Source organism: Tursiops truncatus, chromosome 1 (assembly GCF_011762595.2).
Source record: "Tursiops truncatus isolate mTurTru1 chromosome 1, mTurTru1.mat.Y, whole genome shotgun sequence".
NCBI lineage: Eukaryota > Metazoa > Chordata > Mammalia > Artiodactyla > Delphinidae > Tursiops > Tursiops truncatus.
Window position 1 is genome coordinate 174,615,220 of NC_047034.1, and position 60,954 is coordinate 174,676,173.

Below are 60,954 nucleotides of genomic sequence, written 5' to 3' on the forward strand. Positions count from 1 at the left end.
TTTGCGATCTGACTCCCTCCACCCCACCCACACGAGCCAACCTGCTTCTCAGATCCCACCTGTGCCTTCCCGGCTCTAGCCCTTGACCTAAAGAGCGTCTCTGCCTATTGGATACCTCCTTCCCCTCCAAGGCCCAGCTTCAATGGCATCTGCTAGCAGGCTTCTCAGCCTCAGCACTACTGATATTTGGGGCTGGGTAGTTCTTTGTTGGGGGGCAGGGACGCCTTGCAGGATGTTTAGGAGCGTCCCCGGCCCCTACTCACTAGTGCCAGCAGCATTCCACGCCCCTTCCGAGGGTGTGACAACCCCAAATCCCTTCAGACATTGCCAAATGCCCTTGGGGGCAAAATCACCTCAGGTGAGAAGCATTATTACACACGCTGCTGGTCCCTCCTGTTCCCCACAGCAGTTCTTACAAGCATTGTGGCACTTATCACACCCGTCCACACCGGGTCCACAGTGAACTGCATTTGGTTTTTTGTCCTCACCACTGATTACAGGATGCCTGGGGCGGAGGGGGGCGGGGACAGGGACCAGATTTCTGCTGAAATCATATTCAAATCCCTGTCCTTAGCACTTGTGTGACTTTAGGCCACAAGCCTAAAGGCTTGGCTTCTCCAAGCCTACATCTCCTCATCTATAAAAAGATGATGCTAGCCCCTACCCCAGAGGACCGCGTGCGGAGCCGGCCTGACATGCACGATGCCCAGCCCAGAGCAGGGATGGATAGAGGTTACTGCTTATTATTAATAAACGCCCTGAAGTGTTATTGGTGCTACAAATCTGCCCAGGGTATGGTGGGGCAGAAGTTCATTGTTCCCTGACATTCATGTTTGCAAGAAGGGTGGTCAGCGAAGGCTTCGGAGGAGGGTGACACCAGATTCAGATCTTAAGAGATGACACAGTGTGCCCCAGGTAGCAGTGCCTGGCTTATACGGAGGATTTATGGAATATACAAAGGACATGGAGATCACACGTGACTAAGTGTGGGAAACACAAGTCACCCAATCTGCCTGACCCAATATGCCAAGTCACCCACAGCCGGCCTTCCTTGCCAATCGTGAGCTGTTAAAGTTTCTCCCTGCAGACACCCACCCACCCCAGCATCTCCCACTCAGTGGTTTGAATGACCTTTAGTAGAAACTCTCCTGTTTCTGTCTGTCCCTCTCTCTGGAGGCATTCAGGACAGGGTGACGCAGTGCAGTGTCTGGACATACCACTCCCTGCTCTGCGCCCCCAGAAAAGGTCAAGTAGAGGATGGAGCTGTGGCATCCGTGCATTTCCTGTCTCCCGGGAGGTTTTCTGAGTCACCGTCTCCAAGGGACAGAGTTTTGCTCTCATGATAGGAGCCAGGGAGGATGGGGCTTCAGCAGTCCCACGGTCAGGGTGGGGACTTGAGTCTGATCCAGGTCTCGGTGTCAACCCCGAAGCTTGAAGCAGAAGTCCTCGGGGCTGCGGCTCTGCCGGGGAGAAGCTCTGGGGCGTGGCTTCTCACCCCGAGAGTCTCTCTGGGCAGCTGGGTCAGCCCCTCTTCTGCTCAAGTGTTGCCCCTTGGAAGAAGCAGAGGAAGTGGGACTGGGTTTTTCAGGAAGAGGGATGGGAAAGGACGAGTTGCTACAAAGCAGTGAAAGTGAACAGTTTCTCCCGGGGCTGTGTCCAGAGCACCAGGAAGGTCCCAGCCAAGGAGGTGTGCTCTGCCTCTAGCCTGTGGCCCAGTCTCTCGGATGGCGGCTCCAAGAGCAATGAGACGTCAGGAGCCTGGAGGCTGGATCTGGTTCCCTGGGACCCCGAGGTCCCAGAGGCTGCTGGGCAGCGGTTGTTGACAAAGAGGAAAAGGTCTGTGGTGGCCGGGCCGGGCCAATTAGGGATCGACGAAGGAGACTGCGATGTAGCGGGTGCCTTTGGTGGTGGGGAGCCCCTCGTGGTAGTGCGTGAGTCGCCCGGGGTGCATGAGAGTCCAGCCCTTCCGTGGGGCTCGGACGGAGCAGTTGTAGCGCAGAAACCGACAGCCTCCGCCCTGGGAGACAGGAGGTGTCAGTCAGTTCCCCAACAGGAAGCACCAGTTCCCCAATGGGACGCTGGGCCCTTCCCCTACTACCCCCATTCTCCCATCTGAGCCATCACAGCCAAGGGGTTCTCAGCACAGCCTGCCTGGGGATGCCTTGCAGAGCGACGGCCACGAGCTGCCTAAGGAAGACACTCAGCAAAGAGCAAGGGACCCAGAGCGCTGGCCTTGCAGGGAGGCAACTCTGTGACCAACCTGAACCTCAGTTTCCCCTTCTGGAAAATGGGCATCAAACTGTACAGGGTGGTAAGAATTAAATGAGATGATACAAGTAAGAGCTTAGGGCTCAGTTTCTCAACCTCAGCACTACGGACATTTTGGGCCAGATAATTCTCCCCCCCGTTTTGTTTTTTTTTTTAATTGGGATAAACACACATAACATAAACTTTACCATCATAATCATTTTTAAGCGTACAGTTATTTAAGTACTTTCACACTGCTGCACAGCTATCACCACCATGGGCCAGATAATTCTTTCTTACGGGGGATGTCCTGGGCATTCCTGGCCTCTACCCACTAGATGCCAGTAGCACCCCCAGAGTTGTGACAACGTCAGGTATTACCAATGTCCCCCCCAGGGAGGGGGGCAACATCATCCCCTATGAGAACCTTGATACATTGTAAACTCTCAAAAAAATGATAGGTGTTTTTATGGGTGTCCTTCACAGTGCCTGCTCAGGACCGAGTCCCAAAAAGCTCTTAGAAAATAGTAGCTTAAGGAGTCAGTGAATGAATGAATGGCTGGCTCCCTAGTTGATCACACCTAGAGGCCTTCCCTGGGGCCCTGAGGCCCTCAACTGCTCCTTCGAAACCCTCACGTCTTCCTGGTTTCCTCAGCCCTCCCCTCTGGCCTCTGGCTTGTGCCCCGCACCTGCACTAACTCTGTCCTGTCATTCCCAAAGCTGCATCTTACTTTCAAGAATGAAGAAAACCCTAAGCTTTTGATTACTAATAGCTATCATTCCTTGAGTACTCATTATGGGTCCATGTAAGCAATTACCTGGATGAACTCATCTAATTCTCACCATTCTATGGGGGCCCCTCTAGGTTTTCCCATCTAAGACGTGAGGAAACTGAGATGCTAAGAAACGTGCCTGGTTATATGTTACAGAGAGCTGGTGAGGGGAGAGGCAGGACCCAGGTCCAGGCAGCCTGGTCCTGGTCCTCCTGTGCCGCTGCTCTATTATGTCTAAAGCCTTCTTCCTCCCACCAAATTGTGCTCTGAACCCACCCCTTCCAAGAAGCCGTCCCCATGGACCTGGAATCCTGTCTCTCGGGTTCCCTGGCACCGGCATACCCTGGGCCCCTCTGCCCGACCACGCTGTGAGTACTCCCCAGCCAGCCCTCCCCCCGGCCTGCCCTCACCTCGTAATCCACCCCAGCCCGGTTCAGGGCAATGTTAATGGTAAAGGTGGAAGCGTCATGGTGTGGCATCAGGGAGGGCTGCTCATCAGGCTTGTAGCGGACAACAAAGGCCAGGTCGAACTGGGCCTGCGTTGAGGAAGCGGGACAAGAGAAGTGGAGTTAGAGAGAGGCCCCCGAAGGCCGGGAAAGGCAGGGGTGCATAGAAGGGACCCCTCATCCAATCGCTGGAACGTTAGCCAGGAGAGCAGTCTGTTTATGCTGTGTTCTCCAGTGCGTGGCACAGAAAAGGTTCTTAGTTAAAATGTGGGGAGGAAGGGAAGGAAAAGAAGGAAAGGGAAGGAAGGGGAGGACATGGAGGAAAGGAGGGAAGAGAGGGAGAAAGAGAGGATGGAGAGGACAGGAGGGGAGAAAAAGAAGGAAGGAAATGAACTTAATCCTCACGACCCGTCCTGGCTGGTGATTCCTTGAGGGTAAGGCCCAGGCACACTCAAAGCAGGTATTTGGAGAAAACCATTTAAAGAGGAGGTGACTGAGAGAAGGAGTGCAAAAGCCAAAGAGACAGTCAAAAGACACACGACGGAGGAGCTGAAGGAATGGGCACGCTGGCCAGCTAACTGGGGGCTTGTTTGGTGGGCTAGCATAGGAGTCACTGAGGCAGGATTTAAGTACACAGGGAAAGATGCAAAGGAGTGAGTCAGAGGCTAGAGGCCCAGGGGCCTTCCATTACCCTAGATGCCTCCCAGGGCCCTGCCTCACACCTGATGGGAGGAGACTTCACTCCTGGAGACCAAATATTCCATCACTTCTCCCCCGAGCCAGGAACACCCTCCTCCCCACAAGCCCCAGCCACTCCACCCCAAGCCCTCATCCTGGCTGCACCCCAGGCACGCCCACCCTGGTGTAGTAGCCTGGGTAGAGTTTCTCCGTCATGGGGGCGATGTACTCCACCAGGAACTTGTGCCACTCCCGCTCAAAGTTGATCTGGTTCATGTGGATGTCTATGGTCGGCACGTTTTCGTAGCCACCCTGGATGCGGTTGTCCTGGAAGTGACCAAGGAGAGTGTGGTAAGCAGAACTCTAAGATGGGCCCCCTGCCACCCCGCTGGAATTCCAGCCCCCTGGTGTACAGGCTCTGCCTAATCCCCTCCCTTTGACCTGTGAACCCGATGGGATAAGGTTAGGTTACAGGACAAAAGTGAAGGGGATGAGCAGATGTAATTAATGTAAGCAGTCTATTGACTTTGGGTTAATCAAAAAGGAACTCATCCTGGGTGGGCCCTTCAAGGAGGATCTTGAAGAGGGAGACTCTGTGTCCTACTGGCCTGGAAGGAGCAAGCTGCCTGAAATTCTACAGCTGCAAAGAAATGAGTTCTGCCACATGAGCTTGGAAAAGGACCCCAGGCCTCAGATGAGACCCCAATCCCGGCTGATACCATGACTGCAGCCTTGTGAGGCCCTGAGCCGGACTCCCGACCCACAGAAACTGGGAGATAATAAATGGGTGTTGTTTTAAGCTGATAAACTTTGTGGTGATTTGTTACACAGCACAGGAAGCCGATGCAGAAGGCCACAGGTTAGCTGGGGCACTAGCATCCCAGGGCTGGCCCGGTCAGTGGAGCACAAGGGTTCACCAGACCTCACACACGGGCTACGTGAGTTACTGGGTTCTGCGGATGAGCTCTGCCACCAAGCATGTAGATTAGGCAGTAACCAGAACCACTGCTTAGGCAAGCTGCCAGCCCAAAGGTTAGCTGGTCTCTGAGGCACAGAGGCCCAGGGGCTCATGTGCCTTTAAAAATGGTTCCTGAACTTTCCAAGATGGGTGCAGGTTGCAGGTATGAATCCCTCCTTCAGGGAGTGCACAGCCTGTCACATCCACCATGCCCCTTGCTTCTGCTGTCTGGTGAACTTGGCACTGCTGTTGCTTCCTAATTCTTCTGCGTCCCACACTTGCTCATTCCTCCCCCATCTCCATCCACGCCTCATCTGGGGAAGGAAGCTACATCATTCTAATGAGAAACCAGGAACTGGAAAACCTGCCATTGAAGCTTAAGGTAGCTCAAAGTCACCCAGCGGCAGTGGCAGCTTGAGGACCAACACCCCATCCCATTTCTCAATCCCTCTACTCCTCAGTACCTGCAGGCCCCCCTGCCAGTGCCCCCATCTCCAAGAGTCCCAGAGAGCTTGGCTGGCTTGCCAGGAAAAGAGCCCAGAGGGCAGGCATGGTGGGAGGGGCGGCCCCCATCAGCCGCGGTCCAGGCGCCTGGGACCCCTACCTTGTTATCTCCCAGAGACCACTGGCCATAGTGCTCCATTTCTCCCACCAGCTCATCACAGGCCGTCTCCGTGAAGATGGGGAACCAGTAGACGTCTGGGCAAGGCTGGGGAGGGCGGGGACTCGGTCACAGGGTCCAGAGTGGCATCACCACATTCTCCCCCTGCCCCCATGGCCCTCTGCAGAACCCATCACAGGCAAGGCCCATCATGTGGTCTATGCCCAGTCCCACACGCTCCAGTCTGTGGGCCCTCCATGTCCCCACCAGCGGCCCCAGGGAGCAGGGGCTCAGTGAGCTGCTGAAGGGAGAAGGAAGCAGAGCTCAGAGCTGGCCCTTCTCAGCCAGGAGCAGCCTGGGCTAGGAAAGGGACGTGCGTATCCCCAGTGCCCCCAGGGAGCGGAGGCCCGCAGGCTCCGGGAGAAGCAGAGAAGCATTTGTTTCTCATCCTAGGCCCACGGTCCACAGTTGAGACCACATTTGGGGATATTTTCTTCTTTCTTGTTCAGGCCAGGGAGGAAGCGTCAGGCACCCCCAGGCCCCTGCAGACTCCAGTTGGAAAGTGCCCGCAAGAGGAGGGGGCCCATCCCACTGTCCATTCCCTCACCCCAAGCAGTGCCAGAGCATAGAAAGGTGCCTTCTCCCCGCCCGGGTCAGCCGGCTTTGCTCCTCTGCTGTCTGTCCCCCTCCCTGCAGCAGGTGCCGGATGTGAATCCAGGAGCTTTGTTCCCAAACGGCCTCCAGTCCTTACCATCTCCACCATCTTCCCTGCCAGGGCCTTGGTGTAGTTCTCGTGGATGTACTTCTCCTTCCAGTCCTGCGGGGAGTGGGAGAGGTGGGGTTCTTGGGCCTGCCTGGGCCAGCTCGGGCTCACCCCTTGTTCCACCGCATGCGCTGCTCCAAGATGGAGTTCTGCCCCGCAAGCCCCCTGGGGGGTGGGGTGGGGGGGGGTGGGGAGCCGGTATGTGCCTGTGCCACTGGGTCATGTGAGCTGATGGGCCCACAAGTGTGCCTGCAGGAGGGGGTGTCTGCATGTGCGTGTACATGTGTGTGTGTGTGTGTACAGGTCTGCCTGCAGGTATGTACATGTGCCCACATCAGCCACAAGCTTGCAACGTCTAGGGATGCTGTCATCACAACACCCTCAGAGGTGAGACAGGCTGGGACAGTACACCCATTTTAGAGCTAAGATAACCGAGGCCCCAAAGGTGGAGAGGCTCAACTAAGTCACAGCTGATGGACCACAAACCCCGGCCTCTGACTCCTGGTTCCTCCTCCACCAGACGGCGCTGCCTCTGGAGATATTCTCCTCTCCCCACTGAAATCCTGCCCAACAAGCCCCTGGGGCAGAGGGAGGTGGCGGGGGTGGGGGTGGCTTGGGGTCCCAGCCAAGGTCAGGCTGTGAGAGGGAGGCTCCTCAGGCCACAGGATCACTGGGGTCTCCTCCGCTCCCACCCCTGCCCACCCACGAAGGGCCTCACCTCGGGGTTGCTGAACACCTCCCAGAGGTCGTTATGGAGGTGGGTGGTTTGGTAGCTGTCCAGGGACAGCAGGTGGCCGAAGGCGTGCCGGTTGGTCAGGAACAGGAACACATCCTGGGGAGAACGGGCCGGATGGAAGAGACCCTCCCTCTCCCCTGCACGCCCCCAGGGGTGGGGTGGGGGGGCACGACTGCAGCCTCCTCTGCCCACTGAATTTGAGTTCACCTCATCTCCCCAGTGCCTGGATGAGGCCTGACACTGGGGATGCAATCAAGGAAGACTTCCTGGAGGACTGAACAGGAATGAAAGAATGAATGTGCAAAAGAAAAGGATGGTGTTCCGATCCTGGAGTTAGTTGTGGGCACAGGGGAAACATTACCCTGCCGTTATAGTCTTTAAAATAACCACAAAATAATATTGGGTGGGGCACGGGGATAGGGTAAGGGCATCTCAGGCACATTACTTGGAGTAAAGGTGGAAAGTTTTAGGTAGAAAGTTTTCTTTAGGCTCTGTCGAAAATGTAAATAAAAGAGGTGGTGTGAAAACAGGTGGTGTGAAAAAAATGATCCTGCAGATCCCGAGGACCAGCCCTCATGCCCGGGGCCCCAAGTGCCCCCACCAGGGCCTGGCAGCCTTGAAGCAGCCCCGCTGGGATCTCAGAAGCTGCAGGGCCTATGGTGACAAGGTGGCCCATCTTCCCTGTCAACAGGGCCTCTTCTGACTGCCCAGCCCGGGCTAACCTGCTGCCGGATATTGGCACAGAAGGCCATGTCCGGGTCCAGCTTGCTGTGGTGGAATAGGTCCATCTCCTGCAGCTCAGCCCGCAGGGCACTGCCCTTGATCAGGTAGATGTTTGAGATGTAGGGCACGTTCCAGACGCCGCTAAAGGAAAGAAAGGAAGATGGAGGGGGCCACAGGCGATGGCGAGGGGTCATAGTCTGGGGGTCAGGGGGAGGAGGAAAGGGGCAGTCACAGGCTGGGAGGGCACGATGGTGGTGATTTGATTCCCCTACCCTGGGCACATGGGCCCAGGATAACAATCAGAAAGTCCTTCTGTGTGTCTGACTGCAGTCTTCCTTTCTTCAGTTAAACAGGAATTTGAGAGCAACAGGACAGGAATACTGGGGAGGGAAACAGATGAGGGTGCCCCCGTCCTGCAGGTACTCACACACGCCGCCCCTGCACAATGTCCACGTAGTCCTCGGAGCGGGCGTAGTAGCCATCTGCACTCAGTGCCCCCCAGAAGTTCGACCACAGCCTCCCGTGGCGGGTCATCAACGGGGCGATGACATTCCTGGGGAAGGAAGCACCTCAGAGGGAGTCCCTCTGCCACGGGGAGGTTGGGGCAGACCCAGGTATGGGGAAGGGGCGGGAGAGTGCCTTCACCCTGCAAGCACCTCCCTAGGGTAGGGCCTGGAGCTGGGTCTGGCCCATCTGGTGCCAGCTCCCTCCCACAGGGCAGCCAGGAAAGGCTGGGGGGGGTTGGGGGGATGGGAGTGGGGGGGTGAGGCTGGGGCTTGTGGCCGGGAGGTGGGGAACGTCCTAGACCAAGGTAGCCAGGCTGGGAAAAGCCTGGGGTCATAGGTGAGGCCAAGGCGGGGGAGGAGGAGAAAGACAGGGGAGGGGCTCCCACCCCAGGCCCAGGCCCAGGCCCAGGGACATCGTGAGCCCTGGCTCCGAGGGCCTGCTGTTCCAGCAGGCACAGCCCACCCAAGCCTCACTTGTTCTGTTCGATTAGCAGCTGCAGGGTTTTGGGCTCGGTCAGGGCCACATCGGCATCTATGCTGAAGTAGTAGGTGCAGCCACGGTCCTGCCGGCACAAGTCCCTGCAGGGAGGGGGACACAGGGTCAGCGGGGACGGGGTTCTGGCGCCAGCCTCCCCACCCAGGATCCCAGAGCTACCCCCAGGCTGCAGTCCCCAACCATTGCCCATATCTACGATCACCAGGTACCAGCCAAGGGTCTTTAGGGAGTTCAGGCCGGCCCTGCTGCAGGTTGGGACCAGCCACCTCCAGGTCCCTCCCAACTCTGAGACCCAACCCCTGGGCTACGGAGCTGTCAAGACAAGGCCCAGAGCCTGGCAAGTGGTGTCTAGTGCCCTGAAAACCTTGCTACTGGCGAGAGCAGGCCCACAGACAGGTGCCTACACTGCCCGGGGCTGTGGGTAAACTGTTTCTGCCTTTCTGGAGGAGAGTCTGACAACTTGTACCCAAAGCCTTAAAAATCTCATACTAAGTAAAGTAAGTCAGACAGAGAAAGACAAATGTGATATCACTTATGCATGGATTCTAAAAAAGTAATACAAACCAACTTATTTACAAAACAGAAATAGACTCATAGACATAGAAAACAAACTTATGGTTACCAAAGGGGAAAGGGGAGGGGGAGAGATAGATTAGGAGTATGGGATTAACAGATACAAACCACTAGATATAAAATAAAAAATAAGGATTTACTCTCCAGCACAGAGAACGATATTCGATATCTTATAATAACCTATAATGGAAAGGAATCTGAAGCTGTACACCTGAAATTAACACAATATTGTAAGTCAACAATAGTTACATAAAAAAAAAAAAAATCTATGTTTTTTTTGTTTATCTGGTGCTGGGCTCAGCAAACTACGGGCCACAGTCCAAATCTAGCCCACTGCCTGGTTAGCTCGTGAGCTAAGAACGGTTTGTTGTGTTTTTTTAATTTATTTTATTGAAGTATAGTTGATTTACAATGTTGTGTTAATTTCTGCTGTACAGCAAAGTGATTCAGTTATACACACACCCACACACACACACACACACACATTCTTTTTCATATTCTTTTCCATTATGGTTTATTGCAGGATATTGAATATAGTTCCCTGTACTATACAGTAGGACCTTGTTGTTTTTGTTTGTTTGTTTTGCGGTAGGCGGGCCTCTCACTGTTGTGGCCTCTCCGGTTGCGGAGCACAGGCTCCGGATGCGCAGGCTCAGCGGGCGTGGCTCACAGGCCCAGCCGCTCCACAGCACGTGGGATCTTCCCGGACTGGGGCACGAACCCGTGTCCCCCGTGTCCGCGGGCGGACTCTCAACCACTGCGCCACCAGGGAAGCCGTAGGACCTTGTTGTTTATCCATCTTATAGATAATAGCTTGCATCTGCTAATCCCAAACTCCCAATCCATCCCTCCCCACCCCATCCCACAACTCTGTAAGAACAGTTTTACATTTTTAAATGGTTGGGGAACACAAAAATCAAAAGAAGTCATGTGAAAATCCTATGAAATTCAAATTTCAGTGTTGATAAATAAAATGTTATTGGAGCACTGCCACACTCATTCATGCTCCAATAGCCGGGCTGAGTGGTCGCGGCTGAGCCCACAAAGCCAATTTACACAGACTTACTAGCTAGTCCTTTATAAAACATTTGCCAGTCTCGGATCTGGACTTTCTAATTCTTTTATAGTCAACACAAATTACTTGTTTGTTTTAATGATAAAGGAAAAAAAATCAGAGATTGTTTCTCTATTGTCAGCATTTATCTACTCTGGGCCTCCAGTCCTTCCTCTTTCTCTCATTTGCTTCCTGAATCCAATTGACAGTGCTCAGCCCCTCCCAGGAGCACCGAGGTTGGCTCAACTATTTCCCCATTTGAGAGATGGGAACACTGAGGCCCAGAGAGGGGCAGGACTTGCTGGAGACCACACAGCCTTCTGAACCTGTCTCCCCGCCTGGTGCTCCTGATACTGCAGCCCCTCTGCTGCCACCCCCAACTCACACGCCCATGTTCCTGGCGTCCGCGTTCGCCACCCGCACCTCGGGGCCCAGCAGTTTCACAGACAGGTACTCGCTGCCATGCTCTGCCAGGAACTGCTCCACCTGAGTCTTATGTTGCTGCTCCTGGGGGTGAGGGGATGGAGGGTGAGGATGAGGCTTCACCCCAGGGACCACAGCACCTTCTGCTACTGCAAGCTGCTCTCCATCATTCCTGGAGCATCCCTGGCCATCTGCTTTCCTATCCCCAGAACTCTGCCCACACCAGACCTTCTGCCTGCAGTGCCCTTCCTGGCCATCCTTGGACCATCCTCCTCTGACCAGGCCAGGCCCACAGGCCTCTTAAGAGCCTCTGTCACCAGAACAGTGCCCCTCACCGCACAAGCCACACACCCATAGTCGCTGATTCTGCTGGGCCAGGGTGTGGCCCAGGGGGGAGTCTGCTTTGCTATAAAATGCTCCAAGCGATCTTCAAAGTGCACTCTGAAAAACAGTTTATACCTGGAGCCCCTGCACCGGGAAGCGGAAGGAGCAGGGTGTTTAGAAACAAACCCAGGGTTCAGAGAGAAACCCAGCTCTGCTCTGATTCGCTGCATGAACTTGGACAAGTCACTTCACCCGTCTCAGCTTCAGTTTCCTCCTCTGTAAAATGGGAGGGTGATCATGCCCCCCTCACGGGGTCACTGCAAGGACTCAACAAGGCAGAGCACAAAGCAGGTCCTCAAAGACTGCCTGGAACACTTCTCTTTTTCTATACAAAGTCACAGTTCATGCGTGTGAGGTTTGATGTCTCCAGGGAAGCTGGGAGCCTCCCAAGGGCAGGACCTACACCCTCGTCCTGTTTCCAGGTGGCACAGTTGAATGACTGTCTGTGACCCACGCAGAGCTGAGCTGAGTGGGGGACCACAGGTCCCTGGGGGTGGGGTGCAGACAGTCAGGGCCGAGAGGTCTCGGAAAGGGGTGGCCCTAGACGGGGCAGCTGAGAAGACTCTAGGGAAGGCAAGGAGCCTAAACAGCAGGTAGAATTTGGAGAGCGTATCTGGCTTCTCTCAGCAAAAGCTGAGAGGTGGGACTTTATCTGGCTGGGAAGGAGAGGCAGGCAAGGGAGGGAGCTAGCCCTGCGAGCCACAAAGTAGCAGGCCTCCAGGCCCCCCCCGATTCCTCAGAAGGTACTCAAAGAATGAAAACCAATTTGACCATCACCAGGTCAAATCAGGAAAGACAGCCTGGACCAGGAAGGGAAACAATGACAATGACATCAGCTGAGAGCACCTACTATGCAACTTGTTTAACCCTTGCAGCAATTCTACGTGGCCTGCTCTAACATTATCCCTATCTAATAGACCTAAGAGATGAGAAAACTGAAGCCCAGAGAGGTTAAATAACATGCCCAAGGTCACACAGCTAATATAAGCAGTGATGTTGGGGTTCAAACCCGGCCAGTCTGACTCCCGAGTGAACCCAGCGACTGGGGATACAGCCCACTGCCCACTTCCGTTTGGCCCAGACAACCCTCGTTCAGTCACTTCCTCAGAGGTCTCAGGGCGTCTTGTGAGGCTGAGCCCTTGACCCAAGCCACACGGCGACCCCACCAAGTGCCTGCTACTCACATGGCTGTGAATGAAAAGCCGCAGCCGTTTCCGGGGGTAGTGGAGGCGCAGGAGACGCTGGAAGAACAGGGACAGGAACGGCGTGGGCTGTTCGATGAACACGCCAACCAGGACCATGGGCAGAGCTTCATCCTGCATGGGGAGAGGGCGGCACAAGAGTCCGGCGATGTCCAGCCACTGCGCCACCGCTGAGCCCCGAGGATGGCCTGAGGGATATGGACCACAGGCAGACGCTTGCGGACTTAGCAGGAAAGGGGCCTGGGACGGGGCGCTCCGAGCAGGATGTGCAGATGGCAGAGGCAGGGACTGGCAGGGAAGCAGCAGGAGGCTGTCCCTGCCGGGGACGAGAGCAGCGTGAGCCCAGACGTGGAGCGAGGACAGGTTGACGGCACGCCGTCGGGAGGGCTTGGCTGGCATGGGGTCTGAGGTGGGCCTTAAATGAGGAGGAAGTTTCGTGGGATGGGGAGAAGGCTGCAGGAGTACCCGAAGGACCAGGCAGAAGAAACCGGAACGTAGGCATCTGGGGGAAGCTGGAGCGTGTAGTTTGAGAAGGTTTCCAGGAGGAGGTGCATAGGTGAGGCGGGGGAGGATGGAACCCCAGACAGGGAGGTGACCCCTTTACCTCCCACCAAAGGCAACAGAGTCTCCAGAATCCACCATCCTCCCCTGCCCGAGGGACGGAACCCCGGGGTCCAGCAGCCTCACCCCGATGCCCTTGAGGCTGCGCAGGCCCTCATCACACACAGCACATCCCGTCTCAAAGGTCCAGAAGCGTGGGATGTAGTTGCCCAGGTAGTTCAGCTGCAGCTGTGGGGAGACGAGGGGTCTGAGAGGAAACAGGCTCAGCCCCCCCGCCCCCTCCAACCAACAAGGCACATCTCCCTGGGCCCCTTGTGGGCCTGCACCCCAGCCTCCCCTAAGGGGGCAGAAATGTGGCTTTATTTGGGGTGGGACTTGGAGAGCATGTCCGTCCCCCTGGAGATCACCAAAGCTGCTCTGAGGGAGGGCCGAGGGAGGACTCAGCGCTCTGGTGCTTCTTCATCTTTGGATCTCCTGGGAGCTTGGAAAATGCAGATTCCTGAGCCCCACCCCTGCAGACATTCCAAATGAGCAGCTCTTGGGTGGCATCAGGAAATCTGCATTTGAACACCCTCTCCTTCCCCTCCGCCCACGTGATTCCGACGAGGGTGGTCAAGGACCACACTCCAAGAAATGTGCTGTGATCCAGGGGACCGTTCCCCAGGGGCCAGTTGGGTCTGGCCTGCTCCCCCGCCCCTTCTGTAGCTCTGGGAGCACAGGGAACAGTCTGTCCTGTTCAGGGCTGGCGAGTCCTCAGGCCCTGCTACAAACATTCAATCGATGTTTGTTGAATGTAGAAACAAGCCTGCCCGGGAGTGGCAGAGTACAGATGACTCAGGGCAGCCCAGTCTGGGCCTGGATACGGACAGGAGCCTCCTTTGTGGTCCAGCAGAGATGGACAGGGCATCACCAACCACCACAGTAAGGAGAGAAGGCACCATACTGAACTCAGATGTGAGGTCAGAGGCAATGAGTGGGTCCCAGGTGGCTGGCCCTGACCCCAAGGAGAAGCTGTGGTGTCACAGTGGGAGCACAATTGGGATTCTGGACCCCCATCCCACTCTCCCCCGGGAGCTGGGGCCCCTCCCTACCTTGGTAGGCCCATTGCCATGAATCAGGACTGGGAGGGTGTCGTAAGCCAGGTTCCTTGCTCTCACTTGGCCCATTTCAAACTTGAGCACCACCTCATCTGTGGGGGCAGAGATCAGAGACGTGTCCAGCATCAGGCCCACAGGCCAAGCTCCAGGGCTCACAGGATGGGCTGGAATCCGAAGCCTCCCCCAGTGAGGCCGTGGGCTAGTCACTTCACCTCTCTGAGCCTCAGTTTCCTCATCTGTAAAATGGGGGTTAGAGTGGGAGGATTCCGTGTCCTGCGAGTACTTAGCACCACGCCTGGCACGTGCTAAGCATGGAATCCAATCTAATAATTACTTATTAGAGCCAGAAGCAGAGGATGGGAGCAAGCAAAGACCTGAAACATCCCAGCTCCAGGTGCAGTTCAACCAGCAGGGAGGCCTGGGTCGGGCAGGGACAGATCCTGTCCCGGTGGAGAAAGCCCCTGCAGTTGGGTCCCAATATCCTAGCTCTGACCTGGTCAGTCTGCACGTAAGACAGCGGGTAGGACGCTGCCTTGCCTGACAGTTATAAAAGGCAGAAGGGCCTTTTCCCAGAGGCCTGAGAAGACGCCGGGCTGGGAGGCCTTTTGTGGTAGGTGATCACGTGATGGGAGCCCCTCTGTGCAAGCTCCCGATCCACCTAAGAGGTGGTCTGGACCCAGCTTCTTAACAGAGGTCCACAAACTCCCAGAACCCACAGGCCAAAGCGTGCCATGCTGCTGCACCTCCCTGGGAGGGGAGCCGGAGCTCTCCTCAGATTCTCAAAGGGGTCCATTTACCCCGTTAAATCACCAATCAATGATCTGGTCCAAATTCTCTTTTCTAAGCATGGGAAAACTGAGGCCTGAGGGGTGTGTGTGCGTGTCTTGCCTGAGGTCACCCAGCAAGATAGTGGCAAAGCAATGTCATCGCCAGCCACCGACAGGACCAGGCCAAGAGCATTTGTGGTTTCAAGGGCCAAGGGGCCTCTCTGCTCCCGAAGTCATCCATCAACTCCCTGCCCCCAGCCCAGGAAGTCTTCACCTGGGAGGTGGGAGGGCAGGGGAAGGAGGTGAAGCAGGCTCACCTCTAAAGACCAGTTATGCAGGGCAGGGATCCGGTACCCACTGAGCGCATCACCCAGCTCCTCCCAGGCTGAGCCCTGGTGGCCGGCAGGCTCTCTGGAATGACCTCTTAGCCCTCCTCTCTCCACCCCTAGAGAGACACAGTTCTGCCCCCAGAGGACATCCAGGTGGTCTCTGGGGACCTGGGCATGAGGTGGGTGACATCCCAGCACAACAACCCGAGAGGAACCTCCTCGGCTCAGGCCCTGCCTGGAATCCTCATCTCCTTACCACTCCTCTCAGGATCCCCCTCCCTGTCAGGGCTGCTCACCCAAGGCTCCATCCAGATTCTGGAAGATACGGCAACGGTGGTCCAGGGTGATGTTGATCCCCTCCTGCAGGAAAGAGGGCACCAGGCTGCAGCAGGGACAGGCCCTGGCAGAGGACAAGGCTCCATCACCCAGTGTGGGGAATCTGTCCTCCCACTTCTGCCACTTCCTTTCCCCACACCCACTTCGCCCTGTCACATCAGGGCAGCTGGGAGCCTTGGGAAGGCCAGCCAGTGGCCAAGCCCCTGGGATCTACTAGTCTAGTGGCTCTATTCATAGAGAACCAGGGACTCTCAGAACTGGAAGGAATCCAAGGAAACAGCTGGTTCAACTACTACAACCACCATAGTAACAACAAATGCTTGTTTAGCACTTTACTATGTGCCAATCACATCCTAAGTATTATATGTACATTAATTTAATCCACACAACACCCTTGAAGATCCCACATGCCGCGGAGCAACTAAGCCCGTGCGCCACAACCACTGAGCCTGCGCTCTAGAGCCCACAAGCCACAACTACTGAGCCCGCGTGCCACAACTACTGGAGCCCACGTGCCTAGAGCCCGTGCTCCACAATAAGAGAAGCCACGGCAATGAGAAGCCCGCGCACCGCGCACCGCGCACCGCGCACCGCAACGAAGGGTAGCCCCCGCTCGCCGCAACTAGAGAAAGCCCGTGTGCAGCAGTGAAGACCCAACGCAGCCAAATAAGTAAGTAAATAAATAAATAAAAATTTAAAAAAACAAACAAGGCACAGAGAGGTTGGATAACTTGCTCAAGGTCACACACTTAGTAATTGGCTAAGCTGACATCTGAGCCTGGCAGCCTGGCCCTGAGGTCCACGTTCACTGCATAATGCTGCCTCTTCGAGATCTGACTGTGTCTCATGGAGCCCAAGGCCAGGCCAAGTGACACTCTAGGCTCAGCCTTCATCCCACAGAGAACAGCTCCACTGTTTTGTTTTAGACCATGGGCTTCTCCTAGCAATGTCACTGGAGGCAAAGGGGAAGGAGGAGCAAGGACTGAGCTAACTAAAGATCAAGTTCATAGTTTCCACTGCACAAGTCCAATTGCTTCATTTCATTATTTCATGGATAACCAAAATCGAGGCCCAAAGAGGGAAAGTGAGTTACCCTACATCACGCAGCACAGAATAAACAGGGGTTGGGCGGGTAAGCAGGGAAGAATCCAGGAATACTGACGCCCCTCAAGGGCTCCCTAAATTTCCTGCCTGCCCAGAGGACACCGGCTGGCTTTGGGGCTACACTGGCCCAGTTCTACGGCCTCCATTCCCCTCAATGATCTCTGCTTTTCTTTTTTTGGCCTTGCCACGTGGCTTGAGGGATCTTAGTTCCCCAACCAGGGATTGAACCCGCATGCTCGGCAATGAAAGTTCAGAGTCCTATCCCCTGGACCACCAGGGAATTCCCCAATGATCCCTGCCTTGAGACAGGCTGAGAGGCCTAGCTTCTGGGGCCCAGGTCCAGCCAAGATCACATCAGCCCCCTAGAAACCCTCCAGGTAGGGTTGGGCAGGGGCGGCTCAGCCTGTCAGTTCCTTTCATGACCATCCTCACCACCTGACATGAGGCTGTAAATTCCCTGTGTCCCCAGCTTGAAGGTCCACGAGGGCAGAGACCCCAACTGTCTTGTTCATTGCCATATCCCTGCCCTACACCTGACAGTGTCTCACACACCACAGGCACTCAATAAATACCTGCTGAAAAAATGAGTGAATCGAAGAATAGATAAATGGAGTGTCAATGCCCAACCCAGGGGGTCAGGCCTGGGGGGCAAGGGCTGCTCCCAGTGCCGCCTGGTCTGGGGGAATCCAGCGTCAAGATCCCACAGTCCCACCCACTGCCTCTTACCCTCTTCTCCGGGTCCAAGAAGATCTTGGTGTAAAAGAGCTGGTCACTGTCACTGTCCTGACCCTCCCACTCGGCCACCAGTTTGCTGAGGTTGGGGGCATAACCGATGAAGCCTGGGGGTGGGGGACACACAGAGACAGACACTTAGCTTCCGGCCTCTAAGCCAGGGGCCTCTTCCCAGCCTCCCCTCTCATCCACCTCCCTCTTCCTTACCCATAAGCCCCACCTCCTCTCAGAAGCCCTCCTGGATTGAGAAGAGGTGATGTCTACAGGTTGGAAACAGCCTGCCAGTTAATGCCACTTGGTGACAAGTTCCCACTGAGCCCAGAGAGAAAAATCAGTGGTGTCCATTAAGCTGCACCAGCTCAGGTCCTGGGCACCACACAGGTGGTGAATAAATGAATTAGACCAGAAGCCCAGGAGAGCAGGGCTGGTGGGGCATAGGCTTGGAGCCCCTTTTCTAGTTATCTGAGAAACTTGACCCAGAGAAGGGCAGAGGCTGAGCCAAGGTCACACAGTACAGGAGGGCTTAGAGGGTAAGGCCCACACAGACCCCAGGCTACAGTGCAGACTGGTGAGAAGGGAAGAGAAAAGGGAGAAGGTGGGCAGCCAGGGAGGGCCCTGCCCTAGGGAACACCTCTACCCCTGGGCCAGGGCCAGGCCATCTGGACTGTGCTAACTCTCTTGGCCAATGGGGAAACGTGGTCCCTGGGGGCGGATCCCCCTTCCGTGGCTGGACAGAGGAATCCAAAATAAAATATGGATTTTATTCTCCGTGCAGTAGGAAGTCACTGAGTGATGTGTGCAGACTCGCATCCGGCTGCGAGTGGAGGGTGGAGGATGGACTGGAAGGGGCGAGGGTGGAGGCTGGCAGATCAGTTAGGAGACTACTGCCTATGCCAGGGGCCCCATGAGGCAGCGGCAAGGGGCGTGGACATGAGAGGGCAGATTCCAGGGATCTTTTGAACTGGAAGTGGTGTGACCTGCTGATGGACTAAGGTGCGGGAAGGCAAGGGAGGAATCAGGGGTGACTCCCGACTCCCTGTTTTGCCCTGTGCAGATGGGGGGCTATTGAATGAGACAAGGAAGATTGCAGAGAAGCTGATTTAAGGGTTAAAAAATCAGGAGTTCTACTGAGGTCATTCTGCATTCAGGACCCGTGAGCCATCCGCATGGGATGTCAAGCCGGGGGGGATCCGCACCCGGGCAGCAGACGGACCCCTCTGGAGCCTGCCCAGCCTGACACACACTCTGCACCCGGGCCCCTCACCTCCAGAGCCCAGGAACCTCTTGCCGTCAGATACCACCGGGTACTTGGCCTCCAGCCTGCGGTCTGGGTAGATGAGCTCCTCGGCAGAGAAGACCACTTGGCTCCTGGCCTGCCGGAACTTCTTCAGGAGCTCTCGGGGCCCCGAGGCAAACACCACATCGTAGCTATGGCCAGAGCCGGGAGAAGACAGGGCAGGGCAAAGGTGAACAGGGAGGAGAAGGGGCGGGGGAGAGCAGGGCGGGGGAGAGGGAGGCAGGGGCTCAGGAGGGCACAGGCAGGAGGAGACCAGGGATCAAGGCTCCGCCCCCTCCTCCCACGCCAGCCCCAGGCCACGTCTGGGAAATAGATCTGCTCTGTTGCCTTTGCCCCTGCCCACCACGTTTCCACCCCTTTCCTGGGCAGAGACGTGGTCCCCATAATCTGTGCCCATCTCACACTCAAAGCATAGCTCACCATACCTGGGCAGGTCCCCCCACCCATCTTTTCACCAAGAGTGGACATGGGTCTTTTCTGGGGTTCACAGACCCCTTAAAACTGCAGGCAACCTTAGCTAGAGTAACCCCCCTCATCCCTGATGTCCTGGCAGGACCTCATTCTAGAATATTCCTCTACCTCTCAGCTGCCTACCTGTCTGTGAAGAGAATGACCAGGTTCTCCTTGTCTGCGTGCTTCTCCAGGGCTTTCTTCAGTAGTCGAACCTTCAGCCCTCCACCTGCCGACATCTCCTTCTCCTCATGCCAGTCCTCCCCCAGCCCCAGCGCCTGCAGAGAAAGGCCCCTTAACATGAGCTTTTGGTAAAGAAAAGATCTGGCCAGCTCAATTTCCACCCCCACCTGGGCAGTGCACATCTGTGCTTCTGTCTGTGTCCAGCACCTCCTCCCCTCCCCATGGGAAACCATTCTAAGACATAAGTGGGGCTGAGCAGGCTCCTGGTGTGGTCATGTGACCATGGCTGGCCAATCAGAGTATCCCATCTCTCCCAGAGCCATGAGTTTGAGCATGTAACCCAAGTAGGGCCTATCAGAGTCTTCCCTGGGACTGTTCTGTTAAAAGTAAGGAAAGGTTGTCTTGTTCTGCTGAGGTTGTGAAGCTGGGGCATGTGGGTCTATGGCTGGTGGTCATCCTGCTACCATGTAGAGAGAGCATGTCTGCAAATGAAAGCAAACAGGGCCTAGAGATGGAAAGACAAGGCCCTTACCATGCTGCTTGAACGCCTAGATCCAGCTATGCCTGAAGCAACCCGCTGCCTCAAGCCCCATTTATGTAAACTAATACACTTTCTTATAATGAACTTTTTTTTTTTTTTTTCTTCAGCTAAGACAGCAAAAGATATGATTTATTGTTACATGTTACATTCAGCCACAACTGAGAATAGAACTAGTCCAGTATGTCAAAAGGTCCAGGGCAAAGGGCCAAAAGGGGCCGTTTTGATACGAGCAAAGTGGGTCTCTCAAAGGCGGTCGAGGCGATCAGAATGGCCATCGATGTTCCAGATCCACTGAGACAAATTCTAGACAGTAGGCAAGCAGTCCAACAATTTGTACCAGCGTCCCTGGCCTCTGGCTTCCCGTGTTTCTGCTCCTGTGGCTTCCATGGGTGTACAAGTTTACTTGGACCTCTGCCTCATCTTTCTTCTTTTGCGCTTCAGCCTGCGCATTCGCTTCTTCCTCCACTTCGCTCTCATGGCGCGGAGGTTTCTCCGAAGATGGCGCTAAGGCCGAGACTGAACTTTTTTTAATTTATTTATTTTATTTATTTATTTTTGGCTGCATTGGGTCTTTGTTCCTGCACACGGGCTTTCTCTAGTTGTGGTGAGTGGGGGCTACTCTTCATTGTGGTACGCGGGCTTCTCACTGCAGTGGCTTCTCTTGTTGCGAAGCATGGGCTCTAGGTGCGCGGGCTCCAGTAGTTGCAGCGCATGGGCTTAGCTGCTCCTCGGCATGTGGGATCTTCCTGGACTAGGGCTCGAACCCCTGTCCCCTCCATTGGCAGGCAAATTCTTAACCACTGCACCACCAGGGAAGCCACAAACGAATACACTTTCTTTCTGGCTTAAAGCCACTACACTGCAAGCTGTGTAGGCAGTGCCCTGGTCTGTCTCGTCCATCATTCTGTCCCCAGTGCCAACCACGGCACCTGACACAAGGAGGCACTCAGCACACTCAGTGAAATGGAGGAATCTCTCCCTGCAGGGCTCAGCCCCACAGACTGCACGCACAGGACATGAAATCCATGCCACCAGTGGACATGGCATTAGCTTGTGTTTCTTTACAGCAGTGTTTATACAGGTAAGATATCCAGACAAGGGCATCCCCAAATCACCTGGGAGGCCTTGTGGAAATGCTGATCCCCAGGCCCTACCCTCTAAACTAGCCACAGGTCCCCAGGTGAGTCTTATGCACTAACATGAGTACGCCCACATACCTCTCGAGTCTCACCTTCCACACACCCTCTATCTCCAGCACCTCCTAGACTTCGCTTATGTTCTTCCCATCTTACTTTTCCAGAAGATTTCCCTTTGGGCCCAAGTCAGTTTGGGAAAGGCAGACATCCAGCTCCTGGACTCTCCCACCACCCCTCGGCTATCTCTGCCCCACCTGGGGAGCCCCTTACCTGGATCTTGTAGTTGAAGAACTGAGCTGAGCGCTTGAAGCGTCGGAAGCCCTCGGTCTCCTTTGTGGCCACCGTGAGGACCAAAAGGTTGTCTAGGGACAGAGAAGGGAATGAAGGATGAAGAGAGGTGACAGCAGGAATGGATGACCGTGCCCAGCGGGATGTGTCAAATCCCACAGGACGTATCTTCATGTCAACCCATTATAGACAAGGGCCCAGGGCCCAGATAGGAAGAGACACACCTAAGACTACTCAGCTGGTTAATGACAGAGCTGGGACATAACCTGGGTCTCCCAATTCTCCTTCAGGGCTCCGTTCATCTGGTAACTGACCAATGTGGCAGAAAGTACCCAGAGCAGAGGTGTCTGCACCTTGCATTGTGAGACTGGGTCTCTCTGGATTTAGGAGCAGAGGAAAGGATTCGCTCTGAATGCTGAACAACAGGAGGACCTCTCTGGCCAATATCAGACATTAGCCTGGCAACAATCACAGCTCTCCATGCCCGCACTCAGGGCAGACATTGCTAATCAATCCCAACAGACTTTCTTGCTGAGCCTCACTTGGCCTTGGATTCTCCCAACACTGTGAGAACCAATAAGAGCTGGCCTGCAGTGGAAACTGACTTGAAATCCTGGCCTTTGGCCAGAGCGGCTATGCTACCTTTTTAACAAGGGACCTCTCTGGGCTCTGTAGTGTGGCTTCACCTCTGCAACAGAACCTGCTGAAAACACTCCCAGATGCCATTTCTGGGAGCCGTGAAGAAGCACCTCCCAGACCATACTTTGAGGCTGTGTTCTACGAGAAGTGAAGGCTCTGGGAGTCCCCTGGTGGCCTAGTGGTTAGGATTTCGGGCTTTCACTGCTGAGGCCCTGGTTCAATCCCTGGTCGGGGACCTGAGATCCCACATGCTGCGCTGCACAGGAGAAACAAAAAAAAAAATTCCCTGTAGCTGGCCTGGTTAGGCTCCTAGCTCTGCTCCTTACCAACTGTGTGACCTTGGGAAAGTCCTTGACCCTTCTGAGCTGGTTTCCCCCTTGTAAAATAGGGATAGTAGTAGTACCTACCTCCCAGGGCTGCTGGACTAATTAAATGAGATCAGGCCTGTAAAATCCTTGTTGGGATACTGGCACACACTAAGCTATTATTGGTGCTTATTACTGAGAGGCAAACGCCTTGCTCTGGCATTCAAGGCCCCCGTTGATTGGCCTGGTGACACACTCATTCCCTCCATTGAGTGGGCCCTCCTCCTGGCTGGGCTCCTCCCTCCTGCTAGGGCTTCCTCTCTCTGCTCTTTCTCTAACCTTCCTCCAGGTCCCAGGGCCAGTGATACTTCTTCCCTGCCACCACCTCTATGAAGCCTTCTTGGATTTCTCCTGACCTCTCTCTGGGCAGAGGGCAGGACCCCACTTTGCAGCGCCCATCATTGTTTCACTAGGTGAGCCTTACTTCCCTGGGGTCCAGGTCTTAACACTTTTCTGGGTGAACAGACTCACCAAGTGGCCAGGCCAGCACAGGCAGGTAAGGCCCTCCCACCTCGACCTCCCCAGGAAGTCAGGAGGAGCCTGGGCTAAAAGAACAAAGGAGTCCAGCCTGACAGAGCTGGCTGAGCCGAGGGGCAGGCTGCTGGTCCCAGAGCAAGGGGTTGGTGCCAGGTGGCCCAGCCAGGATTGGCAAGAATCTGCTGCGGGTGGGTCCAGAGACCTGGGGCAGAAGCGGGTGGATTCATTAGGCAGATACGGAGAGGGGAGACCTCACCATCTGACCCTGGGGTCCAGGAAAGAGGGGTGCTGCTCACACTTGGGGAAGGGCTCCCCCCAGCTCCTGCCAGGATGGTTAAGTCTGCCCTCAGGCAAGGACAGCCAGAGCCCCAGCTCTGAGGCCCTCGTGTCGACAACAGGGGCTGCTGGGGACAGGAAGAGTGTCACATTTCATGGATGGAAAAAGCCAGCGTGTGTATCTATGTGAGATTCTGGATTCTCCATTGGACCAGGGCTCCTGAAGTCAGGAAGTGGGGGAGGGGAAGTGAGGAACCCAAGACTCAGACAGGGTAACCTGCCCAAGGGAGCCACGAAGTGGCAGCACCATGATTTGGACCCAGATACCCGGACCCAGAATCCCCTCTCTTCACCTGTGCATGCACCGCTCAGGCCTGGGACGTGGCCAGGCGTCCATCTCCATCTGTCTAATGAGAGTGTCCAGCTCAGGCCATGCCCCCTTCCTCCTGCCCAGCCTGTCTCCACTCAGTTTTCCTGCCAGGTGCTCGCAACGGCGCCTTAACAAATCCTGGGTTCCTTGGGCAACACAACGCCCACTCTCCTGGCCAAGGACCCCACAAAATCCCCCAGTGCTGAGGGCCCCAAACCTGCCTGCATATCGGCATCACAAGGGAGGCTGTGACATCCACATTCCTGGGCCCCAGGACCACAGATCAGAGATGGACCCAGGAGTCTGGATTTGTCCTACATTCCCCTGGTGATTTCTGATGTCAGCCACGTTTAGAAACCCATCCCTTGGTCCTCTGACTCTGGGCTCCAATGCAGGGGCCTGGGAGGTGGTTCACAGCAAGAGAACTCAAGGCAGGCCCCTCCCCTAAGGGACCCTGGCATCACCCCTCAACACCCCCATGAAACTGCGTCGCTGAATCCAGCCACCCCATTCCTTTGTCCTGCCTGCAAAACTTGCTCCTTCCCCTGAAAAGGCCCCAGGCCACTTCCTCCAGGAAGCCCTCCTCAATCTCATCCCCTTACCCAGTCAGTCCTCGGCCCGTGAAGTCTCCGTGTGCACAGTAGGTGAAGTACCGGTACAAACCTGCTTCTCCCTTTGCCAGGCCAGGCCCACGTCTCTATTTCCTTGGTGTCCCTCCCCCTCCCCAGGACTCGGAGTGAGTGTGACTTGGGCCTCAGGTGCAGTGTCTGGCCTTCAGGAGCCCTGTGGAGGTGACTAGGAAGCGCTAGCACTGCTGAGCCTTTTCTAGGTGCCATGCACCTTGTGAAGCGTGTTACATTCGTTATCAAATTTAACCATCAACACCCTGTGCGGTAGGTGATATTTCTACCCCCCTTCTACAGGTGAGGAAACTGAGGCACAGAGAGGCTATATAACCTCGAGGTCACAGGACCTCGAAGTGAGGAGGAAACGAGCTGGAATTCCAAATGCCCATGCCCTTCACCACACTGTTTCCCTGTCCAACAACCCGGAATGCTGGGAATCCCAGCTGTAGACTGAATCCAGCATTTCCAGCCACCTTCTCTCAGGCCTCCCCAGTGTGGGCACCCGCTCCAGTCACCAGATGAGGTCTCTTCCCAACTCACTGCACAGCCAGAGCTCTGGGCAGCCTACAGGTGACAACGTGGCCCAGGGCCCCGCCCACCTGCTTCTGTCTGGCCCAGCCAGCCGCCTTGGGCTGAGGCCAGGGCCCACATGAGGCCCGACATACAGGGCTCTTGGTCCCCCTGACCCGCTGCTCAAAGTCCAGCAGTGGTTTCCCCAGATGGATGACCCATGATCCAGGGTCAGCAGAGACAAACCAGAGAGCAGAGTGGAGTGGCAACTGCCACAGATTGCTGGGACAGTAACTTAGCCTCTCTGTGCCTCTGTTTTCTTATCTGTAAAATGGGAGTAATAACAATAGTACCAGGGAATTCTTTGGCGGTCCAGGAGTGGTTAGGACTCTGCACTTTTACTGACAAGGGCCCGGGTTCAATCCCTGGTCAGGGAATTAAAGTGCTGCCCTGGGGGGCAGGGATGGAGAGGAGCTGCCTTCCTGAGGGTGAGAATGACGGGGAGTGGGGGGGGGCACGGGGGCCGTGCGGGGAGTGCAGACATCTCTCTGGGATCCTAAGAGAACGCTGAGGACTCAGGCCCCGTTCGGCTGTGCTCCCTCAGATGCCACCTCCTCTCCCCAAGCAGTGCCGGTCCAGGCAAGGGGGTGGAGGGTCAGCGTGTGGCCTTGGCTCCCTAGGCACGGTCATGACACACCCAGGCTGCTCTCTGGGGAGGCGGGAATGAATGAAGCTCCTCTCCCATCCCCCACACCCACCTGGGGCTGGAACGGAAGCCAGGAGATGGGGATTCCCAGGGCTGGAGCCAGCCCTGCCTCTTCCCCAGGTCTGGCCTCCCACTCATTTCTGCCACCTCAGGGCTCCTGAGACTCCCCCGCCCTGACACACACACAGCCAGCTGGGTCTGCCTGCTTCTCCATTTCCTGCAGCGGAACAGCACAACCTGAAGCTCCCACCCAAGACCAACCGGCATCCCTGGAGTCTCAGGTCTCAGCGGCCATCAGGCTCAGGCTGCTCCTTCCCTCTCCGTGGCCAGATGAAGGCCTGCAGGGAAAGGCATGGGCCCAGGGAGACAGGGGGTCTCAGCCAGAAGCAACTACAAAAAGAAGGACGGGGGCTTCCCTGGTGGCACAGTGGTTGGGAGTCCGCCTGCCGATGCGGGGGACGTGGGTTCATGCCCCGGTCCGGGAGGATCCCGCGTACCACGGAGCGGCTGGGCCCGTGAGCCGTGGCCGCTGGGCCTGCGCGTCCGGAGCCTGTGCTCCGCAACGGGAGAGGCCACAACAGTGAGAGGCCCGCGTACCACAAAAAAAAAAAAAAAAAAAAAAGAAGGACGGACCATGTTGCTCCTGGACTCTCCCACCCCCTCAGCTCTGTGCAAATTTGCTTGTTTGGATGCCGCTTTGTTGAAGGCCTTTTTCTTTCCCCCACATCAGTCTGGGGGCCCCCCAGCACAGGGCACTGTCTCCTCCCTCAGGCACAGGGCTCTCTGGGAGCAGAGGGCTGTGTCTCCCCCATCAGACTGGGCGTCCACTGGGGTGAGGAGCTCTGTGTCCTCCCTCAGATTGGGAGCACGCTGAAAGGGACAACTGTCCCTCTTTCTATCCGTGTATCTCCCGGCAACACCTGCCCCCCCATCTGGAGCTGGGGGTCAGCAGGAATGAGCAGAGGGTCTGAGTCCCAGTCAATGATGCTACTTCCAATCAGCTGTGGCAACCTGAGACCAGGTGTTTAACCGTTTAGGGTCTCAGTCTTCCTATCTGTAAAATGAGGCCAATGATTCCTTATGTATCAAAAGGGTCTGAATGGAGCAAGGGAAGCACAGGGCCTCAAACTTGAGAGCGGCCTGACTTTCGCCACATGCCTGGGGACCCGCTTACTATCTACTAGGTGCTTTACCTGGATTATCTCAGCAACACCCTGAATCCTGTACCCTCTGTGGGGGCTGCCTTGTGTCTACTCTGTCCCCTCCCGTCACCTGCTAGGGGTCAGGGCACCTGAAGCCTTGTCATCAATTTGGTCCCTCCAACTCACCTCCCGGGCTTCATCACCTCCCTGGGCAGCTGGAGTTTTTCTCCTGGGATGGTCTGGGGTGGAGGGAGCCTACATCAGCAAAAGCAGAGGGAAGAGAGGCCCAGGGGGAAAAAAGCCAGCAACTGGACCCAGGCCACAGGACCTCTGCACACACCACCAGCCCAGCCCTGTGCTTAGCACCTCCCTCACTGTATTTTTTGACCTGTCTTACTGTCCTGCTGGGATACTCCAGGAAAGCTGGCAGCGCTGGGCCAAGAAAGAAAATGCCTTTATGGGCTGGGCATTGAGCTGAACTCTCACCAACAGGCCTCATCCCACGGAATCCTTGTCAAGAGCTCTAGGGCGCAGGCATCATCACACCTGTTTTGCAGGCTAGAACAGCAAGCCTTGTGGAGATTAAGCACCACTGTTTTACCACGGGAGACGCGTGGCCTTGGGCAGAACCTGGCACAAAGGAAGTACTCAAGAAATGGTGGTTCCTATCCCTTTTCCTGGCCCAAGGGTCTGCTAAACTACCATCCTGCCCCACTCTGGTTCCCAGTTTCCCTAGAAGAGTGGGCCAAGGGGAACGGGGGCTGATGGAGGGTGTGGTCAGTCTGGCTCTGCTTCGCTGGGACTGCCAGTGGTCTGTGTCCTCCTGGGGCTCTCAGATGCTGACTGGGCGGCCCTGCAGGTGGTCCAGGGAGGGCTGGGGAGGAGAGTAGCACCCGCTCAGGATAGTGGGACACACTTTGAAATCCAATCTGCCTTGGGGTTGTAGAAAAAGCACTAGACCCGGAGTCCAGCAGATCTGAGACCCACCGCTCCAAAGCTGGATCCCCCTGGGCAGTCACTACACCTGTCTGGGCCTCAGTTTCCTCATGTGCAACCCAGAGAGAGTAAGACCCACCTGGGAGGGGCAGAGCAGACCACTGAGGACACGGGTGAAAGTACAAACGGCTCTGTGATGTGAGCCACCCCTTCTGTCTCCCACCCCACCCAGGTGCCCCGCACTCCATAGTTATGAGGCCTAGGTGTGAATCCTGAGTTCAAAGCCCACAAGCGGTGTGACCTTGGGCAAGTCAATCAACTCTGGAGACTCAGTTTTCCCAGCTAGAAAATGGAAATGACAGAAGGATGCACTTCTGAAGGTTAGGGTCCTGCTTAATCGACGTCTGACTCATAGCCAGTGCCCCACAAACGTAGTTATCGTCCTTATTATTATGAGTGCTATTATTATTTGCCCCTCTGGGTAATGAACGGGACTTGGGCCGTTCCTCCCCTCCAGCTGCCCGAAAGTGGGAAACGCAACCCTAAAAGGGGAAGTGCCTTGTCCAAGTCACCACTGAGTCAGTGGACAACTGGCCTGAACCCAGAACCCCTCGGAAGCCCAGGCCTCCCCTACAGGCCGGTCCTAACGGAGGCAGCCCCCAGACCAGCCCACCTGCCCCCATCCCCCCCACCCCACCTCCGGCCCCGGATCCCCCCTCCCGCCCCCGGCCCGGAGCCCTCACCCTCCGGCTTGGCATCACCCTTCGTTTCGACAAGGAGCAGCCAGCCCAGCGGGGCCAGGAGCAGCTGGAGCCGCATGGTCCGTGTCTGGGAACGTCCGGCGTGTCCAGCGGCGCTCGTTCGCAGGCTGGAAACTTCCCGACGGGGTCGGCGATCCCGCTGCCACGCACTGGGCCCGCCCCGGGGGCGGTGTCGCGCCGTGCTGCCGGGGGGGAAGGGTTTCCTGCAGACTCGCCCGAACCCGCCGCCTCTCCGAGTCTGGGCAGCTCCCTGCGGGCCCGTCCCTGCGGCTCCCGGGTCCTTCCGCCGCCGGCCTCCTCCCTCCCGTCTCCGGGGAGCTTCACTCCGACCGGAAAGAGGAGGGGAGACGGGGGCGAGGCAACAATTTCTATACCCCGGACCCCGCGCCAAGCCTTGATGGTATCGATAAACGTGACCCTCGGTTTCCTCTCTGGAAAGTGGGGTTTATAATGGTATCTATGCGTTGGGCCTTGCACGGGTTAATGACATTGTTACCTGCAGTGCCCTTAGAACAGCCCCTCGATAAGCCCTCAGTAAATCTCAGCTATTCAGATTTCATTCGCCCTTGTCCAAAGCCCTGGGCGTGAGGCTCTGAGCCTGGAGCGGGCGAGGCCTGGCAGGAATGTTTTCAGAGGCATCCACACGCCTGCCAAGACCCTCCTGGCTGCTGCAAGTGCAAAAAGTGCATCCCCGCCCCGCAAAAAGGGACTCACTTAATCTGCCTTTTTGTCCCTGGGAGGCAAAGGGAACCTCTGAGACAAGGAAGGTCTTGTTCCTGAGGTCACATTGTTGAATGAATGGATGAATGAATGAATGAGAGAGAGAGAGAAGAAAGAGAGGGAGGGAGGGAAGCAGGGATGAAAGAAGGAGGGAGGGAGGAAGGAAGGAAGGAAGGAAGGAAGGAAGGAAGAAAGAAGTTGTTTAGGGTCTCTTCACAGATGTGGGTCTTCAAAACACAACTCAAGCGTTTCTAGAACAAGGGTTCCTGGAGCAGATGTCAGCTAGGGGCAGCCATCTCTGGGAAAACAACAACAACAATTTTCATCCTTGGAAGAGACCCTCAAAGGGAGATCCTTTCCAGCAGGTTAGGCTCCAGAGGAGTGGGTAGTGAGTACAACCCTGGGTGGGCAGGGGGTTCCCCACCCACAGGGGGAAAGGGCAGAGGGAGGAGGAATGTCATGATTATCAATGAACAACATAAAGCAGGCCGTGCTAGGTCCTGGGGAAAAGAGAAATCGGCAGTACTCTTAAGACTGATTCAGCCAGGGTAATGCACTACCAACATGACGTTACATGGGAAAAGCAGTATATACTGTATGACCCCACTCAGCAAAAATATATCCTTACAGGTACAATGCATAGAGATGATGCTAAAAGAAAATGACAGCCAAATATTTACAGTCATTATTTCCAACTTGTGGGAATGTGTGTGTGTGTGTGTGTGTGTGTTCTTGCCAGGTAGTTTTTATCTTCTTATTTATATTTTTCATTGTTTTTACAATCATTTTACAATGAATATATACTATTTGTACAACCCAAACAAAGCCAACACATGTTCTTTTTAGACGATAGGTACAGTCCCTGCGAACCTGGGAAATTATCTCACTGAACAGAGATTTACTCATGGTAAAGATGGTAGAAGTAAGGCCCAGGGGGACCCAACAGCAAGCTCAAATTCGAAAGGCAAGTAAAGGGAAGAGGCAGGAGTGCAATCCAGGGCTGCCATCCAGTTGGGACCTGGGACCTAGGGCGGGGAGTTTCTGCAGCTGGGGACAGGACATGGTGCCAGAATCCACCGGATGTTTTTGAATTCAGGAGGATGCAGACTGAAATTCCAGCTCCTTTGAGGAGGAAATGGAGAGATAAGCAGAGGGGAAGAGGAGCATGTGTTGAGTGGCTCAATTTTCAAAGCTCTGGCTTATGCCATGTTCCCCACAGCCCTGCCAGTTAGGCAGTATTGCCCCCATTTGTGAAATAAGGAAACCGGGGCTCAGAGATGTGAAGCAACTTCCTCAAAGTCACACAGCTGATGGGGGACCACAGTAAGGGAGGCGACTTTGGAAACCGGCTCTAACTTCCCTTTTGCTCGGGCCCAAGAGAACCTCAATGGTGGCATACTATGGACGGAAAAAAATCCTTGCGCAGTAGAGTTCCCAGAGTCATTGCAAATCGGGAGGGGGGATCAATCTTGGAGGCTGCTGGCCGCCCCTGGAGAAAGGATTCATCCTGGTGAAGCCTGCCTGCCACCCTTCACCAAATTGCTGGAACTTGAAATCGGTCCAAGCTTCACCCAAAAGGAGGACTTGTCTCTTTAACCAGGGGTGGCTGCTGCCTAGATGTTACTCAGGGTAAGTGCTGCACCTGTTGTTCACAGTTAAAGGCACAGGACTCTGCTTTTCTGGGAAGCAGAAAGGATAGCTGGACTGGAGGGTAGTGGTCTGGTGCCACAAGGGGCTTTTCTCCCTCTCATCCTCTGCTTTTCTCCATTTTTACCATTTCCTTTCTTGACCCGAGGAAGAGCGATGGCCTCAGTGGAGAGCCACGTTCTCTGCTGCCAGCCGATTCTCAGCCTCCTCCCTGTTTACACCCATCAGCTAGTCCCACTGGCACCTACCCCCTTTGATGATGATGATGATGATGATAATAATAATAATGGAATTTCCAAGCTGTTCCCTTAAATGAAAAAAGTAATATGCAAGGGCTTCCCTGGTGGCGCAGTGGTTGAGAGTCCGCCTGCCAATGCAGGGGACACGGGTTCGTGCCCCGGTCCGGGAAGATCCCACATGCCGCGGAGCGGCTGGGCCCGTGAGCCATGGCCGCTGAGCCTGCGCGTCCGGATCCTGTGCTCCGCAGCAGGAGAGGCCACAACAGTGAGAGGCCCACGTACCGCAAAAAAAAACAAAAAAAACAAACAAAAAAAGTAATATGCAAGAGTATATAATATGCTACAATTTCTGTGAAGGGAAAAATATAGGTCTCTGTCTATATGGCTATATATCTGTAAGTGAATAGAATTTCTGGAAGAGCACCCAAGGAACAGGAAGCAGTGGTTGCATCTGGGAAGAGGAACTGACTAGCTGGGACTCCAGGAAAGAGGAAGACTTAATGGCCACTCTTCACCCTTTCATATATGTTGAATTTTGTGTCATGTACATGTGTTTCCTGTTTCCTAGTAAAAATAAATAAAATAATGAACGGTTATTTTAAGCCAGGCAGTATGCTAAATGTTTAACTTGTTTATCTAACTTAAGTCTCAGAGCAATCCTACTCTGTCTCATGATCCCCATTTTATGGATGGAGAAACCAAGGCCCAAGGAAGTTAGCTGACTTGCTAGCAAGGGGCAAGGCCAAGATTCAAAACCCAGGCAGCCTCGTGCCAGTGTCCTTACTCTTGACCTCCTGGCTTTGTTGTGGCTATGTTGCTGATCATGGGCTGTGATTCCCTCCCCTGGGGTGTTTGAGAGTGGTAAGGGAGTTAAGAGCACCAGCATGAACCTTCTCTTTAACGTAGGAATCTACTTCCAGGAATTGCTCCCCCAGAAACAGTCTCAAAAGTAGGCCTATATATGTCTATTACACAGACATTCATAATAGCGAAAAATAATTATGTGGGTTTACATTTACTGTGTACTTACCCCATGTCATGCACCTTGCTTGCTTTGCCTGTATTAACTTACTTATTCCTCAGAAACCTGAGAGGCAGTTTCTCTGGTCATCCCCATTTCACAGGTGGGATCAAGCCTGGTTTAGTCCTTTGCTCTCATCTCACTGTGCCTCCCAAGTGTTTCTGCCTCCCTGAGGGGCTTGGATGGATCCTATCTCTCTAACTGTAGGTTATGGATTCCTGCACATCCATGAAGTTATTCTGTGGGGTTTGTGAAATCCTGGTGGAAATTAAGAATTTTGTGTGTATGTTTTGATAATGATCTTAAAAAAGAAAACAAAGAAGGTAAGCATACTGTAGGATCACCTGGACAGCTGCCTTCTTATAGGGTGCTGGCCCTAAGACTTGGCAAACACACATGTGTCTGCTCACAGCCCACAAGAAGCCACCTCAAATGACCATTTAATTTTCAACAACTGGGAAGCACTGTCTGGCTTTGGAATGTCCTGAAACTAAAGTGGAAACAATCGCCCCATTGTCTGCCCCTGTGCTCAGATTGAATTTTTTCCCCAGAAACAAAATTTGTCTTTTGCATTGATAATACACAATTTAACAGCATTTTCAAAGCATGAGACTTTAGTGTTTTATGTTATTTAATAAGTTAAGACTCACGGTTGACATCAAGAAGACAACTTGGTGTGGTAGAGAAATGGACAGTCCTGGGCCTGATTTGTGTCCTATATGCTGTACATGCAGCCAGACAGGTCTGGAAGAGTCGTCAACAAAATATATCCTAGGAAGTCTGGTTGACAGTGCTTACTTTTCTTTTTCTTTCTTTCTTTCTTTCTTTTTTTGGGGGGTACTATTCTGTACTAAGTCTTTTTTTTTTTTTTGCAGTGAGGATCATTTTTACAGAAAAAAAGTTTTTAAAATTATTTTTTAAAAATCTTGGGGCTGTTGAATCCATTAGTAGCGAATGGGGCACAACACGTGTTCGGTTTGGCTAGCGCGGTTGGTTTTTTCGTTTCTGTTTTAAGTTCCCATGAATTGGCCGCTTCCAGTCCTCCGCAGACCCCTCTCCTCTTCTGGACTTGACTTTTCAGGCCCGAGAACTGGTGGTCAAACCCCTGCGGTGCCCGCCCCCCCCTCGCTGTGGCCACGCCTCCTTCTCCCGGGCACGCCCCTCTCCCCTCCCTCAGCCCTCCCCTTTTCCATCTGTCGCAAAAGAGTAGCTGGTGCTTGACGGCCCGCGTCGTTTGACGGCCGGAGGCAACCGAGAAGGAGGAGGGAGCAGCTGTGGCGGCTGCCGCGGCGCCTGTGACGGGGGCTGGGGTGGGCGCCGCGGTCCGGGCCCGGGAGTGAGGCGCGGGCGGCCGGGCCGGTGGGCTGGGCGGCGGGCCCGGCGGCCGCCCCCGCGCCGCGCCCGCGCCTGGCGGCCCGATGTGGCTGCAGCAGCGGCTTAAGGGGCTGCCGGGACTGCTGTCGAGCAGCTGGGCCCGCCGCCTACTCTGCCTGCTCGGCCTCCTGGTGCTGCTTCTGTGGTTCGCGGGCTCCGGGGCGCGGCGGGCGGCGGGCGGTCTGCAGCTATTGCCCTGGCCCCGCGGCGAGCCGGGCGCCGCCGAGCCCTCTGCCTGTCTGGAGGCAGCCACCCGCGCGTGGCGCGGCCTGCGGGAGCGGGGCGAGGCTGTACCGCTGGGCCCCGGAGTGCCGGCCCTGGTGGCCAACGGCTTCCTGGCCCTGGACGTGGTCGCCAACCGGCTGTGGGTGACCCCTGGGGAGCGGGAGCCCGCCGTGGCGCCGGACTTCGTGCCCTTCGTGCAGCTGCGCCCGCTGAGCGCGCTCTCTGAAGCCGGAGAGTCAGTGTTGCTGCTGCGGGAAGGGCTGCTGCGGCGGGTGCGCTGCCTGCAGCTCGGGACTCCGGGTCCCGGCCCTGCGGCCGCCGGCCCGGGCCCCGCCTCGGCCTCCGGCCTCGTCACGGGATCCGGCCGAGACTGCGTGCTGCTGCAAGAGGACTTTCTTGCGCACCGGGGCCGACCCCACGTCTATCTGCAGCGCATCCAGCTCAACAACCCCACGGAACGCGTGGCCGCGCTGCAGACTGTCGGGCCCACTGCCGGCCCGGTCCCCAAGGCCTTCACCAGCACCCTGGAGAAGGTCGGAGACCATCAGTTCCTCCTCTACTCGGGCCGGTCCCCGCCTTTTCCCACGGGGCTGGTGCACCTGCTGGTGGTGGCCGCCAAGAAGTTAGTGAACCGTCTCCAAGTGGCTCCCAAGACGCAACTGGACGAGACTGTGCTGTGGGTGGTGCACGTCTCCGGCCCTCTTAACCCCCAGGTGCTCAAAAGCAAAGCAGGCAAGGAGCTCAAGGTGCTCCAGGACTTGGCACGGAAGGAAATGCTGGAGCTCTTGGAGATGCCGGCGGCGGAGCTGCTTCAGGACCACCAGCGCCTCTGGGCCCAGCTCTTCAGCCCAGGTGAGGCCTGGCGAGTGCTTGGTCCACCGTCCACACCTTGCACCAGGGTGAGCACGGTCCATCCTGGAGATGCCCCTGCAGAGTCTGCAGAGGTGACACTGAAGGGCGGGGTCCCGGGGTAGTTCAAACTTGGGCGTGGCGTTTGATTTGGGGCTGACTCTTGCTCCACCACTTAGTAGCTGTGTGACCTTGAACCCTACTCTCTCTGGGCTTGTGTTCAATAATAACAGTAGCACGTACCTCAGAGGACTTTTATGAGATGGTCGTGAAAGAGGAGTGCAAAGGGCAGATCTTATTGTTATTCGTTCTTGTGGCTGAAGCCTCATTTGAGCAGCGTGGTTTGGGAGGTCAGAGGCCTGGCCGATCCCGGGATTCTTTTTTTTTTTTTTTAATGTATTTATTTATTTTGGGCTGCATTGGGTCTTCGCTGCTGCGCGGATGCTTTCTCTAGTTGTGAGTGGGGGGCTACCTTCATTGCGCTGCACGGGTTTCTCTTGTTGTGAGCACGGGCTCTTGGCGCGCGGGCTTCAGTAGTTGTGACACATGCGCTCAGCAGTTGTGGCACGCGGGCTCTAGAGCACAGGCTCAGTGGTTGTGGCGCACAGGCTTAGTTACTCCGCGGCATGTGGGATCTTCCCAGAACAGGGCTCGAACCCGTGTTCCTTGCATTGGCAGGCGGATTCTTAACCACTGAGCCACGAGGGAAGCCCGATCCCGGGGTTCTTAACTCAGTTCCCCACATTTCTGGCTGGTGACAGGCATGGGCTTCTTGACATGACTCCCGCTAGCCTGAGCTGTGGCCTCGCTGTTGTGGCTGCAGCTTTTTCATGGGGGGCGGGTGTAGTGGAATCTCTTCAGCAGGTGGGATGCTCCTGTCAAATGAAAACTCCTTCGCCCCCTTGACTGCTTAAGAAAAGGAAATCCTAGTGTAGAGGAGAGAGAGATTAAGAGATTTTGGTTTCCAGAGTTCTAGTTGTCTAAATCCTTAAACATAGTTGCTCAAAGAGCCTTTAATTTAGTCAAGTATTTATCGAATGCTTCTGCCAGAAAGTGTTCTTCACGTGGGGCATACGGAAGCAAACAGAACAAAGTTCCGGTTCTCATGGTTCTTAAATTCTGGGCGGGCGGAAGACAGATATTAGAAAGCGGAAATTTGGATTAAAAAAGCGAGATAGCTTTTTAGGCTCAAGCGTTATAAGGAGAAAAGATAAAAATATGTGCTTGGGGGTGAGTGACTGCAGTGGGTGGGGCTAAGAGTGTGTAGCTCCGCTGTCGGGCAGGCCTCTGTGAGCAGGAATTGCAGAAGCTGAGGCCTACACAGCTAGAGGAAGCGCTGTGTGGTGGTCTGGAGGGAGCCAGCAGGGCAGAGGCCCTGAGGCAGGGGCGGGCTTGGTTGAGTGGCCAGTGTGGCTGGCAGGTAGTGAGCAAGGGGAGGGTGGCAGTGGCCAGAGGGTTTACCTTGGGGCCTTGGTGAGGACAGTGAATTTTATTCTAAGTGAGATGGGAGGCAGGGCGGAGGCACTATCTGGTGCACGTTTTTAAAGGTCGCGGTGCTGCTGTGTCAGAGTGTAGACAGTGTGGGGGAGAGGGGGAAGTAGAGTGTGGAGACCACATAGGAGGTTTTGGCAGGAGCCCAGCTGAGAGGACGGTGGCTGGGACCAGCGCTGCAACCGTGGAAGCAGAGGTGGATGAGTCGGAAACTTTTGCAGCTGCAACCACTGGGCGTTCTGTGGACTGGCTGTGGGGAGTGAGAACTTGAGGGTGACTCCTGGATTTGGGGGGAGGGCTCCAGCGGGTGTCTGGAGGTGATTTAGGGAAGGATTAGCATGGGGCTGGAAGGATTCAAACCTTGTCCGTTCCCAAATGCCTGTCAGACATCCAGCTTGAGACACCATGTGGGCGGTGAGCTGTCTGAGTCTAGAGCTCATACAAATCTGTGCGATCCTGTGCTCAGATGTTGTTTAAAGCTGCAGGCCCGGTGAGAGAGAAGCAGCCCACGACTGGCCAGGGCGTTGTGACAGTTCTTGGAGTCGGGAAACTGGCCTTTTGATTTGGCGCCCTAGGCTTGGCTAAATCTGTGTTCTTCTGGGCTCTGGCAGGAGCCCTACTGGCGGGATTTTCAGTTTCAGGCCCAGAGGGCTCAAGGTGGTCACGTGAGGAAGCCAGGCAATGCTGCTCTCCCGTACTCGTGGGAGACTGGAGCTGCTGTTTTCATCCCTGAGGACAAAAGCTTCGTGTCTCTGCTGCTCTTGATCTTTGTTTCATAACCTCAGCCTCTTGGCCATGCCATTCTTCCTTAATGTACAACCTCTGTGGTGTTGCAGGTGTGGAAATGAAGAAGATCACCGATGCTCACACTCCATCAGGCCTGACCGTGAACCTGACGCTGTACTACATGCTTTCCTGCTCCCCCGCGCCACTGCTCAGCCCCGACCTGAGCCACAGGGAGCGAGACCAGATGGAGTCGACACTCAACTATGAAGATCACTGCTTCAGCGGCCACGCCACCATGCACGCTGGGAACCTCTGGCCGGGCCGCCTGTCCTCCATCCAGCAGATCCTGCAGCTCTGGGACCTGTGGAGGCTGACCCTGCAGAAGCGCGGCTGCAAGGGGCTGGTGCGGGCGGGCGCCCCGGGCATCCTGCAGGGCATGGTGCTCAGCTTCGGCGGCCTGCAGTTCACCGAGAACCACCTCCAGTTCCAGGCTGACCCAGACGTGCTGCACAACAGCTACGCCCTGCATGGCATCCGCTACAAGAATGACCACATCAACCTGGCCGTGCTCGCGGACCCCGAGGGCAAGCCGTACCTGCACGTGTCTGTGGAGTCCCGCGGCCAGCTCGTCAAGATCTACGCCTGCGAAGCGGGCTGCCTGGACGAGCCTGTGGAGCTGACCTCGGCGCCCCAGGGCCACACCTTCTCGGTCATGGTGACGCAGCCCATCACGCCGCTGCTCTACATCTCCACCGACCTCACGCACCTGCAGGACCTGCGGCACACGCTGCATCTCAAGGCCATCCTGGCCCACGACGAGCACATGGCCCAGCAGGACCCCGGGCTGCCCTTCCTCTTCTGGTTCAGCGTGGCCTCCCTCATCACCCTCTTCCACCTCTTCCTATTCAAGCTCATCTACAACGAGTACTGTGGGCCTGGCGCCAAACCCCTCTTCAGGAGTAAGGTATAAAGCCACTGCGCCTCCAGAGCCCGGGGCCCTGGCCTCGCGTTCTGTCCCGAGTCTAGTGTAGTGGGGTGGAGGGTACGTTAAGCTCCAGCTCTGTGCTCCCACTCTTTAAAGAGCCCGGACTCAGGAGAGAGGGGCTCTGTGGCTTCTGGTTTGGAGAAGGAAGTAGCACTTGACCTGAAGGAGTGGGAGAAGGGCCAGAGGCAGGTCTGAGCTCCAGCCGGGCCTGGCCAGAGCAGAGCCCGTGAACTCGCCGCACTCGCCTAAGGAGGCGCCTGGGCCCCCGAGTCTGTGGCAGCTCTAGCCCGCCCCTGGGCCAAGCGCTGTCAGCAAGGCGGGCTCGGAGCCTGGGTGGGGTGCCAGCAGGGTGTCTCCATCGCCTGCTTCCCTTGAGATTTCTGTAGCTGTCCACCGGGGTTGGCGTGAGCAGTAACGACCTGTCTTGTTGATTGAACAGGAAGATCCCAGTGTCTGAGTGGCATCAGTCCTGCTTTCAGTCGCCACTTGCACAAGACACCCAGCACTGAAAGTCCTGCTGCTGCGAACAAGGGATCCTTTGAAAGCACCCAGCCTTTTGTGCCTTGTTGGGGGACACCAGTGACTCGAAGTGCGTGTGGATGTTCAGGAGTTTGCATCAGGGAGCGGGAGGGGCGGGGCTGGTGGACCTTTTGTAAGCTTTCGACTCAATAAAGTGAACCTATATGGAAAATACTTGAAATTGAACTCACTCTTTCCACTTTCCCCCTTTCTTCTGTCCCAGGAAATAGACCCTCTTTTGAAAAGACTCTTGTCTAGGAAAAACTGTGTTCTTTTCCTAATTTAATGTGTTCTTTCTTGAATGAATTTTTAATTTATTGTTGAGATTTTGCTGGATGGCTTTTGCATCCACTCTCGGTAGGGAATCTTGGCAATGATTTCCAATATGCACCACCTCGGGAGGTTTGGAGGCCCGCACGCCGCCTGCGTGAAGGGGTGGGTCTCCGTCACCCTCGGGTTTGCACATTGCGTCTTTCTTATCGTGAGCCTATGGAGATCTGTGGTTTTGTACCTCTGGGCTTTAGGGGAGGTGTTTAACTTTCTAGTGATCGATGATTGTTGGGTTTTGGAATACCAAAGCTTTTTTTTCTGTTCTGTTTTTAAATAAATCTCTTTCAAACCTCCACGACCGGTTTGCGTGTGGTTGAGACCTCTGGAGACATCGGACCTTCCTCGGTCACCAGACTTTTGGGTGGAGTCCGAAGCAAAGGCCCCGCCGTGGTGACAGTATACTTTTCCCACGTCCTCTCCTCTTCAGAGGAGCCCACTCAGAGGCTGTGGAGGTGGCCCCCGTGCTGCCCACCTGGGGGATTGCTGCATGTCCCAGCTGAGTGGGCTGCTCGAGGAACATTACCCTGGCCCCTTCCTGCTGCAGTGCCTCTCCCCCTGCCTGCCCTAAAGAGAGTTGCCTGCCCCGGTTTTGCTGCCCATAGGACCGGGGGCAGGAAAAACCCTGAGTGGGCCTCCTGCAGATTGTTCTCGAAGCTAAGGTCTGAGTCCTTCCTTTGTGGGGAGAATGGAGCAAAGAGGGGCCGGGCTGAGTGTGGACCATCATCCTCAGTGTCTTGGTGGTTTCCCTGGCTTCCCAGATGGGCGTTTTGAGCACCCTGGCTCACCAGGAAGCCTGGTTTGCTTGCCAAGTTGCCGAGTGTCCGGCCCCCGCAGGTGGCTGGGAGAGAAAGTACACAAGGGTTTCAGGCTCTTCTACGAGTTGCTCTGGTTTTGCTGCTGTCGCTCCAGTCCTGTGCGCCTTCCACTCCTGCCCTGGGGGTGCCTCACCCTTCTGGCCAGGGGCCCTTGGCTGGCGGCGGGGTGTGGTGGGCTGTGGTGTCTGGCGTGACATGCCCTCTAGTCATTGCGTTCAACTGGAAGTTACTTGACCACAGGAGCAGCGCTTCAGGGCTCCCACTCACCCTGTTAACTTGGAACCAGGCATGGTGTGGGCTCCCATACATGTAAACATGAACCCATGTACCTGTGCCTGGAGATTACCGAGCCAACGACTAGAATTTCAGTAGACGAACACTTGCGAATTATAGGTCATTGAAGCGAGCACGTGTGTTACGTATTTTACATCAACACGGCCTCATGCAGGGAGGAGGTTGCTAAGGGTTAAGATCCCAATTTGAGAGATGAGGAAATGTGCTCAAGGCCGAGCAGCCCAGGCTGGGATGCAAACTGGGGCTCACTGTCAGCCCAGCCTCTCTCTCAGTCCCTACACTCTGTTTCTGCCCATGCTCTCTCCCCACACACTCCTCTGATGGCTCCCACAGGATGGGGTGGGTAATGCATTTGCTCCTGCCCTCTGGGATGACATCAGCCCACTCTGAAAGCTGCTGGGCGTCTGCCGTGAGCCTCTGCAGTGCCTCCAGTTCAGCCTCAGTTGGGAGCAGGCCATCCACTAACTCTAGTGGGTCTGCCTCTCACGGTCCGGTAATGCACTGGAGCTCTCTTCTTGGGCTGGATGCACAGAGAGGCTTGGTCAAGTTGCTTTTCAGGGGTAGACACCTGGTATGGAATTGCACACTACCCAGCAGTTCCCAACAGCTGAAAAGTTGGTTTGGAAATGTATTAACTCCCTGAAAACCTACGGGCACCTTGGCCTCTCGTGCCCCATCTCATGTCCTCTCAGGCCACCTTTCACTCCTGCCGTGGTTGCAGCCACCAGCTCTTTCCAGGTGCAGGTCCCTGGCAGCATCTGACCTCACCTTCTCTCTGACCTTCAGGAAGCTGCTCTGCGCTCAGCATGTGCGTAGCCTCAAAGCAGGCCAAGGATATCGCTGCTAGGGGCAGCCATTCTCCCATGACAGATGGAGCCAGTGGACCAGTGCTCCCTCCGGCATCCCCTGGGCGGACAGTTCTGTGACACATTCTACACGGCTCCTCAGACGGCAAGATCAGGCCCCCCACTGCCCACAGTGGCGAAGAACTTGGGAAGACACGCTTGATTCAATTTCCCTCCCTCCATTTTACCCTCCCCAGCCTCCCTCTGCTGTCCCCCGGGATCTCTTCCTAAATAAACTACCTGAACACAAGTTTTGCTTCGGGTTAAGACACTAACCAGGAGGTCTGGGGCTCCTCTGGAGGGTTTTTCCAAGAGGAAGTTGGATTCTCCTGTGGGCGTTGTTATGGGCTGATTCACATGTTGAAGCCTAACCCCCAGTGTGATGGTGTTTGGAGGTGGGGCCTCTGGGAGGTGAATAGATCATGAGGGTGGAGCCCTCATGAATGGTATCAGTGCCATTATACAAGAGACCCCAGGGAGCTCTCTAGTCCTCTCCCTGCCGTGTGAGGACGCAGAGAGACGACAGCTATCTCCAGCCCAGAAGAGGGCTCTCATCAGAACCCGACCACGCCGGCACCTGATCTCAGCCTTCCAGCCTCCAGAACTGTGAGAAATAGATTTCTGTTGTTCATAAGCCACCTGGTGTGTGGTATTCCGCTGTAGGAGCCCAAACGGACTAAGACAGTCATATTCTTCCAGTGGAGGAATGGAACTCTTCAAGGGTGATAAGAAGCCAAAAATCCAGACATTTGCAGGGTCTTAGATTAAAAAAACCTTAGAGGTTTTTTTGCTCAAGTGTCCGTAACCTGGCTTCAAGTGACCTGTGAACCCCTGGAATTGCAAAATGTATGTACTTTTTTTTTTCATGAGGAGAGTTTCTGTAGCTTTCCTCAGATTCTTAAAAGGATTCCTGACCTCTTAAAAAAAACCCTTAAGAACAAGATAACCTGCACTTTGGGGTCTTGTTTTCAGCCCCCCACCCCACCCCCAAGAAGCAGCAGTGGTCTGACCTCCGGCCATCGGCTTAGGGGTCTGGTGATTGGGTGGATCACCTCACTTGCTGAGGGGCACTTACTCCCCTTGCAGAAAGGAGGCCCATCTCAGCTGAGCTGAGCAAGCAGCCTCGCTGTGAACAAGCTACCTAGTCTCATAATCGTGCTTCCTGGGAGCCTCTCCTCTGGACTTAGGCTGATGGAAGCTTCAAATAAATCATTTGACTCAGTAAATGTTCATTGTGAATCTTTGGGATTTCCCTGGCGGTCCAGTGGTTAAGACTCTGCGCTTCCACTGCAGGGCACATGGGTTTGATCCCTGGTCAGGGAACTAAGATCCCACATCCTAGGTCAAGGTGTGGGAGAGGACCGTCCAGGCAGTGGGCAGAGCACGAGTAGACATACAGAAATGGGGAAGTTTGAGAGGCAATGGACAGTAATACTTCAGTTTGTCTGGAGCATAGAGTCCAGGAAGGGAAATAAAGTAGGTAATAAGCTTAGAGAGTTGGGATTTATGGTTCTACCTCATTGACCTGTAAAGGCAAGGTATAGGTGGGCTCTGGCCCTAACTCATGGCAATGATAACATTACAGGTAATAATTTCTCCCGAGGATGAATCACTTACTCTCCCCTAGTTACTGTCATAATTTTAGCCAATTTTACAGCTTCCTCCAAAACCAAGGACGACAGTTCATCATCCTGTTTTACAAAAGTAGAAACTGAGACACAGTGAAAGAGACTTGCCAGAGGTCACTGACCACCTTGCAGGATTGACACTCTCCCAGTGGCAGGTTAATTGTCACCTCTGCTAGTATGTGAAGGAGAGTGCTGGAAATCAGAGCTCCTGGTTGCCCGCGAGCACCACAGGAATCAATGTGGCTGTTCAAGGGGGTCCTGAGAGATGACCAAACGGAGGACAGGTGAGCTCAGGAGAAAGGCTGTGGCGTCTCTCAAAAGAAAACTTCAAGAAAAGTTAACTAAGCAGCATTTCTGGAGCTGGGAGCTTGATGCGAAAGAGTGGGGAGTGGGCTGGGAGTTAGGGGACCTGGGTTCTGTCTCCAGCTCTGTCATTATCATTCTGTAACCTCAAACAAGTGGGTTATGTGTTACGCTCTATGTTCCCACCTGTAAAATGGGTCTAGTAACACCTTCCAACTTCAGAAAGATGGTTAGGAATTCCCATGAAATAAATGACTCTTGTGTGAAGGTGCTTTGATAAATTCAAAACCTTCTCCCCATACAAGGGGTAATTGTTTGTATTATGTGCCTAGAGGCAAGGGAATGCAGATCAGGACTTCTAAACCTTGGGTCCCTGAACAGAAGTCAGGGGGTCTGCGAAATTGGATTGGAAGAAATCTTTATTTTCGCTAACCTCCAACTGAAATTCAGCATCTCCTTCCATGATTAACTTTGACATTTGCATCATTGTCACAAATAGAAATCACAGATGCAGTCATGACACGCCCGGTGGTGGCAGGCATCTTGAAATATTGCTCACGTTCATCGTGACTTTGAAATGCTGGTAGTCATGAGACTTCCCACTAGATACCAATATTTGATCTATTAATAAAGAAGTGCATATGTTACCAACCGCAAAGTTGTTTTAAGATGTATTCAGGGAATTCCCTGGCGGTCCAGTGGTTAGGACTCCATGCTTCCACTGTAGGGGGCCTGGGTTCGATCCCTGGTCCGGGAACTAGGATCTCACAAGCCGAGCGGTGCGGCCAAAAAAACAATAAATAAATAAATAAAATATATTCAAAACTTTTAAATTATGAGTAATGTTTAACATTCACAAAAGTAGACGTAATAGTATAAAGAACCTCCGTGTGCTGGTTACCAAGTCCAACAACCATCACGTAAACAAAATTTTATTTTTGTCTTTGTTCTTTTTATTTGGGGGGGGTGGGGCTTTTTCTTTGCACTCATTCTTTTGAAGCAAATCCAAGATATAATATCATTTCATCTGTAGATATTTCCGGGGAATTCACTGGCAGTCCAGTGGTTAGGACTCCATGCTCTCCCTGCTGCAGGCGTGGATTCCATCCCCGGTCAGAAAACCAAGATCCCACAAGCTGTGCGGTGTGCCCCACCCCCCCAAAAAACTTTATATTGTAGATATTGCTTTAGCTACTTCTAAGTATAAGGAGGTTAAAACAAAAATCATTACCACAATATGATAATCGTACCCCAAACTCTTCAGTAATTCCTTAATATCATCAAATATCTGGTCAGATTGAAAAATGAAGACATCTCATAAATGTAATAAGTTCTGAAAATAGTGTTTGTTTAAACCGGAATCCCAGTAAGTTCTGCTTGGTAAGATGGGTTCTTTTAACTCTTTTAACCTATAGATTCCCTTTTTATCTCCCTCTCTCATTTCTTCTTGTAATTTATTTGTTGAAAAAATCTGATGGTTCGCCCTGAAAAGCTCCTCGCAGCCAGGGCTTTGCTGATTGCGTCCATCCCCGCAGAGATGCAGACAAGCTCGACTGTGTTCTGCTCTTCTGTCAATTAGTGGTCAGATCTAGTCTTCAGCGAACTCAAGTTCGATTTTCCCCGGCCAGACAATTTCATGGGAGCAGCGCACTCTTTCACCCGGAGACATATAATATCTAGCTCTCTGGCTGCTCGGCGTGCTCGTTACTCTGGATCGTTGCTTTTGCCGAAAGTGAACAACAAAAATGTTAGAACCCCTACTTTGGATGAACACTCGGTCTTCAGAGCCCAAGAAAGCACTGTCACCAGTATTTCGTTCTCACTGACCAGACCTCGTCGTGAGAAAAGCAGCGCTTCTTCTAGGGGGACAAGAAAGCTACCCGCGCCAGTGGGGCAGGGGTAGACGGAGGACAACTGCCTGAGCCTGGGATTCTGGTTTTCTACACAAGAGAACATTCAAAAGGGCCTGGGAAGGGGTGATCCCCACAGCCGCATGACAGCCTCCGAGAGGTTTCTTGTACATGTATGGGAGATCTGGCTACAGGTAGAAACCTGGAAGGCAGGAACACGAAACTCAACAAAGGAACTTGCAAGAAGGAAACGTGCGGATGGATTCCCTCCTTTCTTTACTGGGCAGACGCTGCTAGTTTTCTTTCCGCATATTCACTTCCTCCCTCCTAGGATCTCGCAAACGTCATGGCTGCCTGGAGAAAAAACTACATTTCCCAGCCCGCTTTGCAGTTATGCGGGCTCAGAAAGCTGAATTCTGGCCACTGTGATCGGTTAAAATATTCACTTCCGTTCGGGTTCTATCAAATTCGTTGTAACCGTGATCAAACGTCTTTCTTGAGTGGTATTTTTCGCAAATAGTAGAGTTTCTGTTCTAAACCTAAATTACCTCAACAGAATAAAACAACGATACTTACGCTCTAGAAGAAACAATGAATCCACGCTTAAATTCTTTCTGAAGAAAAAATTTTAAAGATTTCCTTCACGGTCCAACTGTTAAGAATCTCTTTTTTAATGCGGGGGACGGCGTCTAGGTTCGTGGTCGCGAAACTATGATTCTGTATTACGCGGGGGAACTATGCCCACTGACCACCATTATTAAATCCCGGGGCGCCAAAACTTGCACGCCACAGTTTAAGAAATCCTCCCACCGCGGGCCGCACTTCGCACTGAAAAAGCAACCAAAGAATACGAATAAACTACACCCCTTCCACTTCAACAACAGCAACTACTCCACTGTCCGTAGTTCGGTTCTTCTGTTTTAACTAGGTTGACAGCGTTTACTCCCATGACGGAGACTGAAAACAACGTTTTCAAAACGGTAGCAGTCTAGAAAAACCACAACAAATTTCTCTCTGAAAAACAAACGGGGTGCGCAAAGTTAGACATCGCACTCCAACTAGAACAACCAAAACTGATAATCTATTTTTAAACGTTATCATTGGCCTTGCAAAACGCAAGACCTCAAAAAATTGGGTACAAACTCAGAATTGTTCCTCTCCACGGAAATCTTTAGTAAAAGGCGAAAGATTTATACGATCTGAAGAGAAACCAGAGTATACCTTTTCTTGGGCGGCACGCATTCCTCGGGTAACTGCTACCCCTAACACAGTAATGGTGATTATTTAACTGAAAGAGCTATTAACATCTGCTTTTTTCTCAGACAATTCTATGAAAGAGTTTTCACTTCTAGGAAAAAATAATTAAAGAAAGAAGGAGAATCGAGTCATTTTTAGTCGAAAATTTGTCCTGGGTGCAATGCATTCTGGATATGCAAATTAAAACCGCAGTCTTTACTCTCCGGTTTCCGGAAATACCTCAAATAGTTCATTCATCTTGTGCTGGGACCGAGACTACCGCCAGGGGGCAGAACGGAGGCGAGACTTAACAGGGATGGAGAGCTGAGGCTGATCCAGCTAGAAAAAGTCTGTTTTATAGGTGGCATTACAAGTAAAAATTTCTCTTGGAGTTAAATATAATAAAATAGAATAAAATAAAATAATTTAAAAGCTTGAAATAATTATCTTCATTCATTCAACAAAAATTTATTGAACACTGTGTTCAACCCCGTGCCGGCCTCTAGGGATAGAGTGATAACCGTAATATTTCATCTTCAAGGAGTGCTCAGTGTGATGGGGAGCCAGGTGTCAGTGATGAGCACTGTTAACAGAAGATGACATCTGGGCAGAACAGGAGCCGGGTGGTGAGGGTATTCCGGGCAGGGAGGCACAGTGCTGAGAGGGCAAGTAACCAGATGGCCATCAGTGCCAGCTAAGAGCTTGGATTTACCCTGAGGACAGTGGGGAGGCAGTGAAGAGCTTTAAAAATGAATACATGATCAGATTAGCTTTTTAACACAGTGGTCCTGGGACCAGCAGATCAGTGTCACCTGGGTACGTGTTAGAGATGCAGGTTCTTGGGTCCTACTCCAAGACCCACTGAATCTGAAACTCTGAGAGTGGGGCCCAGCAGCTGGGTTTTAACAAGCCCTCCAGGTGAGTGTGATGCCGGCTGGGTTGAGAAACACTGTTGGACAACCACTCTGGTTAAAGTGTGGCTATTGTTGGAAAGCAAGGAGGTTTGGGGAAGCAAATTAGGAGCCTGAGAATTAAAGCAGAGAGAAATACGGTGGCCTGGATGGGGGACAAGGCCTGGGAAAGGGTCAAAGTCGAGGAGAGAAAACATTCTAGGGAGATCCTTAGGGGATGGTGGCATTGAGGGGAGTTGATGCAGCAGGAGAAGCATGTGAAGGTCATTAGGAAGAGACCAGGGAGGCAGAAGGAAGACCAGGACCGGGGACCACCGAGAAATCAAGGGCAGAAGGGAGCAGTCAGTTGTGTCAAATGTCCACCAGAGGTCAATTAAGGTGGGGACTGTAAAGGCCAGTGGATGTCACGGGACAGAAGTCATGACCTTGACCAGAGGCGTTTTCAGGGAGTGGAAGTGTTAGAAGCCCCACTGTGGGGAGCTGATGAGGGAGTGAGTGGGGTGGAGAGTGAAGGCTCCAGAGAGACCGGCCGGAAGGGGTGTGAGGTTAGAGGAGGACTTTTTCTTTCTTTGACATCAGGAAAGTGTTAAAGGGGTTCAAACTTCGCTGGGGAGGAGGCAGCGCAGAGGGAGAGAATGAAGATGCAGGAGAGGGGAAGTAAACAAGGTCCTACTGTACAGCACAGGGAACTATATCCAATATCCTGTGGTAAACCATAATGGAAAAGAAGATGAACAAGAATATATATATATATATATATAACTGAGTCGCTTTGATGTACAGCAGAAATTAAACAACATGGAAAATCAACTATACTTCAATAAAAATTTTAAAAAGAAAAACAATAGATGAGGGTGGGGTGGGAAATGGGGAGGGGGCAGTAGCTGACTTCAGGTTAGAGGAAGGACCCCAAGCCCTAGGTAGCAGAAGGAAAGGAGGGAAGGGGGAGCATGGTGATCCCTCCACCCCAAAGACCGGCGTTGATGGAGCCCGTTCCTCCATCCACCTCCTTCTGCCTGCCCCAAGTTCCCTCCAACTTCCTCAGCTGGGAATACCCCACCCTCTGCCTTTTCAGCATCTGCTCTGGGGTGGCTGAACTGCTGGAAATATCAGACAATTGAGCAAAACTCGAAGGAGGGCCTCAGTTTTTTTGGACATTTCTCTGGCTGTCCAACCCCCAGTATGCTCCTTTTAAACTTTCTCCTCTCACCTTCATGCCCCCCATCCCTGACTCACTCTCAGCCCATGACCTCCCAAGGGTTTCACTGAGAGAACAGGAGCCTTATCTTCCCACCCCCAAATGTACCAGCTGGTCAGTATCTTCCCCTTGTCAACACAATAAAAAATGCACAATTGAGGTTTGCAATTTTCAGGGGAACTAAGATCCCACATACGGCGCGGCCAAAACAACCCCAAAACCAAAAAACAAAAAGAGTTGTGGTTTTCAGCGTTATTCAGGGACCTTACTGAGGACTACAGCCTGGGAAATAGCTCCTCAGACAGCCCTGAGGACCTGCTCCAAAGAGGTAGGAGGAGAGGTCAAAATTAAATCAAAAAATTAAAATGAAAACTACCACATGACCCAGCAATTCCACTTCTGGGTATTTACCTGAGGAAGGCTAAATCACTAATTTGAAAAGATATATACACCGTTATGTTCATCACAGCATTATTACAATAGCCAAGACATGGAAACAACCTAAGTGTCCACCAACAGATGAATGGATAAAAAGGATGTGTTTTTTATATATATATATATATATATATATATATATATATATATATATATATATATAATGGAATAGATAGATAGATAGATAGATAGATAGTGGAGTACTACTCAGACATAAAGAAGAGTGAAATCTTCCCATTTACAACAGCATGGGTGAAACTTGAAGGCATTATGATAAGTGACATAAGCCAATCAGAGACAGACAGATATAATACACACTGCATGGTATCATTTATATGTGGAATCTTAAAAAAAAAATCAAACTCATAGAAACAGAGAGTAGAAAGTGGTTGCCAGGGCTGGGAGGTGGGAGAAATAGGGAGAGTTCGGTAAAAGGTTATAAACTTTCAGCTGTAAAAAAAATAAGGTATAACATGTGACTATAGTTGATAACACTGTACTGTATAATGGAAATTTGCTAAGAGAGTAGAACTTAAATGTTCTCACACATGCAAGAAAATATAAATATGTAAGTTGATAGATTTGTTAATTAACTGGATGGGAGAAATCCTTTAGTAATGTATATGTATTTTAAATTAATGCAACATACACTTTAAATATCTTACAATTTTATTTGTCAATTATACATCAGTAAAGCGGAAACAAATTAACAACAATAGTACCAAAAAAAAATCATGAAATACTTCTAACTCCACAGAAAATTGTAACCAATGAAAGTGCATCTGACACCTGAATTTAAGAGATGTCAACATTTCTCCAAATATGCTTTAGGTCTGTTTTTATACAGTTGAAACCTGCATTTGCTTCCTCTCCAGTAAAGCTGAGGTGGGTCCTCCAAACACGAAAAGCTTTGATCTTGTGTTTTTAAAATTCAGATTTATAATATATTTGATCCATCTTTCTGCAACATGCCTTTTTCATGCAACATTTATGTTTTCAATATTTATTTGTGTGGGTATATCTGTAGACCTAGTTCCAGGTCATGCATTTTATCTGTTGTATAACAACCCATTTTTAAATTATTCATTTATTTATTTATTTAAATTTTTGGCTGCATTGGGCCTTTGTTGCTGCGCACGGGCTTTCTCTAGTTGCAGCGAGTGGGGGCTACTCTTCGTTGAGGTGCGCGGGCTTCTCATTGCGGTGGCTTCTCTTGTTGCGGAGCACGGGCTCTAGGCATGCCGGCTTCAGTAGTTGTGGCTCACGGGCTCTAGAGCTCAGGCCCAGTAGTTGTGGTGCAGGGGCTTAGTTGCTCTGCGGCATGTGGGATCTTCCCGGACCAGGGCTCAAACCCGTGTCCCCTGCATTGGCAGGCGGATTCTTAAGCACTGCGCCACCAGGGAAGTCCCACAACCCATTTTTTGAGTACACCACAGTGCCCAGGTAAAAGTAGGGCAAGCGGCTCAAGGTAGAAAATTAGCAGCTTCCATTACATCTTCCAATCCCTGTACCCTGATTTTGGCTCTAGAATGGACAGTAGTGGGTGTGGGAGGCTGAAAGATGGCCCCCAATGATACCTAGGTCCTAATCCCTTATATGGCAAAAGAGACTTTGCAGATGTGCTTACACTAAACATCTTGAGATGGTCCTTTTAAGGAGGCATCAGAGTGGGATTTGACCACAGAACAGGAGAACGTAGAAACAGAGATTGCAGTGATGTGCTCTGAAGATGGAGGAAGGGGCCATGAGCCAAGAAGTGCAGGTGGCCACTAGGAGCTGCCGATAGGACATTGTCGAGAAGTTCTGCCCATTTAATAGGCGAGAAATGGTATCTTGATGTCTTTTTTTTTTAATCTTTTAGATTCCATACATTTTTTAAGTGATAGAAAGGCCTTTATTTTATTTATTTATTTTTTAAAATTTATTTATTTATTTATTTTTGGCTGCGTTGGGTCTTCGTTGCTGCGCGCCGGCTTTCTGTAGCTGCGGCGAGCAGGGGCTACTCTTGGTTGCGGTGCGCGGGCTTCTCATTGCGGTGGCTTCTCTTGTTGTGGAGCATGGGTTCTAGATGCGCTGGTTTCAGTAGTTGTGGCTCGTGGGCTCTAGAGTGCAGGCTCAGTAGTTGTGGCGCACGGGCTTAGTTGCTCCGTGGCATGTGGGATCTTCCCGGACCAGGGGTCGAACCCATGTCGCTTGAACTGTCAGGCGGATTCTTAACCACTGCGCCACCAGGGAAGTCCCCCAATATAGTTTTAATTTTCATTTCTCTTTCTTAAAGTAACCGTGAGCATCTTTCCGTATGTTTAAGGGCCATTTGTCTACCTCTTTTTGTGTGCGTTTTCAGTTAATTTTTCTTGGAAACCTGCACTACCATCTTGCAGCTGCATATCGCAGAAAGGAAAGATTTTCCCAGTAATTTTAAAGAGTTCTTTATATTTAAGGATATTAGTCCTCTATCTGCCAGGTAAGTTGCTAATATTTTCTTTCTGTTTTTCATTTTTGCGGAGCAAAAGTATTTTTTAAAGATGGAGTCAAATTATCAATCATTTATTTTTTTCTAGGTTTTGAGTCATAGTTAGAAAGGGCTTCCTCATGCATATTATAAAAAGAATTCGCTCATATTTTCTTCTAGTACTTATATGGTTTCATTTTTTTAAACATTTAGATCTTTGGTGTGTTTGAAGTTTATTCTGGTGTATGGTGTCAGGTATGAATATAATTTTGTATTTTTCCAAATGACTGGAACAGCTGGTATAAGATAGGAGATAAATACTCCTGAAAAGTTTGGTAGAACTTATCTATGACCATTTTGGCTTGAGGCTTTGGGGATGGAAGGTTTTTGATTCTCATATCAATTTTTTAATTGGCTATTAATGTACAGAAATGTATTAATTTTTCTTATGCCAGTTTCAGCACTTCATATTTTTCTAGAAATGTATCCATTTTGTCTATGTTCTTAAATTTATTGGTGTGAAATTGTTTCGTTAGATTTTTAAAAATTAACAAACTTTATTTTTTAGAGCAGTTTTAGGCTCACAGCAAAACTGAGCAGGAAGTACGGAGAGTTCCTGTAGACCCTTGCCCACCTCCCTGCAACCTTCCCCACTACCAACGTCTCCAAGCAGAGTGGCACGTTTGTTATGATCTATGAACCTACATTGACACATCGTTACCATCGAAAACCCCTGGTTTACATCAGGGCTCACTCTTGGTGTTGTATATTCTATAGGCTTTGACAAAAGTATAAGGACATTTATCTACCATTGTAGTATCAATGTAAAATATCCCCTGTGCTCCACCCATTCATCCCTCCTTCCTCCTTAACCCCTGGCAACCACTGATCTTTTTACTGTCTCTATAGTTTTTCCTTTTCCACGATGTCATACAGTTGGAATTTTGCAGGAGGTAGACCTTCAGATTGACTTTTTTAAACTTAACAATGTGCATTTAAGTTTCTTCCATGTCTTTTAATGGCTTGCTAGCTCATTTCTTTTTAGTGCCGAATAATATTCCATTGTCGGATGTACCGTGGTTTATTTATACACACAACTATTGAAAAACATCTTGGTTACTTCCAGATTTTGGCAACTATGAATAAAGCTGCTATAAACACTCCCATGAAGACTTTTGTGTGGAAATAAGTTCTTACCTCCTTTGGGTAGACCACAAGGAGTGCAGCTGCTGGATCACATGGTAAGACTTTATTTAGTTCTGTAAGAAACTCCCAAACTGACTTCCGAAGTGTGTGTAAAATTTTACATGACCACCAATGACGAATGAGAGTTCCTGTTGCTCCACATCCTCAACATCATTTGGTGTTGTCAGTGTTCTGAATTTTGACCATTTTAATAGGTCGTAGTGATATTTCTTTGTTTTAATTTGCAACTCTGATGACGTATGATGTTGAACGTCTTTTCATATGCTTACTTTCTGTCTGTATGTCTTCTTTGGTGAGGTGTCTGTTCAAGTCTTGCCCATTTTTTAATCTGAATGTTTGTTTTCTTTCTTTCCTCTTTCTTTCTTTCTCTTTCTTTTTTCTTTCTTTTTCTTCCTCCCCTTCCTTCCTTCCTTTTCTCTCTCTCTCTTTCTTTCTATTGCAGTAGGAACAGTTAATGTGAGATACACTCTCTTAAAACATTTTAAGTGTACAATACACTTAAACTATAGGCAAAATGCGACTCAGCAGATCTCTAGAAGTTATTCATCCTGCACAAGGAAATGTTATACCCATTGAATAACAACTCCCCATGTCTCCTTCCCCCAACCCCTAGCAACCACCATTCTACTCTCTGCTTCCATGAATTTGACTATATTAGATACTTCACATAAGAGGAATTATTCAATGACTGACTCATTTCACTTAGCATAATGTCCTTAAGGGTCGGCCATGTTGTTACATTGAGCAGGATTTCCTTCTTTTTAAAGGCTGCGTAATATTCCATTGTGTGGATATGCCACATTTCTTTATCTATTCATCCATCAGTGGACATTTATGTTGTTTACACATTTTGGCTATTGTGAATAATGCTGCCATGAACATGGGAGTGTGTATAACTCTTTGATATCTTGATTTCAATTCTTTTGATAAATACCCAGAAATGGGATTGCTGGAACATATGATAGTATTACTTTTTAATTTTTTAAGGAACCTCCATCCTGTTTCCCATAGTGCCTGCACCATTTTACATTTCCACCAACAGTGTACAAGGGTTCCAGTTTTTCATTGCCAACACTTCTTATTTTTTGATAATAGCCATCCAAATGTGGGATCTTTGTTCCCCAACCAGGGATGGAACCCTCACCCCTGCATCGGAAGCACAGAGCCTTAACCGCTGTACCGCCAGGGAAGTCCCACACATTGTGGTTTTGATTTGTATTTCCCTGATTAGAGATGTTTTTAGCATCTTTTCATACCCCTGTTGGCCATTGGTATATTTTTAGAGAAATGTCTATTCAAGTCCTTCGCTCATTTTTTATCTTTTTTGTTTTTTTGCCATTGAGTTATAGGAGTTCCTTATCCATTTTGGATATTAATTCCTTATAATATACATACAATTTGCAAATATTTTCTCCCATTCTGTAGGTTGCCTTCTCACTCTGTTGATTGCTTCCTTTGCTATGCAGAAACTTTTTAGTTTGATGTAGTCCTACTTGTCTGTTTGTTTTTGTTGCCCGTGGGGTTGTTTTCTTATTGTGTTTGAAGAGTTCTTTGTATATTTTGGATAATAGTTCTTTGTCAGATATGTCTTTTGCAAATATTCTCCCCAAATCTGTGTCTTATCTTCTCTTTCTCTTGATGGTAATGTGTTTTTAATTTCAGATTCCACTTGTTCATTGCTGGCATATAGGAAATTGATTGACTTTTGTATCAATATATTTACCTTTTATCCCACAACCTTGTAATAATTGCTTTTCAGTTCCAGGAGGTGTTTTTTTTTTAAAATTATTTGGGGGCTTCCCTGGTGGCGCAGTGGTTGAGGATCCGCCTGCCGATGCAGGGGACACGGGTTTGTGTCCCGGTCTGGGAAGATCCCACATGCCGCGGAGCGGCTGGACCCGTGAGTCATGGCCGCTGAGCCTGCACGTCCGGAGCCTGTGCTCCGCAACGGGAGAGGCCACAGCAGTGAGAGGCCCGCGTACCGCAAAAAAAAAAAAAAATTTGGATTTTCTTCATAGATAATCATGTCATCTGTGGAAAAGGACAGTTTTATTTATTCATTCCAAATCTGTATACCTTTTTTTTTTTTTCGGCCATGCTGCACGGCTTGTGGGATCTTAGTTCCCACAAGCCGTGCAGCTTGTGGAACTGACCAGGGATTGAACCCTTGCCCTGACCAGGGATTGAACCCTTGCCCTGACCAGGGATTGAACCCTTGCCTGACCAGGGATTGAACCCTTGCCCTGACCAGGGATTGAACCCTTGCCCTGACCAGGGATTGAACCCTTGCCCTCGGCAGCGAAAGCACGGAGTCCTAACCACTGGACTGCTAGGGAATTCTCAAATCTCTATACCTTTAATTTCCTTTTCATCATATTGCACTAACCAGGACTCCCAGTCCAATACTGAAAGAAACTGGGGGATGAGACATCCTATTTTTTGACACCACTACAGTTCCTTTTATCCTTGGACATTAAAAGGATAATAAAGGAATATTATAAATAACTCTGTGCTCACAAATTTGATAACCTAGATGAAATGAACCTATTCTTTGAAAGATACAATCTTCCAAAATTGCACAAGAAGAAATAGACAATCTGAATAGGTCTATATTTATTAAAGAAATGGAATCAATAATTAATAACCTTCCAAAGCAGAAAGCACAGGGCACAGATACATTCACTGGTGACTTCTACCAAACATTTAAGGAAGAAATTATACCAATTCTCTACAATTTTTTTCAGAGGATAGATGAGAATTCTTCCTAATTCATTCTATGAGGCTAGAATTACCCTAATACTAAAACCAGACAAAGACATTACAAGAAAAGAAAACTATAGGCAAGTATGTCTCATCAATATAGATGCAAAAATCCTCAACAAAATAATAGCAAATTGGGACTTCCCTGGTGGTGCAATGGTTAAGACTCCATGCTCCCAATGCAGGGGGCCCAGGTTTGATCTCTGGTCAGGGAACTAGATCCCACATGCGTGCCACAACTAAGAGTTCGCATGCCACAACTAAGAAGCCCACATGTCACAACTAAGGAGCCCACAAGCTGAAACTAAGGAGCCCACCTGCCGCAAGTAAGACCCGGCACAACCAAAAAATAATAATAATAAAAAATAAATATTAAAAAAATAGCAAATTGAATCCCACAATATATAAAAAGAATTATACACCACAACCAAGTGGGATTTATCCCAGGTATGCAAGACTGGTTCAATATTTGAAAATCAATTCATTTAGTCCATCACATCATCATATCAATAGATGCAGAAAAAACGTTTGAACAGAGACATGAAGTAGCTCACCCAAGGCCTTGCAGTCAACAACTGGTAGAGAAAATGGCTATTAAGAAAGCACAGGGCTTCCCTGGTGGCGCAGTGGTTGAGAATCTGCCTGCCAATGCAGGGGACACGGGTTCGAGCCCTGGTCTGGGAAGATCCCACATACCGTGGAGCAACTAGCCCCGTGAGCCATAATTACTGAGCCTGCACGTCTGGAGCCTGTGCTCCGCAACAAGAGAGGCCGCGATAGTGAGCGGCCCGCGCACCGCGATGAGGAGTGGCCCCCACTTGCCGCAACTGGAGAAAGCCTCGCACAGAAATGAAGAGCCAACACAGCCATAAATAAATAAATAAATTAAAAAAAAAAAAAAAAAAAAAAAAAAGAAAGCACAGGTGGGCTTCCCTGATAGCGCAGTGGTTAAGAATCCGCAACTAGAGAAAGCCCACGTGCAGCAACAAAGACCCAACACAGCCATAAATAAAAAAATAAATTTAAAAAAAGAATTTCACTTGGTTATCAAGAGTCTTAAAAAGAGTATTTTAAAAGTTCATGGGCTTCCCTGGTGGCGCAGTGGTTGAGAGTCCGCCTGCCGATGCAGGGGACACGGGTTTGTGCCCCGGTCCGGGAGGATCCCACATGCCGCGGAGCGGCTGGGCCCGTGAGCCATGGCCGCTGAGCCTGCGTGTCCGGAGCCTGTGCTCCGCAATGGGAGAGGCCACAGCAGGGAAAGGCCCGCGTACCGCAAAAAAAAGAAAAAGAAAAAAAAAGTTCATGTACTTCAAGTCAACTATTTCACATTTGGGAATATATTTTAAGGGAACAGAAATGTAGAAAAATATACGTGTGGAAAAATGCACTTTTTACAATGAAAATAAAATTGGAAGTGATATGAACATCTAGCAATAAGCAATTAACTAAATTGTGGTAGCTCCGTAAATTGGACTATTTTGAAGCCATTAAAATGCTTTTCTCCAAAGAATGTATAATGACATATGAATATGTTGACAATTTATTTGGTAGAAAAGAAAGATACAAAAGTATATTCCAGTTAGGTAGAAAAAAAGACGTGTGTGCCTATAAAAGGTTTAAGAGTAAACATAAAATATTAATAATAAATAATTTATTCCCAGCAATAAATAAGAGGGGTTTTTTTAATAACATGATCTTTTTTAAAAAATTATTTATTTATCCATTTGGTCACACTGGGTCTTAGTTGCGGCAGGCAGCCTCCTCAGTAGCAGCACGGGGGCTCCTTAGTTGTGGCATGCGAACTCTTAGTCGCAGCATGCATGTGGGATCTAGTTCCCTGATCAGGGGTCGAACCCAGGCCCCCTGCATTGGGACCACAGAGTCTTAACCACTGCACCACCAGGGAAGTCCCAAGAGTTACTTTTTTTTTTTTTTTTCCCCGGTACGCGGGCTTCTCACTGTGTGGCCTCTCCCGTTGCGGAGCACAGGCTCTGGACGCGCAGGCTCAGCGGCCATGGCTCATGGGCCCAGCCGCTCCGCGCATGTGGAATCTTTCCGGACCGGGGCACGAACCCGTGTCCCCTGCATTGGCAGGCGGACTCTCATCCACTGCCTCACCAAGGAAGCCCCAAGAGTTACTTTTATAATCAGAAAAAAAGCCTGGTTAAGGGTGGGAAACGTCAATGTCCCCCCAGAAAGACAGTGGGGGGCGGAGTTGGGAGGTGGCGTGGAGTGTAAGACAAAGGTGCAAATAATGAGCAAACGGGCCAGCCTATGATGTCCGCCCAGAGAGATCCCCAGGAAGCACTAGGGACAATTTTAGGGGACAGAAAGCAGGATTTGATCACGTAAGGACGGAGGCTGAGAGAAGAGCCATGAACACCGCACCACAAATCCTACTCGGGGGCTTCATGGAGGGCAGGGCTCCTCCGGGAGCGCGCAGGGCAGATGCTTTGGCCGGGCCTGTAGCGGGTGCCGCATTTCAGCACCGTGGACAGGAGCCGCCCTCGGATCCAGACAGGAGCCGCCCTCGGATCCAGACAGGAGCCGCCCTCAGATCCAGACAGGAGCCGCCCTCGGATCCAGACAGGAGCCGCCCTCGGATCCAGACAGGAGCCGCCCTCGGATCCAGACAGGTCCTCATTTTCCACCGCCCCGCGGCCAAGACAGGTGTGCTGTTTCGAGTCAGGGCAGGGGAGGACCCGCCCTGCCCGACACGCTTGGTCCAGCCCAGACAGAAACGAAGGGTCTCCACTGCCTGACGGGGAGGGAGGCAAGGAAGGAAGAACGGAGGGAAGAGGAGGGCGTCAGGGACACCCTAAGGGGAAGCCGAGCCCAGAGCAGGTGAGAGGCTGGAGTCCTTGAGCCTCCAACCTCCCTGGTCCTTCCCAGAGGTGTCCCCCTTTTCAAACGCAGCCTCGACCAGTTTCCACGCTCTCCCCGGCTTCCACAGGGCTCTGAGCCAGAATATGGACCAGCCAAGATCCCCCCAGTCAGCCCTCCCATAGACTTGCTGGCTGCAGATAATTAGATGAAGCCCTCACCCCAGGTGGTCCCTGAATCTGCAGAATTCAAGTGTCTGGACTGAACCTTGCGCTGCTGGGTGTGAGGGAAGGGCTGGGGGGGGGGGCCCTCCTTCCGTAGCTGCCCCTGCGCTTCTCCCAGTTGGGCTTAGACCCTGGGCATCCAGGAGAAGGCGGCTTCCTCCTGCTTCATTGCTTTCTCACTCCCGGCACCCACCCAAGCTCCCGCCTACTAACGCAGTTAACTTCCCATCATCCACAGCGATAGAGTGGGCAAACCAAAAACTTCAGGGAACTTACATCGTTTTGCCTTGGCTTGGGAGTGCATGCTGTGACTCTGTAGTAGATTTACTTTCCTACTGATATTTGGTTTAGTCATAGATAAAAGAATTCCTCTGCATTTTTCAGAAGATGGCTTGAGAAAGGGAAGGGCTAGTATTAGAAATTTGTTGCTGGTAATCACCCTCAGATCGAGAGAGAATGAGAGCTGATACTGGGATGACCATATGAGTGTTAATTATCTTTAGTTATTTTCACTCTTATAATCCTTAAATCAACCCTATGTGTTTGTCACTATTCTTACCATCCTCACTTTACATCTGAGAAACCGGGGGACTTCCCTGGTGGTGCAGTGGTAAAGAATCTGCCTTTCAATGCAGAGGACATGGGTTCGATCCCTGGTCGGGGAACTAATATCCCACATGCCGCGGGGCAACTAAGGCTGCGTGCCACAACTACTGAGCTCAGGCGCCACAACTAGAGAGAAGTCCATGCGCCGCAACAAAGAACCCACACGCTGCAATGAAAGATCCTGCATGTTGCGACTAAGACCCGATGCAGCCAAATAAATAAATATTAGCTAACAAACAAACAAATGAGGAAACAGGCACAGAGGGGTGAAAGCCCACAGGTAGTAAGTAGCAGAGCCTGGATTTGAACCCAGGAGACTCTCTCCGGAGTCCATGCCCCTAATCATGACACTACCCTCCCTCAGTCATAATCTAAAGATTACCATTTATTGAGCCCCTCCCATGGGCTCTACCCACATCCTTTCATTTAATTCTCACAGCTTAATGGGATAACTGTTGTCATCATTAGGGATTTGCAGATGAGGAAATATAACTTGGTCAGGGCCATCACCTTGGATATAGTTCTGGGTCCAAGACCCCTGCTGACTCTCATGCGGGACCTTGACTTTCCCATGAATCCTTGTCCTCCCTGGAAACTCCTGTAAAATTGTTAGCTCCCCGTCCTTCCACTCCTGGACCCCTGGCCTCATTGAGGTGTCCAGCAGCACACCCCTGGGCGTCTCGGTGGGGCTTTCCATCCCCAGTGCCTCCTTTTCATCTCTGGAGCCAGTCAGCTGTGGAGGATTCTGGCCACCTGTGCAGTTTCTCCGGTGGCCTTGATGGGGGCTGTCATATTGGACCTGCGTTGGCCAATGGCAGCCATGGACCAGGCCACTGGGGGCTCTGTCCTGCAGGCATGTCATACGAGCCTTGCTGATCTGCTTCCTCCAAGCAGAGCAGGCCCTCTGCTGCTGGGACGCCCTGGGTGATGCTGAGCCCTGGTCCTGGACAGGTTGATGCTCAGAGGATGGAGGCCCTCTGTCAGGGGGAACTGGGCAGGATATGTGCCCACCATGCCTAGTGTGAGGGGAAATCAGGCTTAGTCTGCAAGCAACACGTGGAGACGGCAGCAGGCACCCCAGCATGCCCTTGGAGTCAGGTCCCTGAGCCCAGCTTGCTCTTCTCAGGTGCCATCTCTGAGCTGCTTCGGCTCCTGAAAGACCAGAAGGAATTGCTCGCAGCTCTGAAGACCGGCCCTGACTTGGCTGCCATGGTGGCCCTGACATTCCTGCTCCAGGCCTGGCAGTGGCAGCTGCCCCCAAGTGGTGTGGTGCCCTGGTACCACGCTGCCACCCGCTTTGTCTATGCTTTGGTAGTTTCTGAGCAACTTCAGGCTTCCTGGAGGGTGGATGTCAACCTATCCCTCCCCTGGTGGATTGCAGGCGGATTCTTAACCACTGCGTCACCAGACAAGCCCTTGAACACGTTTTTTATCAGGTAGATCACAATATTCTGTGGCGTTACATTTGCTTTCTGGAGAATTGTCATTTTCTTTTCGTGACATAGAGTTACTGTGCTTATTCATGGTACTTGATGAGTTGTCCCGCTGCTGACACATTTGAAGTAATGAATACCTTTCTTTTTTAAGTAAAGCTTTTTAAAAAAAATTCATTCTAACAATTCAATGGATTAGAAATTAGAGGCTTTTCTTTAGTTTTCCAGTAGGTGGCGCTATAGCACACTTTTTGTGTGTTCTCTTAGCGGCGCTCCCTCTGGTTATATTTGAGAGTCAGCACTTTCCACCCTCCACTGCCTCTGTCGTAGGTGTCACCTAGTGCCATCATTAGTGCTGCTTGTGCCTCTAAGGGTTGTCGGCGCCTTGCTGCTGCTGGTGTCACTGGCATCACCGTCTGGGGCACCAGAATGGTAGGTGCTTAGTCCAGGACCTCCTGAGTTGCAGGCTACACTGCAGTTGAAAGGGGAAGGAGTGGGGAGTCAGGGTTGCATATACCTTGTCCGTCGGGTTCAGGCTTCATCGCAGTGGGTGGGGACAGGGGGTCAGAGTCATGGATGCCTCTACAGCCAGAGAGATGGGTTCACAGCCCTCACTGCTGCCCAGTTATCTGTGGCCATGGGAGCTGGTATAGCCAGGAGACTGGAGTTGTATGCACCACCGCCCCTCTTGCCACTGGGTTCTCTGGGGCTGCAGACTCAGCTGCCACAGCTGGGAGTCTGGGACTGCAGGTGTCATTTCCACTGTTCCCCCAGTTCCACCTCCTCTGTGTGTAGATTGAAGGGGAGAGACAAAGAGAGCATTTCACGCCACCATGATGCTCACGCCACTTCTATCTTGGTCTTACTTTATACACAGGAATGAATTACATGAATCATAGCAAGTCCTTCCTATTTCCCCACCTTTGGTCCACTGGTAGGTTTGTCCATTTCTTAGCACGAGCATGGAGTCAAATTTTTTCCCCAAGGGTTAGCTCACTTGGCCCTTGAGAGTAATTGTAGAACCCTTTGGAGAGCCCTGGGTTATTGACAGAATGGTTGCTGAGAATGGCTTTTGTTGTTTTAATTGAGTGGTTAAAGGACTCAATGAACATCTGCTGAATTGAAATGGAACTCTTCTCAGCAGTGGCAGTCACAACCTTTCTGAAGATCAGAGTACTGAAACTACAGGAAAAGGACCTCAGAAATGGTCCCAGCTCTTTAGACAAGAGACGGGGTGAGCTTGGACCAGGAATTACAAACCCACATAGACTGAGAGGCAATGACTACCAACTGGGGTGAGTGGGACCCCTCTGAGGGAAGCATCCGTACTTCAGCTCCAGCTGATCAAGGCTATGCGGAAAGAGAGACCGAGTGTTGCCACTTCTTGTTTTCCCAGAGAAGCCATAAATTTAGAATTTTATATAAAATTTCCAGTACTTAAAAAAGCATTGAGAGGGACTTCCCTGGTGGTCCAGTGGTAAAGAATCCGCCTTCCAATGCAGGGGACGCAGGTTGGATCCCTGACCAGGGAACTAAGATCCCACATGCCGCGGGGCAGGTAAGCCCGAGTGCCACAACTACTGAGCTCGCACGCCACAACTAGAGAGCCTGTGTGTC

The 60,954-nt window shown here is 52.0% G+C and overlaps 2 protein-coding genes and 1 non-coding gene across 4 annotated transcripts; 1 reads left to right on the plus strand and 2 right to left on the minus strand.

Annotated features, from left to right (window-relative positions):
• Positions 1–916: 916 nt before the first annotated feature.
• PLOD1 (procollagen-lysine,2-oxoglutarate 5-dioxygenase 1) lies at positions 917–28,392 on the minus strand. 2 transcript variants are annotated; one of them, XM_033843178.2, is made up of 19 exons: positions 28,175–28,392; positions 21,367–21,458; positions 19,381–19,514; positions 18,754–18,917; positions 17,484–17,596; positions 15,614–15,677; positions 14,216–14,313; positions 13,251–13,352; positions 12,546–12,677; positions 10,940–11,061; positions 8,906–9,010; positions 8,353–8,478; positions 7,925–8,066; positions 7,185–7,298; positions 6,455–6,520; positions 5,707–5,811; positions 4,325–4,471; positions 3,431–3,556; positions 917–2,017 (listed from the first exon to the last, which is right to left on the minus strand). In XM_033843178.2, the coding sequence occupies exons 1-19, from the start codon at positions 28,248–28,250 to the stop codon at positions 1,862–1,864; spliced, it is 2,184 nt and encodes a 727-aa protein (XP_033699069.1). In that variant the 5' UTR covers positions 28,251–28,392; the 3' UTR covers positions 917–1,861. The 2 variants fall into 2 exon arrangements, with proteins under 2 accessions (XP_033699069.1, XP_073651996.1); XM_073795895.1 differs by lacking the exon at positions 28,175–28,392 and adding an exon at positions 26,682–26,704.
• Positions 28,393–33,057: 4,665 nt separating this feature from the next.
• On the plus strand, positions 33,058–38,613 carry KIAA2013 (KIAA2013 ortholog). Its single transcript, XM_019930859.3, has 3 exons — positions 33,058–34,270; positions 36,595–37,448; positions 37,909–38,613. Exons 1-3 carry the CDS (start codon positions 33,238–33,240, stop codon positions 37,924–37,926), a joined length of 1,905 nt encoding a protein of 634 aa, XP_019786418.1. The 5' UTR covers positions 33,058–33,237; the 3' UTR covers positions 37,927–38,613.
• A 6,542-nt stretch (positions 38,614–45,155) lies between these two features.
• On the minus strand, positions 45,156–45,272 carry LOC117310024 (U5 spliceosomal RNA). The gene has a single exon (XR_004524289.1). It is a non-coding gene; the product is annotated as a U5 spliceosomal RNA (small nuclear RNA).
• Positions 45,273–60,954: the final 15,682 nt, after the last annotated feature.

What these genes read in the sequence shown, in the direction of transcription:
- PLOD1 (XM_033843178.2), bottom strand. Translation starts at nt 28,250, where the DNA reads ATGCGGCTCCAGCTGCTCCTGGCCCCGCTGGGCTGGCTGCTCCTTGTC. An exon ending in GAGGTTCCTGGGCTCTGGAG is followed by an intron (nt 17,597 to 18,753) that starts GTGAGGGGCCCG and finishes CCCCACCCCCAG; the next exon opens with GCTTCATCGGTTATGCCCCC. An exon ending in ACCCAGGCTACTACACCAGG is followed by an intron (nt 3,557 to 4,324) that starts GTGGGCGTGCCT and finishes TCCTCAACGCAG; the next exon opens with GCCCAGTTCGACCTGGCCTT.
- KIAA2013 (XM_019930859.3), top strand. Translation starts at nt 33,238, where the DNA reads ATGTGGCTGCAGCAGCGGCTTAAGGGGCTGCCGGGACTGCTGTCGAGC. An exon ending in GGCCCAGCTCTTCAGCCCAG is followed by an intron (nt 34,271 to 36,594) that starts GTGAGGCCTGGC and finishes GTGGTGTTGCAG; the next exon opens with GTGTGGAAATGAAGAAGATC.